Source organism: Platichthys flesus, chromosome 3 (genome assembly GCF_949316205.1).
Source record: "Platichthys flesus chromosome 3, fPlaFle2.1, whole genome shotgun sequence".
Lineage (NCBI taxonomy): Eukaryota > Metazoa > Chordata > Actinopteri > Pleuronectiformes > Pleuronectidae > Platichthys > Platichthys flesus.
The window spans coordinates 5,825,362-5,886,309 of NC_084947.1; the positions used below are offsets into that span (position 1 = coordinate 5,825,362).

General features: G+C 42.5%; 3 protein-coding genes across 4 annotated transcripts; 2 read left to right on the forward strand and 1 right to left on the reverse strand.

Moving 5' to 3' along the window:
- The first annotated feature begins 21,368 nt into the window (after window positions 1-21,368).
- On the forward strand, window positions 21,369-37,894 carry jak2b (Janus kinase 2b). Its single transcript, XM_062381524.1, has 24 exons — window positions 21,369-21,921; window positions 23,856-24,096; window positions 24,612-24,735; window positions 24,825-24,942; window positions 27,339-27,484; window positions 27,969-28,260; window positions 28,450-28,569; window positions 28,701-28,858; window positions 29,550-29,661; window positions 31,368-31,554; window positions 31,760-31,884; window positions 31,995-32,129; window positions 32,559-32,646; window positions 33,076-33,203; window positions 33,380-33,518; window positions 33,767-33,918; window positions 34,053-34,203; window positions 34,573-34,709; window positions 35,038-35,227; window positions 35,423-35,547; window positions 35,632-35,804; window positions 36,053-36,170; window positions 36,436-36,549; window positions 36,864-37,894. Exons 2-24 carry the CDS (start codon window positions 23,874-23,876, stop codon window positions 36,969-36,971), a joined length of 3,363 nt encoding a protein of 1,120 aa, XP_062237508.1. The 5' UTR covers window positions 21,369-21,921; window positions 23,856-23,873; the 3' UTR covers window positions 36,972-37,894.
- Window positions 37,895-39,139: 1,245 nt separating this feature from the next.
- On the forward strand, window positions 39,140-43,283 carry zgc:114041 (uncharacterized protein LOC574425 homolog). 2 transcript variants are annotated; one of them, XM_062381526.1, is made up of 5 exons: window positions 39,140-39,347; window positions 40,202-40,439; window positions 40,527-40,670; window positions 41,236-42,003; window positions 42,493-43,283. In XM_062381526.1, exons 2-5 carry the CDS (start codon window positions 40,238-40,240, stop codon window positions 42,675-42,677), a joined length of 1,299 nt encoding a protein of 432 aa, XP_062237510.1. In that variant the 5' UTR covers window positions 39,140-39,347; window positions 40,202-40,237; the 3' UTR covers window positions 42,678-43,283. The 2 variants fall into 2 exon arrangements, with proteins under 2 accessions (XP_062237510.1, XP_062237511.1); XM_062381527.1 differs by lacking the exon at window positions 39,140-39,347 and having other exon boundaries at window positions 40,307-40,439; window positions 40,502-40,670.
- Window positions 43,284-44,162: 879 nt separating this feature from the next.
- gldc (glycine dehydrogenase (decarboxylating)) lies at window positions 44,163-59,824 on the reverse strand. Its single transcript, XM_062381525.1, has 25 exons — window positions 59,340-59,824; window positions 59,113-59,191; window positions 56,017-56,152; window positions 55,575-55,739; window positions 55,346-55,423; window positions 55,086-55,233; window positions 54,812-55,008; window positions 54,607-54,703; window positions 54,273-54,378; window positions 53,895-54,034; window positions 53,649-53,729; window positions 53,444-53,541; window positions 52,473-52,557; window positions 52,353-52,394; window positions 52,091-52,233; window positions 51,031-51,106; window positions 49,024-49,149; window positions 48,718-48,867; window positions 48,213-48,325; window positions 47,770-47,911; window positions 47,126-47,237; window positions 46,937-47,032; window positions 45,766-45,938; window positions 45,561-45,641; window positions 44,163-45,116 (listed from the first exon to the last, which is right to left on the reverse strand). Exons 1-25 carry the CDS (start codon window positions 59,640-59,642, stop codon window positions 44,976-44,978), a joined length of 3,108 nt encoding a protein of 1,035 aa, XP_062237509.1. The 5' UTR covers window positions 59,643-59,824; the 3' UTR covers window positions 44,163-44,975.
- Between the last annotated feature and the right edge of the window lie 1,124 nt (window positions 59,825-60,948).

Consider the following 60,948-nt stretch of genomic DNA (forward strand, 5'->3'; position numbering starts at 1 on the left):
ACTGTGTAGTACTATAGTACAAATTAAGATCTCTGAGTTTCCATGAAAGTTTCCCATGAGCTATTTTCAAAACTTGCAAATAGTCACTGTAAAAAGTGTAGCACTCACAGACTTCCTGACTTTACCTCTTTTCCTATTCTGATCTAATGACGACACTGTCATGATCTTGGAATTACTAGCATGTCAGATATTTGTATGCAACATGTATCCGATTGCATCAATTTCTTTAGGTTTCTGCACCAAATTCGGATCAAATAAAATGAAATAAACATACAGCACATGGAACACGTGAGAAAACATAACTCTGCTCAACAGAAATCTGATGTTTGTTGTTTTTATTTTTGATTTATTTTTTATTTAAAACCAGATCTGCAGTCTTCTGTTTTCACGACTCTATTAATGCAATTTGACTTTGTTTTATCTCGTCTCTGATTGAGCTCCTGGTGAAAAGCCGATTTAAAACGGCCTCTCATTGGGCTGGAAGCCGACTCACTCAGTCAGACGCACCCACACACTCGTAAATCTCACACAGACAAGCCTTTAAAAGGTTTAGGAGTGTAGCAGCACTTAGACAGATTGCCTCTATCTCTTCACTATAAAGGCATCACGCATACACACATGCTCTGGCTATAGCATTCAATTACCTGTGTCTGTTCACTATACAAGCCCATATACACACACACACACACATAATCATTCAATTACACTAAACTTATCGATTTTGCTTCACAGTGGTGTGCACATTGTGTTCAGCCACATTGTGCAGTGGTGTGTGGTCGGTAGAGGTGTTTTGAACATGAATGGGATGGCAGGTGCTATGAATATATCTTTTATTTCCACTTTGTTTGTCGGCAAATTTCAGTGTGAGGACAGCATTTTGAGAAAGTGAGTTCATGTTGTTTGGTCGAACCTTCTTCACAGGGCCTGTTGAGGGTGAAGCCATTATGATTAAGCATTAGGTTGCGATCCTTGAAGGCCAGAGTCATCTCCCTAACTCTCTCCTCACAGTTCCTGTCTATATCGGCTGGTAAATGAAAACAAATGACCAATCGATAAACATTTAAAAGAATAAGGTGGAGCATAGCTTGGTTTATGTGTCCCCACAAATATTGAGATTCCAAGCTAAGGACCTGCAGTTCTTCTGGTGTCTTCACTGGCATTTCTGTGGAGGTGTTGGAGGTTCTGCTCCAACCAACTAATAATTAAGTTTAGGGCAAACAATTTAACCAAATAAGTTTGTTTTTCCAGGCCCTGTTTATTTGCCATTGTACCAAGTTTACAGATATTACAGGAGCTGCAAGGGAGAGATTATTCTTTTAATTAGCACATTTAAGCAACAAAGCAGTTTGAAGTGATTCACAGAAGACATGGAATGGCATTAAAAGGGTGATATTGAAGAAACTTCGGGCAATGAAAAAAAGACACGTAAACTGGGCACACACTCACAAACTGCACATCGGTTGTAATTATGTAAGAGTTCAGTTCTTACACAAAGTCCTTCTGCTATTCTTATTCTCTGTTTGCTTAAGTTTCCTCATTTTCATCTTGTGTGTTTACGTCTGTGTCTCAGATCACAATGCAAAATAGAAAAATTACTTATCTACACGTTCACTCTCGTCTTTATTAGCTTTCACAGCATCTTTAAAAAATTCACTTCACATTCAACCCGACACATGTTTTCTTCACAGTCAGTGGTTTGAGACTAGATTAATTTCATGAAGATCCTCAGTAATTGAAAAGGTATGTAGCGTAAACAAGAGAATGCTTGTTTATATCTTAATGGTCTCATATGGTCTCTCTCACACACACACACACACACACACACACACACACACACACAAACACACAAACACAAACACAAACACAGAGAGAGAGAGAGTTCACTATTTGTGTGTGTGTGGTGAGGGTCACTGCTTTCATATCCAGTCCTGCTCAGCAGCATTTTGATTTCCCTACTGAAATCACCAAAATGACTGCACACAAAGACACACACACACAAACACACACACACACGCAACACACACACATGCATATTGTGTTTGAAAGTAATCAGGCTCTTTGAGAGTCACATAACACATGCTGTCTGTTTCCCCATCATAGCTGAAAGGGACAATCACTGATGTTAAGGGAAGGGTAACAATAATAGATGTGTCTCTGCTTCCTCTATTTTCTTGATGCTATTTATTTTCTTCTCTTTTCACAGAACTTTTTCTTTATCCTTTCTTTTCATCGTGTCTCTCACGCCACCGGAATAAAAATGCATCAGAGAAACCAAAATCCAAAACCAATGCTAGTTACATCTGTTGTTGTTGTTAACACGGTTACTAAGATTGTTCAGTGTGCAGCAATGAACATCTACAAAAAGTAATTGATTATAATATTGTGGTCCAAAAGTCTGAGACCATTTGCATTTGAATGGGAAAGTGGTCTCGGACACACAAATACACAAATTTAATGTTCAGTTTGTATTTCATCGGTTGAATAAATTGCAGCCTCATCAATGGGTAAGTAGTTTTATTAAAATGTATGAATATCACTTTGAAAATAAATCTACTTTTTCCATTCATGCATTAATCACAAGACGGGTTATTCAACCCGGGCTCCTCCTGTCCACATGTTGACATTTCCTTAAACAAGAGACCGAACTCTTCAAAGCTCCCGATGGCTATGATGTTGAGTTTTTAAAAAAATATTAACAATATATTAATTATGTCATCGGAGCAAAATGGTAAAGTTCAAATCGGGATATTTTGGCTTCATTTCTGGATACTGACAGAAAGAGGAAAGGCATTGTTATATACAGTCTTATCTCTCCGGTATATTTGTATGTAACATGACTGTTTTTCAGAGTCACATCCCCAGCTCGAAATGTTGTGTTAGTTCACCTGTGCATCCATATAGTTGTTGTACAGGACGTAACAATCGTGCAATGCATCGTGTCATTTGCCTAAATCCCAATAAAAGCAATGGCAAAGAGCACATGAATCCTGTGTGAACAATAATGACCATGTTTGATGGTTGAAATAGTTGTGTCAGTGCTACACTGGGACCACATTAAACCTCCGGGTGCAGCCCCTTTAACAGCAGCATATGACTCTCGCTGCTAAATGGGTCAAAAATTGCAATTCTTCTGAGAGTGAAGTGGAAGTAAAATCGATTATTAAGCGACGGTGAAAACGAGGCCACTGACTCCGGATATCCTGCTTTATTACCAGACAAGGGAGGAGCTGTGACCTGATTAGAACGAATGCACCGTACAGCTAACAATGAACGTGCGCTGACTTCCAAAACAACTCAAGGTTGAAAAGAAACTTCTTTGAAAAACTTCCACGTGTCTCATCAAGGAGAAGTAGGGCAGAAAATCACTAAACAACAGCCACAAAGCAGGAATACTACCTCGCAGCTGGCTGCATGGGTTTGCTCACGTAACGTCAAGTTATAATAGTTCTCAGTGGCACTCGCAGATGTTGATAAGAGGAAAAAATGCACCCCCCCCCCCCCCCTTAGTTTATTTGTTGGTTTGCTATGTTGAATAAAACCTGAAGACAAGGAAGTCAGGCATTACACCTGGATCCAGTTTAAACCCTGCAGTGTGTTTCCGCCTGATTCCTCGTGTTATTTAGCTTTGCATTTATGACTTTTCTTCCGTACGAATGCAGCAGATGAGCCAAGAGAGAGAGAGAGAGCGGGAAGAAAGGGGGTAGAGAGAGGAAGAGAGGCACTGGACAGGAGGATTAATGAAAGAAAAAGGGGGTGAGGAAAGTGCGCCCAGAGGAAACAGAGGCAGGAAGGCGAGAAAAGGGCTCAGCTTTGTTTATCACACCCTCTAACTATTGCTAGTGTGTTGGGGGGGGGGGGGGGGGGGCTTTACCTGCTTAAGGTATGATTTAGCATGCACTAGTGAACTGCTGTACCTGTGGGGGTGTGTGTGTGTGTGTGCTGATGTGCAAATATCTCCACCTGAGGTCTGTTCTCAGCACGTGGTAATGGATGTTAGTATCTGATTTAGATTGGTGGACAAACTTAGATGTGTTTTCTTCATGCAAAGAGAAAAGTATTTCAACAATAGACTGTTTTTAAAGATGCACCATGCGTCTCCACCTCCTCCCACTATCCAGAAACAAAACCAGATCCAGAACATAACCATCTTTTAAGCTACTGTCTGTGCTGCAGCGATCCGGGGCTGTAGCGAGGCTCCACTGATACATACACTTGACAAGTAGCGAGCCAGTCATAGCTGTTCATCCCCATCAAATTAGTTATTAAACTGGAACTACCTAAATTGACAGAAACTTTATGTTGAAATGCTTAATGTGTACTTTGACTTTTAACTTTGATCCATGTCTCATCCAGTAACATGGAGGAGATGGAGTTTATGACCTACACTGCTACCAGGGGGCAACCCTGAAGCTTTTGGCTTCACTTTTGGAGAGCTGTCATATTGTCCACACAGTCTAAGGTGTTTGATTTGTGTTTATTTGGATGCAGACTTTCTCACCAGCAGGTTGTTTTATCACATTCACCCACAGAAGTAGGAAAGTTTCTCTAAATCTTGGTTTCAAGACGTGGACGTATGAGCACGATTTCATGACCTCACAACTAGTCTGGGAAAGCAGTTGTTATGCTGTGTGCAACTTACACAAGTCTGATGTTGAAAATTAAAGCCTCCAGCTCAGATACACTTAGAATTTACTTCACAGTGTAGTGTGAGATATTCTATGTCCAGCAGTTAAACTTTTTGAAATTAGCAATATTTGCTCATAGCTTCTGGATTTTTCACTTAGGAGGAATTTTAACCAGTTAAAAAAACAAACACATGACATGCATACAAATTGCTACAGGAAGGTAATTTTAATAGAAGGAGAGAAAACTGGTTGTAGCGTGGGGAAATTGTCATTTAGCAGGTTTAAGTTGCTTTTTGACATTCACTGAACTCCAGATATTCTGCTGAAGGCTGTGAGTGAGACTGAGGCCACTGCTTCAGACAGTCTCCAGAGTTTTTCCTGCTCTTCTTGATATATGAAAGACAAGCTCCGGATAATGTCCAGACCCCATTGTCTCATTCATGTCGAAAAACAGCTTCTGACAGCAGAATAACCCTGATCGCCATTTGAGCCAAAAAAAGTGCTTTTTAGCTGTTCTAGCTGTGATGTGGCCAGTTCCTCCCCGTGGACCTGAACAAGCTAAAGCTGGTGTCAGCAAATGGGGACGAGTAAACCTGATATCAGGCTCCGCTGGGCTTTTACTTTTGAGGATGAATCCATATTGAGCCGAAGACAAGTAAACAGAAATGTAGGATCAAGTTTAGCTGACGGTTCCACCTCTGGTAAAGTAAAAGTGCAGCAGCAACTGATGTCGCTTCTGAGACGCAAGAAATATGTATTGTCACGAAGTGCCTTCATGGACAATCAGAGCTAGAAAAGGGAGCTTAAGACTTTGTGTGTGTGTGTGTGTGTGTGTGTGTGTGTGTGTGTGTGTGTGTGTGTGTGTGTTTGTGTGTCTCGCTCCACTGCCTCTACTTTGCGCTGTATCATGGGATTGAAAGAGGATTTAGCAAATAAGAAAATAAAAACCAGGTAAAAATTCAAGCGAATTCTGAGGTGGTGTTTTCTTAGTGCGATACTACAAACGATGATTCTTTACAACCAAAAAGTCTGACCTGAACTCTTTTAATCAGTCCTCTGTGGCTGACAGAGAATGATGCATTTCAGATCAGGCTTTATATCAGAATGAATGCAAACGCATTTGGTGTTTTTCTCCATTATACTTGCTGTTATTCTCCTTTTTTTTGGGTTACACGGTGGCTGAGCACGGGCGCCTAAGATCACTGACAGTATCAGTTAGAGATCTGTGTCTCGAAGATGAAAGAAGATAGAGGGAGGTCAGAGAATCTCACTTTAAAATCAGCTTCGCTTGGCGTGTGAGCTGCCTGGTTCACAGCTCGTGTCACTTTGTGTTGCTTCCCCCCAAAAAAGCCGCTTGGGTAATTAGGAGTTCATTTCAGTTCTGCTTCTCTCCAACACACGAGTGACTGAAACTGAAACTAATGAACATCATCACTGAATAACATTATCTCTGTTTTCCTTTTTTTTTTACCTCACTTCTCTCACACCTATATTCTCCTTTTTTTCATTGTTGTTGTGTTGTTTTTGCCCCCATTTCCTGTTTGTTCAGATGCAGCTTTGATCACCAGAAAAAATCAGGAGACACAGGGTTTTACTCTCTGTGACACAATATTTAAGAAAATGCATTAGGCTACCTGTCTGCCTGCTTCTTCAGTTCCTGTTACCTGTCTGTAAATCGGTTTGCCAGGCTTCCCTCTGTCTTAGTCCATTGTCCTGACTGCTTCCCTATACCTGCTTCACCTGTCTGTCCCTGTCACCTGTCTAGAGCGGCGGCAGACATCACAGCAGCTGACAGTGGTGAAACCATAGGTCACCTCACATGACAATTAAAGACTCGCCTTTGTCACAATTGTCTTCTGAACTGTCAAACAGCACAGAGTGAGGTTGACGAGGGCGATGGAGAAACAGGTATATAATGTATTCCTCATCTGTTGCCTTGGGTTAATTTAGTCCAAATCAGATTCTAAGCCGAGGCAGGTGCTCGACTCAGTGTCTTTCCAATTCTACACAACTCGAAACAAGCATCACAAGTTTTTTGATTTTAAAACTAAAAGGTATCAGTGAGGATGGGGTCGAACTCTTCCCTCTCATCCCGCTGCTCTCTTCTCTTCACCTCTCCGCACTCTGTTGTTTGAGCTGCATGCTGAACGACAGGGAGCAAAAGAGAAACCATTAGGATTCACTGCAGCGAAAGAATAGGATTCGATTCCAAACTATAAATGTGCAGGACGACAAGCAAGGGAAGGGTCGAGAGAGAAAAAACTAAAATGTCCGCAACAGCAACCATGAGACAACACAAGTGGCAGCACAGGAGAACACACAAAAATGTACCTACTGAATGAATGTGAACGTGCAAACACAACCATGCAATCACACACACACCAGTATATGATGGTGTGAGCGTTGACTGATCAGAATGGCATTGTCTAATCAATCACACACATGCACACGTTCATAATTAGCTTCATCACCGGCAGATCATGAATCCTGAGATATAAATCGGCCAAAGAAGCATCTTCCCATTTGATCCGGAATGGAAGGGACGATTTGTAATGGGACAGACAACTCGTGCCACTGTGACGCAGTTTGTCTTCAAGCAAGTCTCCTCGGGAGGCGTCCCCCGCGTGAGACAGACACAGGTTATATATATAATGACAACGTGTTTTGTCTTTGTAAGAGGAAAATAAATATCTCCAGTATCAGGAGCTCTTTCTTTATTTTGAGAAAACACAAGTTGTTGGTATTTTTCACTTTAGGTGACTGTTCCCAAGGTTTCTCTGTGTTTCACGACCTCAAGATCTCCACAGACCGCCGGCAGTTCACTGCAGAAATAAAACATGTCAAGTTTTTGAAAAGCTGTGTTTCTTGGGAAGCACGTATTGGCCTTTAGAACAAAGATAATATCAAGCTAATTGTACAATCATGTCATGACGTTATCAGGACTTGTTCAGAGTCAAACGGAACCAGAGAAAGAAGCTAAGGAGGGAATTACTCCTCCATTAAGATGCAAACTGCTCCAGCTCCATTGGGAGTGCAAACAAGTGGGAGAGGAGCAGAGAGGAGGAGACCAATAAATGAGAAGAGGAGAAAACGCAATGAGAGTTGAGGGGAAGATGGTCGCGTTGATCAAAGTGAGAATATTCACAGCGCTTCCCCACTCCGAGATGAAATACTAATTACTCTCAACAGCTGCTCAATGAGCTCAGTAGGACTCATTATCACAATGTAGTACATGTGTACCACTTTAGAAACACAGAGCGTCGCTGCTAAGCAAGTCGTCCACCAAGAGGAAATAAAAGAAGCTCCTTCCAGAGCACGAGTGTTCCTGCAGGAAACTTAAAAACATTTCTATGGATCATTTGACGGGACAAAGATGAAGCTGCGTTATTAACTATACAATAAATAATTATGTGTCACATCTCCAGTGATCATCTTAATTATTGAATGTGGTACCGATGTGAGTCTCAAGTGTATTCAGGATCAAATTGTGTGACTCATAACTTAGCTCATAACTGGAATTGCACCCGGCAGAATAGACACCTCCACCAAGTCCAAACAGGCCCCTTAAATTCAAATAAGCCTTATAGTGACGGCTGTAATATGGGTCTCAGCTACACATCGGTGCTAGTTAGAGGTTTGAAGCTGTATTTGTTATCATAAGACACCTGAAAGAGGCCGATACCACTATGAAAACACATGTGAATCTGGATTTGTATTTAGATCCTGCACAAAACTGCACACAACCATCGCTAACAACCCCCTAAATATCAAAAATCAGATTAAAAACATCAGATGTTTTTAATCAACATTCACAGATAATTCTGAGAAATCAACAAAATGTGTTTTCACAAGAAAGAGTTAAAAAAGTTCCTGCGTGTGTGTGTTTGTTTGTTTTGGGAAGGGAGCCCTCTTCAAATACTAGTTGGCAGAGAGTTTTGTTCCGAGAAGGAGCTGAGAGTTTGTTATGAATTCCCAAAACTTCAGCGAGCGCTTGGTGTTGCCTCATCATTGCTGACCAACAGAAATCCCACAGTGCATTTCAGTGTGCTCACTTTGTGTTGTGTGGCAGGACAATTCTTACTCATTGCCTTTTTGGAGACAGAAACCATTTCACCAACTACAGCAGCACCGCTCTCCCTTTTTTTTTCAAACTCTCTCCTTCCCCATAACTCGGCTCAGTTTTCCGATGTTGCAGAATCACCACACTTACAAATAAATATGATTTTTTTTTTTAAGTGTGACAGATGGTGGGCAATTCTATCACACAACTGGGTCAGCACGTTGGAAAGATTGCACAGTTTTTTACACGAGCAGAATTAGACACAGTGCGGCTGAAACCGATGATTGCCGCTGACCTTACACAACACAGGCTGCAAAATGTCGGATATAAAAATCAGGAGGACACGGCAAGATGGAAAAAGCTAAGAAAGTTATAGAGGAGTTTTTAAAATATAACATCTGTATCCAGCCGATCGAGGATGAGCAGCTCAAACAGGCTCCTTACTCCTGCAGTTATTTTATTCAGCCAAATTAGCTGGAGTTTACCTTGCTGCTGGGACCATGGCTGAGACACGTATCCTGAGTGTATGACGGGGAAATAAAGACACAATTATGTGCGTGTGTGTTGGGAAATCTGGGGCTGTTGCTTTTTGTTTGTTGTCGGCATGACTGGCAGTCGTGCGGCATGAGAGCTGACGGCTAATCAATGCGTCATTTCCTAATGGGCTAAAGTGTACACATGCACACACAAATGCACACGGGCACAGCGAGGATTATAATTGTCTGTGATTGCATTTGGATTCCCATCCACACTCAAGCTGATTAGTGACAAGGCGTTAACGGGAAAAAGGCGGGGAGGGGAGCGGGGGGGCTTATTTGCTTACACAGTTGTTGCATATTTCTATTAATGAGAAATTTCAACCAATTAACATGATTCTGAATCCGCTGAACAACCGCAGCAGATAGAATAAGTGCTAGCAGCCGAGCTAACGAGCATGCTAACTCAGATAATTATCTGAACGAACTCTTTGTGGAATTGATTTATATGCAACCAGTTTAACACTCAGTGGAGAGCATATCTCCACCAGGGCCCAGACTATCTCCTTAAATTATATCAAGCCGCAACAAATTACACAAACAAATATCTGTTCCTACATGTGCCTTTTGTCCTCTAGATCCAGGCAATAATAGAAATACAATATTAAAGAAAGAGGAAAAGAAATGCCTGGAACCAAATCCATCCTTCCTGCGAGGTTGAGTAAATCGTTCAGTTCTTTTTGTGAAATCTTGCTTCCAAACAAGCATTCGAGCCAACCAGTAAACAAATGAATGGGGGGGTAATCAAGATAATGCACAGTACAAAGAAAACACAATGAACTTTTGGGAGCTAGTGAGAGTAACTAGCTGTAGAATGTCCTTGACTTGATGGCCGTGGGCAGCGCCCAACAGCGAGTTGGACTGAGGTGAAGCACTTTGCCTTTTTACTTAGTGGGAACATGTCTGGAGTGATGAATCACACTTAACTATCTCAGGGACCACTGATGCCTGTCTGTAGTGCAAACACTAAAGAACCATGGACTCCAATGAGGAGAGGGTTAATGCTCCACAGTGATTCTCAACATCAGTGTTCTTCTAACTGTGTGTTAATAGATTGGGGAACTTCCCTCTTTCAACCATAGACTGAATATATAGACAACATGGCTGCTGCCCAAACGCAAAGTCAAAGAGTTGTTACAGCCATCTTCACTGAATGCTTTGTAAAGAGATTTCGAGAGCCTGTAGAAGAGAAGTTGAGACCTTCATTGCGCCACATTGATACCAACAGATGTGGACTGAGATGTTCATGCACTAGTAAGGATGAGATGTTTGTGTCTGCACACGCTTACGGTATTGATAGATATGTATACTGCATGTTTTACCAAATAATCTATTTTGTACCACTATACACCTGCTGATAATAATCCATATGCATAAGTATTCCAATATGCCAATGTTGGTGGATCTACGATTGGGTTTTAATCCTGTTGGCAGTGACATCAACAATAGCATTTGGAAGCAACCAAGCGTACAGACTTTCACATTCAGCCAAAGCAAAGCCCCAAGTCTGGGGTTGACACTTAAATGTGAGAGGCATATGTGTTATTAGAACGTATCATCATGGCTGAATCGCAGCAAATTATTATTAATGAGCAGATCCTGCACATAGCACGTCTGTGAAAAGATAAACAGTTTCCACCGCAGCCCGTCTCGGTCGATCACATGAAAAGACTGAGAATGTCTCGCTCTTTCTATGTACACAGATGGCAACAGAGGAGGAGACTGAATGGGTGAGAGGGAAGGAGGGCAGAGAGGAAGTAGGAGAAAATGGAGGATGGAGACAGAAAGATGAGAGCGGGGAGGAGAGGAGGAAGGAGAGAGGAGGAGAGGAGGAGAGGAGGGAGGGAATGACTTATGCCTTAATGTGTCTGTGTGAGTGACAGCCATGTATGAATATTGCATGTGTGATTAGGGAGCAGAGAAGATGGGGCTTAAATGGCTTGTTAACCGGGCCCCTATATACTGGCAGAACGATGGAAAGGAACAGGGAGAAAGGAAGCGCAGAAGGAGAGGGAGGCGCCAGAGTACTGACGGAAAGAGAGCCCATGAGCAAGGGAGGGAGAAAGTCAGAGGATGGAATAAAGAGATAAATGACTTTATCTTTTATTAGCTGGTGTAGCAACACCTGGAGAGAGAAGTAACTGGGAATGGTGGAAATAAGGAAAAGCGCTGAACAGGACAGAGAGTTTAGTGACGTTCAGAAACACACCAAAGGAGCTCAGGCCTGATCCAAACTGTATCAGCCTGAGTAGTGTCGCATTTAATGCCACAGGTCAGTAAACTAAATAACTATGGATGTCATTGGTCCACAAGTTAGTTTACGCAAATGCAATGATTTGCTTTTTAACAGATAGCGGCTGCATTCAGATCAGAGGATCTTTATTATTTTGGTTTCAATAAAAAACATGTAGTTAAGGTTATGGAGCGTTCAAGAATATTGACTGTTGGTTTTTCCTGTTGGTTTAAAACAGGAAACAAAAACAACCACTTTCTCCAATAAGAGTCCAGTGTTTTCTTAATCCTTGCACTGTTACAACTCACCTCAATGTCAAAAGAGAGTCACATGCTGAAAAGTGGGATACATATATCTGAACAATAAGATTTTTTCAAATTGTGTTAAAGCTGTTCTGCTTTCTGCCCCTGAATTGAACTTTTTCAAAATGCTGTTATTGCTGTGAAACAACAGTAGAAAAGGAAAGAAACTTTACATCCTCATCAAGTGGAGGAAAATGACTCTCATGGCGAAAAATACGCGTTAGATGAACAACAAATAAAAAGATTTACAAATGTATGGACATTTACAACAATATTGAACAATATGGTGTTCACGACATCTGAACAGAACGTATCTCCTGCGCCCACAAATATAAAACATTTGATGATATTTGCTTTTACAGATTGTTGGGTTGCAGGGATTCCCTGATGAATGTGGACCGGATTACATGTGTTTGTGGAGTTTTGAGACTATTTATTATCTGGTCCACAAATATATGTTGCGTTTAAGTGCCGGTTTACAAGAGAAAAGCTTTTTTATTTGAGATGACTTAGAGAGAGTGCTATTATTCTCAGGACATTTTATGATTCTTTTTGAAAATTCATTTATTTATTGGAAATGTGGCATTTGATGTTTGAAATTCCACAGTCATAAACCTCTCGGAGCAGGAAACTTCACATTCTCCTTCTCGTGACATTCAGGTTTTCTCTTTCCTCCAGCTTCAGGATCTGAGTTGTTGACAACACGGTTGGTCGGTGCTTTTACAAAATTTGAATTTAAATTCCTAAATGAAATTACAATCACCAATAAATTCTGAAAGAGGTCAAATAATGACAACGATCACAAGAGCGTCAACTGGTCTAAAATGGTTTGCATGAAGGTAGAACAACATAATGGACTAAAAATCAATATGTTTCTGTTTCTAGGGATTTGTCGAGGCTTGAAATTGTCCACTTTAGCCAATACACCATGTAATTAATCCGATAATATTTAATTTCACTAATTATTGGGCGAGAGTGAACAAAAACACTGGTAGCATTTTGCAAGACTGGCAAGCCCGGCGGCTGATCCCAGCACGGAATCATGATTGTTGTTTTCATTGTTCGCTGCCTTTTTGGACAAGTTTTTGGCAGTTTAGCAATTTTTTGTTTGCAGCATCTCAAACTTATTTCAGGCGATGCAGAGTTTTTCCCAGCACCCACGAGCAGTTTCTGGCAGTGCCGCAGCTGTGATTGGGCAGTGCTGGGCCATGCTAATCGGAAGTGGCTGCATGCTGCCGATTCTGGCACCATGTCAGATATCGACGGAGCAGCAGGCACTTTATCAACTCCAAATTCTTGCTGTGGGACATTTTCTGGCTGAGTGAAAACGCTGCCCGAGCCAGATCATACACGCACATGGGCACACAAATGGCACACAGACCCACACACACACACACACAGTCACACCAACACTCACAAATGCAAAAATATGTAAGCATAGAGGACAAATGAAACACAGACTTAGAGGGGGTGGATGGTTGAGGTGTGAACATGTAGATGACAGGCATATGGACAAGAATAACCAGCCGACACGTTCCTCTTGCTCTCCTCGTCCCATTTCTATGAATAAAAGATGGTCAAGAATACTCAACACACATGAATACACATTTACACATGGGTAATTTACACATTAGAGAAGATGATGTACCTCATTTAGACCTTTTACTGACTTTGATCCAGACCTTCTCACTCACACCTCTGGCTCCTTCTATTCCTTTCTTCGTGGTTGTTAATTCGCTAAATGACTTCAATGTTTATGGATCATGTGACTCTGTGGACGCGTTCACTTTGAATAATCTATCGTCTGTGTTCAACACTGCTCTGAATGTCCAAACATTTTTTGTTCCTTAACTAAAGCAATCTGCAGTGGCCGGTATGGTTATTGTATGATTTAACACAAAAAGCTGTATGTTTTGCAGGCTGGGCCTCACCTTGTATCTTTCCAGCTTTGCAGGTATAAGCTACTATCATCATTCATCCATTATCTGTGCGGCTTCCTGTCTGAGGATCCCAGCTGACATCGGGAGAGAGGCGGGGTTCACGCTGGACGGGATGCCAGTTTATCACAAGCTCGACAAAACGAGAGACAAACAGTCACTCACAATCACACCTACAGTCAATTGAGAGTATTCACTTAACCTAACCTCCATCTGCACGTCTCTGGACTGTGGGAGGAGGCTGGAGTAAAACAAAGTGTTATTTTTACAACTTATTTTTCATTTGACAAATTCCCATGTTACCAATAGTCATGTTAAGTAAAAAATATTCGGGACAATAAATACGTAAGAAACTGATGTGCTGTGATTCTTTCTCCAGTCGACTCTGTGAACATGTAGAGACACATGCTTCTGTCACATGTAACCCCCCCCCCCCCCCCCCCCCGCTAACACAAACACACACTCATCAGAAAGTACTCTCACCAGATAAAAATAGATATTGTCTATTTGTCAGTGTCTTTTAACTTAATTTACAACATTAATTGATTATTGACATTGACGATCATTTCATTGATTATTGCTTCATTACCTCATAATTAAAGTACAGTTGGTGTTAGAGCAACTAAAACCCATTGAGTTATTTCCTGGAAGGGCAATAAAGGGCTTCATTAAAAATTCACGTTTGGTGCTTGTGTCATTTAAAGGATACACATTCACACAAAATGGCACACAAAGATGGAAGGTAATGGACTATACAAACTTTTCTTCACTCTCTCTCTAACATTGCATTGACTTACATTCATTGACTGAAAGTTCACCCTGACCTTAACCGTGATTGAAGGAACTCTAACCTCAATCCCTCGTGAAAAATGTCTTTAAATCAACCCTGAAATGTGGTCGTTTTATTTTCCAAAAAATGAGTCAACAAATTACTTATTCTGTGGAGTGACTGTGGATAAAGACTTCCGTCCCCCACAGTGAGACACACAACACACACACACACGCACACACACACACACACACACACACACACACACACACACACACACACACACACACTTCGTCCTCCTGCCAGAAAGCACATCTTTTTCCACAGACTCCTCTGCTGTGCACTGACCCTCCTGAAACAGTTTAGCATTTTGCTTCATTGAAAGCTAATGATGTGGCGTAAACATCATCACTCACGCTGAGGTGCCCCTTCTCAGATGCACAGGCCAGACAAAATATGAAGATCATTCCAGATGACAAATACCTTTTACCTCATTTGTGATGCCGTCAGGAGACATGTGTCGTTTCTTTTGTGGGACTCTAGTCAGTCCCCTGTTGAGTGGCATGAGAAAATGTGACATGTGGTGATCACAGATTTTCTATATGATATATATTGTGAATTATTATCCATTCACCAAGAACAGCTTAAAATATAACTATTAAAATTATCATTTTTCAGCCTCTGAAACATATACAACATATTTTTAATCAAATAGAATATTCTATTGATATCTGTATTAGAAAATGAAAGGGGCTGGACTCTACTGGCCAAAACGTATACTTGAGCTTGTGTCAATTATTTTTAATAACAGATATTCAGATATTATACATTATACAACTGGTTTGCATTTTTTCTGTAAATTACATCAACTAGAATTGCAAATTTCCCGCATTATTCCTGCTATAGGCTCCTTCATTTCATAATTAAATGTTATTGATTTATTGCAAAACGTGATTTTCTACACTCAGAATCTCATAACTTTGATAAACAATATTTAATACGCAACCCTTGCTGGACTGTAAAGGTTAAACTCAACTGTGACATAGCAATGCTAAGTCAAATCTAAGTTGCAGCAAAGGATTTGGAGCTATTTGAGGGAAAGACCAAATGAGAGAGGATGAGAGATGAAAAAGAGATGGGAGGAGATTCTAGAAATGCACAGAGGAAGATACTGGAGCAGGGGAATTAAAAAGAAAGGCAAACAGATTCGCTGGTGAAAAAGAGAAAGTTAAATAAAATAACTTTAAGGAGCTTATCGCTCATTTGATAATCATCATTCAATTTGATTGGTTGGCAGATAGAGGGTCAAGACGGCACCTACTCATAATTGTGCCTCCCAGCTCGGCCTGACCGAGTCGCTTCACATATCCTGTTCTTTTGGGTGTTTCTACCTTTGTGACGGCCAATTTGAAACATAGACCTGGTGAGTGTGGACATCTTTGGCCCGCGAGGACATTTTGGATGTTTGTGTGGGTTAATCCTTGAGGAACAGGTTAAGTAAGGATTGGAGTTAAGGAAAGGTCGTCACAAATACAGAAATACAAACCTCTGTACTGACGTGTGAGAGACAGATAAGGAGAGACAGGTAGAGATACAGAGAGGAGATTATGTCCAGGTCCATAATGAACTGTCGTTGACATTATCATGGATCAAAAAAAGCATAGGTCTGGGTCTGAGGATTTTCTTTTGGAACAGCGTCTTCTCTCCTTAGTTGTCCATTCTTGAAATGAAACTACTATTTCCACTTGTATGTCTGCAGACCTAAAAGGCAAGTGTTGGCAACACAAAAACAAACAGAATTTCAACGCACATACAGGGGAAAATTATGATTTTTTTATATAGGGAATAGGCTTCTTTTTTTTTTATCAAACAAAAACCTAATGCAAAATCCACATCTTCAATAAAATAGGAACACTTTTATAAGGGCTAAGTCGAGACCAACAGTGAAGGTCTGGTGAAGTGTATCGAGCAGATATCAATCCTTTCTGCAGTGAAATCATGTCATTTTGTGGGTCATTGTTAACGCTCACGTCATTAAACAGGAATAAAGTTGTCGTCTTCTTAAGTGTTACTGAGGAAAAATAAGGTCAAACTACAAATTGATGGTTTTTCTGAACTTGTTTCTATAATTTCCTGAAGAGGATAAGAGTTTGATTTATGATGAACTGTTTCATATCGTCTCCATTATACACACTTGAAACATGATGAGAATTTGGAGTGAAGTCCATTTGTCATCACTTTGCAAACCCCTCTCCAACAAGTCACTGTTACTTTCTCTTATTGGTGAGTGTTGTTTAAAAATGTGAAAGAAATTAGTCCATCCTGAGAGAGCAGCTGTTTTCCTTATTTACTAAATTGAATGATAAAGTGCAGTTAATTACTTTTCTTAAGTAGATAAAATATTCTGGAATTGCAACATCTCAAGCATCAGCTTTGGTTCTTTGTCCTTAGTTTGACAAATGCACATCTGTTTCCACAAGGGACCATGATGCACCCTAACAAGTTTTCAACAAAAGGAAAACTAAGAACGGACAAAAAGGACCAATATATAAACTTTCTACAAGAAATTACAGAGTCTGGCATCAGGACATGAGTGAGTGAGTGAGAGAGGGAGAGAGAGAGAGAGAGAGAGAGAGAGAGAGAGAGACGCAGGTGGTGACTTCCAGGCCTGGAAAACCTTTGGAGACTATTCAAACCTCCGGGGACCAAGAGAAGAACATTTTCATCTCTGTTCTTTTCTCTTTTTTTTATCTCGTCATCACTCGCACTTTTTCCTCTTCTCCTCCTCGATCCATTTTTTTTCTCAGATGTTCTTCATGTCGCCCTTCATGCACAGCTGTCCTCTCTATGTGAGGCGTGTGCCTGTAGCGCCATCTAGTGGTTAATCATATGGATGGCAACCCTTTGCACCCTTATTCACAGGGTTAATCAGAAACTAAAAGGAAACTTGACGGAGAAACAAGAAGAAACCATTCGGTCAGAGTTAAGAACAGGGTTTATTGGCTGTGTTAATTATAAACACTGTTATTACACTTTGGTTTGTCAACAGATTTAAAAGACACATAACATCTGCATTATTGAGCTGCAGAGGTGCTGGTAGCTCTTTTTTTTTACTTTTTCACCTTTTGAAGTTTCTGCTGTTTCCGGTCAAAATATCTATTTTTAATTTTTTGTCATTGTATCAATGGTGCAATGTTGACATTGGTGTGGAAAGATTCTGCTGGCCTGGCTCTCTGCAAAGTTCAATAATCCACCAAACCAGCACATCCCAGTCTCACAGACGTATGTGTTGCAACTTGTTTGTTAATCCAAACACAGATGGAAATGTGAAAAACGATTCATGCTGTTATGGGGTGGAGCATGTTAGCTGTCTTTTTCCACTCTCTGCACTGAGTGTATTAACAATGATAATTTGTTGAGCAAGTCCTTTAATGAAAAAGCAGCAACACAAATGTCCAACAACACATAGAGAAAACAACACAGTAGCAGAGCTTAGGAACGGATGGTGGCTCACAAAAGTCACCATACAGTGGATATTTCATACGTTTTTGATGCAAGGTCGAAGGAGATGAATGTATAAACAGAGAGTAAATAACTTTTATAATATTTCTACATAAGGTAATTGAAATTGGCAAGTCTCCCCGTCTGAGAACATGGTCATCCAATACCTTGCTCTTAACTGCTTATCACTCAAGCCGGCAGCCGGAGGAGAGGCCGCTGCGTATTACACCGTGGTGAGGAAGTGGGATGCTGGATTCAAACCTGGCTAAAAAAGCTTGTCAAATGACCCATCACCACATCAGAGACCATCAACACCACCGACCTGTGGATTAAGTGTGTAACGTGGTGTTTTATAAAATCTTCTTCCTCGTCCCCATGCTATGAATTGATCAATCACCCAGTGGATGTGAACTCTCCAGCTGGAAGTTGGCAAAGACGATGAGTCATGTATTCTTTCTTTCTTTCAGATATTAACTCGGAATTCAAGGATATCGATTATGACACAGCTTGTTGTTGCTGACACTGTTTGAAGAAGAGAAGTAATGACACCATCAAAAACACTTTAAAAAGAAGTTGCTGCTCAAGAGCACTATGCTGCTCTTCTTCAAATCCTTCTCTCCCTTCTAACTTCCCTTTTTGTCCACAACCCCTCCCTTGTTGTTGTCCTCTGCTCTTTCTTTCAGTTCCTCCACTCGTCCTCCTTCTTCTTCTTTCTTTTCAACACCCTCCCCTGCCTCCCGCTCTCGTATTGTCTCATTTTTCTTCCTCCATCCTCCGTCTCCTCTCTCTGCCGAGGGCAACCCGGCTGTGATTCTGCTTTAGATCCACTCTGGGGATAGGTGTTAGAGCAGAACCGAGCAGAACACACTCCCCCACGTTCCTGTGTGTGAGGCAGCAAGGACGAGTGACACCTGAATGCCTCAGGACTCTCCTTATTCATGTGTGTGTGTGTGTGTGTGTGTGTGTGTGTGTGTCGTCTGCTAAGCTGTGGGCTTCACCAAAGGGATATAAATGTTTTCCTTGCAGCAGGTGATCAGTATGTCACCCATGAGGGAGAATCCTTGCTCCTGCATTTAGAGATATTTTGAATTTATCCTGTCGTTTTGTTCAGGCCACGGCTCAAGGCATTTCGGTCCGTTCGTCAATCCAGACAGAAAAATCTTTTGGATGGACTCACATTAAACTTTTTTGTATTTGTAGCAGCAGGGGATATAACCTTGGTGTTCTTCTGACTTTTCATTTGATACAACCAGGATGTCAAAGTATTCATCCCAGGATGCGCTTGATGGATTGGCACAACATTCAAGGTTCTGAAGATGATATGATGTCCTAATGTCCTGGCGTCAGATGCCTCCTCGGCTTTGTGGTTTTGAGTGAAATGTCTTAACAGCAGTCAGACAGATTGTCACAACAGGTACAGATTGCCCCATCTGGATTCATTCATTTGTCGATTGTCTTCCACTTATCCAGGCTTGGCTCGCAGAGGTCGCCTGCCAAACAGGGTACTCCACACATCCCTCTCCTCAGCCACGATTCCCACCTCTTCCTGGCGGATCCCGATGCGTTTCCAGGCCAGATCAGATATGTAAACCTCCAGCGGAAGGTGCCCAGGAGGCATCCTGATTATATGCTCGAACCACCTCAACCATCTGGATTCAATTCAGGCTTATTTGTGCAGCACCACATCACAACATACATTTCCTCAAGGCACTTTACATCTTCAGGTTAAGACCTCACACTTGCCGACAGTGAAGGGTAAAGAAAACTCCCTTTTGTATAACACTTTCTTTAAGTTAAGGGAAGTGGGGCTTAAGTAAAGCGAAGCTTCAGAAATAAGGGTTTTAAATATTCTGCTTTGCTTCTGCACAGTCCAAAGATTCGACACGTCCCACTGAGAATTGTATGTGTGAATGTATTCATCATAATAAATGAATGAGCCAAATTTCCTCCCTATATAAATACAGGCCATTTGATAGAGTCAACATTATAACGATACCTGCTAAAGGTTAACATGCATATAGATAGCACAGTAAAGCCTCACGTAGCTGATACAAGAGACAAGTCTGGAAGAAAGAAAACATCCCATGACCACCACACAACAACTTTTCAAACCCCAGGTTGTGAACTGTTGTTTTGGAAGGTAGTTTACATCCACCTTTGTCCTAACACTTTGGGTTGGACCATTTCCTGTGTCAACAAAACAATGCCCTTGTGCCGAGGTAGGTGAGCAAATGCTTTTCCCAGCTGTGCTTGGAAAACTTGACCAGCCTGCACAGACTCATGACCTCAGCTCAACGGCTTTTAGATGAACTGGTGAGAAAATCTACACTTACAAGGCAGTCGAAATAAAGAGTCAGTAAAAGCCTCCAAGGTCTTTTTGTTTACAGACCAACTCAACACCCGTATTCTGAGGCTTTGGGTTCAGGGGGATGCAGGGTGTCCCCCAGGATTCTGCCTATATGATTATTCCCTTTGGGGAGATGAGTGAGAGCACCACGTCCACAATCAGACCAAAGAGGTCAAAGCAGATTCCCATACTTGGTCCTACAAGAATTGAAGATTGTTTACCCATCATACTGGAGAAGTGTGTCTCTAACCACTACACCACCCACTTACCCAGTTGTTCCTTTTTTTCAAAGTAATGTTTTTTAAAAGTCTGTGTAATGTGACCATTGCCTAGTAGAGCCCTGTCTGACTTAACATCAGTTTCACATGTGCATTTGTTGAGGTCAGTAAAAGATCCACACCAGTTCAAAAAATGATTAATATACCAAAAGAAAATGTATTTGTCTATCTATTTCAGCAAAGGAAGTTATAATGTACAGTTTCTATACTTAATGTTATTTTGAAATTGTGTGTATATTGTCCTTCTAAATATCTCAATGTATAATGTAGTGTAGTATAGTATAGTATAGTATAGCATAGTGTAGTATAGTGTAGAATAGTGTAGTATGGTTTAGTGTAGTGAAGTATAGTATAGTGTAGTATAGTATAGTGTAGTGCAGTATAGTATTGTGTAGTTAAGTGTAGAGTAGTATGGGTAAGTTGGTTCAGGTGAGTGTTATCCAAAACATGTCCTAACAAAACACTACTATTATACAAATGCTATAAATGAAAAAAGTAATAAATAACAGATTCTCCTTCCTTTTTTTTATTTCCTTTCTCTTCACAAATCATATAACAAATCATTTTATCTTTATAGATGTTCTTACGTTGAATAATAAAAAAATGTAGAGAATTCCACAGTTTCCCTCAACAAACAGAAGTACACATCTTCCTTAATGTGGATATTTGCAGTTGCAACACAATTCAACAGTAACACAAACTTTTTCTGCACAACTGACTCCTTTCCTTTTTCTTTTTTTTTTTCTGTCTCTGTGTGTAATTGTGACATTTCCGGCAGGACGTGAAGGCGGCATTAGGGGCTGGTTTGTTGACTCGGGCTCGAACCCGCGGCTCCTCTGCCTCAGTTGGTCTCGTTAATAATGTAACACGACAATAATGCAACTGTCCCCGCGGCTGTAGCCACACGTCCCGGCTCCAGGACACCACCTCCCCGCTGATGAAGTGAAGCCTGCGCGGAGGAGTCGGGTGCTAGCGGAGCGCTGCTTAGCTCATAGCTAGCGTTAGCCGAAGTTACGAGATTGACAAGATAGACTGCTGAAGTTCCTCCGGAGAGAGATGGGCGACGCGGGGCTGACCGGGGACCGCTTGTGCAGCAGGCCGGTGGGCTGAGTGCGACATGGGCACGCGGACGATGCTCCCTCGGGTGGATTTTAACCTTAAACACGCTGTTTTGTGGCCAGCCAGGCGCGCTGAACACTGATCAGCGAGGGGGCGAGCGAGCGGCGGTGTCCCGGCCCCAGCTGTCAAACTCTCCCGTCCTGGCCGCTGCGCTAGCTTAGGAGGCTAGCAGCGAGCTAGCTAGCCGCACGTCTGGGCTCACACAAGCACCGAAGTAAGTGTTTTAAAAACTCGGTAACGATTCGCTCGCAGCTTCCGCGGCTCCGTGGTGTCAACGTGCACGAGCTCGGACCCCGACCGCGAGTGGAGCAAGTTGTAAGAATGCATGTGGTTACACCGGTAATTCAAGCGAGCCGACCCGGGTGGGTGGGTGTGTAAAGCCGCTAGCGTGAAGTTAATCTATGGAAGCTATAGCTAGCGGTAGCTCCCCCGGATCCCGGCCTGGATGAGTTTCATGTCCGCGGCCAAGTCTCTGACATTTGTCCGGAGCTAAATGCACAATGTGGGGGTTATAGGAACATCCGGTTTAACTACAAATCAACAGACACCTTAAACAATATGTGTACATTTGATTTGACAGTCAGGAAGTCGTCTTCCCAGACTCATCAGGTGTTGTGTTATCTTTTTTTCAGAAAGTAGGTCATGCAACATGTGTTTTCTAATCGATGCTACTGCAAACCAGAAGTATTTATGTTCATTATATCTAGGTCACTGTAAAGAGATGGGGTTGTGTTTTTGCAGAAGTTCACTCATGTCATAGGTTTCATATCCTCTTTCTCTTAATTTTTTTTCAGGGAGAAATGTCATTACATCAAATATAATATTCCATGTTTCAGTGTAGTGTTTGGATTTAACACATAATAATCGATTGGTCCATTAAACAGTGGTTGATTGACATACGGTTAATGGCCCACAGCTTCTTTTTAGTTGTTTGATTTTGTTGTGTATTGAATCACTGTTGACAATTCACACATTGTCTGACATTTTCTCGCCCGCAACGCTACCGGATATGATCTGTTAAATAATTATTGACCAAAAATGATCTCATTCAGCCCCTGAAGTCCTTTTTATGTTCTTCGGATGATTCGTCACTGTGAATCCGGGTGAACACGGATCACAAGAAAAGATTTATTCATGTCACAATAAAAGGAGCAATCTGTCCACTCCTTTAAACTGAGTATGAATATAAAACACAGTACAGCTGCTGAGGAGAGTCTTCATCGGCCCCTCGAGTCAAGAACATGACACATGAACATCTGAATGCTCCACTTTTCCTTTTTGTCCTTCAGCCAAGACACTGGGACGTGTGCTGAAGTCCCTGGACAACAAGTTTTGTCTCGGCAGTGTCCATAGAAACCTGGACTTCTTCTTTTTCCCACTAGTGTCTTTACAAATATTTACAGTTGTGCAATATTCTCTACGGTATTATTTAACCATAGCGTAGTTGTAATCATTTGGGATATTTTTATATCCTGATTTACTGCGTCACAGAAAGATATGTAGTTTTCTTTCCACTGTGATTTAAAACTTAAGTAAACAGGTTGTTGACTATTTATGAATTTTTATTTTAATCCTTCTTACGTTAACTCCAGGGGGAATTTCCATAATTTAAGCATTTTAATTTGCAAGTTCAACGTTGAAAAAAGCAATGAGATTGCCTATGTAAGCTTGGATCCTTAAATATGTTAGAACCTTGATATAACACTGTCTTTAAGTTATGGGAAGTGGGGCTTAAGTAAAGAGAAGCTGCAGAAATAAGGGTTCTAAATATTCTTCTTTGCTTCTGCACAGTCCAAAGATTCTACACCTCCAACTGAGAATCGCATGTATGAATGTATTCATCGTAGTAAATGAAGAAGACAATTATACACTTAATACTTGATTAACACTAATTTAGCTAAAGGTTAAACATGTAATTATTTTCTTTACAGTGAAACATTTGAATTTGTTGTTGCAAGTAACCAATTTTTAAATAGATTTACAGATGTTATAACTGTTCGCAAACAATGGTTCCTCAGTGCTGCAGCTTTACGTAATACTTTAATTTTGATAACAGAACATGTTTCTTGGTCATGATATTAAAAATCACCCGTCTTCAGTAAGAAAAATCATTATTACCGCTGACATTTTCCATTTAACTGATTGTAGGTTCAATGCGTGTTGTTGATGGCCTCGCAGCTCGCCATGGACACTGTGACCGAGACATTCCCTGTGGTGCACCAAAACGGGAACGCCCACCGGGATTCTCCAGACACAAGACCGGCCGCCGCTGTTCTGAGGCTTCACTTCTACCACAGCGGCCAGGGAGGGGTTGACTGCAGCCTGCTCAGCTACCCACCTGGGGACTATGTGGCTGAAGAGCTGTGTATAGACGCAGCCAAGGCATGCAGTGAGTACTCAGCCTGCGTGAAGCATCCACATTCATGTGTTTTATGTAACTCGGGGCATAAGTCCCAAGATAAGGTTATCAAGAGGCCACAGTGAGAACCTATCAGTGAAAAAATCGTTGGGTTGTTCAGTCATCTCCAGGCTTTGTTGACAGTCTGTCCAACTTTCTTTACTTGAAGTATTAGTGTAAATATGGAAGCTTTGATTTGCTCTGCTCTGTGTTTTTTATTTTGTGCACAATTTAAGAGTCAATATAAGTGTGATGCAACTAATACACAGAGCAGAGCCAGGCCCAGCCTGCATGTCTGTGGTGTTGTATGTTATGTGTTTGGGGATAAACCAAACAGAGATGACATTTTACATATTCTTCATTGACCCTCTGTTCACCTGTGTTAGTACTTGAAACAATTTGTTTTCTAATGTGTGCTGTGAAGAATAATTTCCCCCCTGAATTAATACAATGTGTGCAGAGGCCCCTGAAGCTGGAATATAATCCTCATTCTTTATCTGCTTCAGGTATTTCACCTCTGTACTGCAGCCTGTTCGGCCTCTACCGAGAGAGCGACTGCTTGTGGTTTTCACCAAACCACATCTTTCAGCTCAACGAATCGGCCTCGGAAGATGTGTTTTTCAGAATAAGGTTATTGTCTCATTAGTATCTATTAAAACATTTAAAATTATGATATCCTTTGGGATTTAATGGATTTTCTTCATGACCATATTCCACAGGTACTACTTCCCTGGCTGGTACAGTGGTGGAGCATCCCGAGCATATCGGCACGGTGTTGCCAAGGGGTCAGAAAGCCCTGTGCTTGATGACTTTGTTATGTCCTACCTCTTCTCTCAGGTAAGAACCTCACTATACAGCTACTCTTTTATTATACGTGTACTGGTTGGAAATGAGTGCAGATCAGATTATCAGTTTATGTGTGTATGTTGCCTTGCAGATCAGTTAGAGAACATGTAGCTCACATCATTGATAGTCGTGCAGAGTGAACTGTTTGTTACCTGCGGATTAGGTCCAATCTCCTCTTTGGAAATGAATATTTAAAACATTGCACACGGAGAAAGAAAGATTTCAACATTAAAACTGGTACTTTTCATTTGTTCAACCTCATGTGTGATGGATAGGAGATGTTAGAAGGTTTTCCATCATTAGTTGTAAACAAAAGAGCGTCTTTGCCAGTAGTTGGCACCAACATGTGTCCTTGTGTTTATCTCCAGGCTTTTTTCTGTAACAAAAGTTTAACGGATCATAGTTTGTTTAGAACAAAATCCTTGGTCCCTCCTGTTAGGAAGAGATGGGATTTGCAGTGGTGGGAAGCAGCTTCGGCAACGGGGAAACTTTTTTCACTCTTTCTAGCATCACAGCCTGGCGTTTATTGTACCTCACCTAAAGGACATTACCCCACTCCAAACCAAATGGCCATAACACAGTACTATGGACAGGGTCAGTAACTGTTTCTACTCCGGGTTCAGTTTGAGTGTCCCAGGTGAAAACCTTAGTACTCAGTGGTTATCTCCTTGGGGGACTCCATGAAGTAATCTTTGGCCAAGTGGATACCCAGATTGAATGTGTAGGGCACAGCTCCATGTTGGCCAGATGTTGCAGCAGCTGGGAACGGACTCACTATTGTTGTCCGTTCTACAAGTTTAGTCACTAACTAGGAATGTGTGTCTTGAATCAATGTTGGCATCAGTTGATTTATGAAGGAACTTCCCTCTCTTTGTCCAAAGCATAATTGGAATGAGATGAGCCTCCAGTCTCCAGTAGGGCAGGGGTTTGAAGTATGGGTCTTCCTTGCAGCTGGAACTGTAGTAAACTTTCACATAGTGAGTGAGGATGGTGCTTGATCTTCAACATGGTTGGTTAGCAGCCATGATATATGTTATTAGGGATTACATGGGTCCACATGGAGTGATAGTTTGCCCATGGGCTCCCCAGCAGGTCAGTCTGACCTTGGATGACCAGTTATTTGGCTCTATAAAAGCCTTAAAGGCCAAAAGATGCTAAAGAGGAATTTTATGTAGTTTGAACATTTTCCTTTATGCTGTCTTTCTGTTGACAGTTTGTTGTAATGACTTTTTTTTTGTTACCCCTCATGGCACCAACAATAGATATATCTGTGTAGGACAGAAGGAACAAAATGCTCCACGTGGCATCTGAGTGAACTAAAGGATTATGTGGAATTACGCCCGTGGAAATCTGCCTCGGTGTGTCGGAGGAAAAGCCTGAATGGGAGAAGGGAAGCGCAGCTGCGGGGGTCATTTTGGGGTGTAGCACAATGTGTGTGAGCAACCATTGAGACACTACGCATTCACTTCAGACAGCTGTTCAGATCTTGTGTTGTGGTGATGTTGAATTCCTCACTGTGTAATCTAGAGCAGAGTCTCTGGGTTCGTGATAAGGAACTGCTATTGTGACATGCAGGTAGAAGCAGTGTTTCCCACAGAATTGAATTAAATTTGTGGTGGTGGCTGGAAAAGGCGGTGGGATATATATCATATATATATGTACACACAATATAATGTGTATTCACTGCTCAGCCTCGGCTCTTGCTGTCAATCCCACCTGTTGCTTCTCCACTAGCTGGCTCTGTCACAGCAGCATGTTGGCTGCTGTCCTCCTCCTCTCCTACATTTCTCACATTATAAGCTGCAGTTATTCTTTCCTGACCCTCCCTCACTGCTTCAGCTGCTACAGCAGCACTGGTTGAAGTCTGGAAATATTCGAAGCAAATTAGGTGGATAGCTAATCGCACTGGTTGAAATGCATTGCTTCACCGTTAGTTTCTTTTAGTTGCAGGTACTAAGTTTATCTCCACAGGAAGAGCATTTTGAAATCTTAAAAAAAATTGTTTCTTTGGGATTGAGGGAGCAAAAATTCAGCGTCAGAGCTCAACAATTAACATTACGTTATCCACTTGCACAATCAGTCAATATTGATGAGCGGCTACGCCAACCATCTTCTCAGTTGGCAAAAGCCCAAACCAATTAAATATAACAAGGGTTTACCCATTTCCAATGGTAAAAAGTAGTTAAAAATCAATATGATATCCCAAACTTTGATATTGTGGCAGCGGTCGAAGAATATTCCTGGAATCTGACTGTGGTACTTTATACGAGCACAAGGTTGTGCACACATTCTACTTAAGTGCAACATCATACAAGTGACTCCTCCAACACATCTCCACACACCCTAAGTGCTGAGTCCAATGTGTTGCTCTCATCGTCTCTGTGCAGTGGAGGAATGACTTTGTGAACGGCTCGGTGAAGATCCCAAACTCCCATGAGACTCAGGAAGAGTGCCTCGGCTTGGCTGTACTCGATATGACGAGGACAGCCAAGGAAAGACAGATGTCGCCGCTGGACATTTATCACACTACAAGGTACACATGCTTTTTATCAGAGATGGAATCATCAGCTGCTAATGATGCAATGGTGCAAATTGATAATCACATTTTCTCTGTTGCAAACACAAAACTTTTTGGTACCTTAGTTTGAGGAATATTAGCGAATTTGTTTTAGTAACACTCAGTTTAGTTTTTTCATTAAAACAGTTCTCAAACCTCTGAAACATTTTATCTGATCATGTCTTAACATACAGAAATTTTGCTTAAATGAGCCCCGTTATGCTTTAAATCAGTTCAATATGAGTAAACATCAATTAATGAGAGCTCTCAAAATGTGACACCATCCAAGCTTTTGAAAATGAATCTCCATTCTTCCATTCCATTCCATTTAATGACATTCAAGCTAATAATTGTATTTAACACAGCATTCAAAATAAGAATTACATATATTTATATTTGGTAAGGAGTTACGTCGTCTCGTTCGATGCTCATAACAAAAACTCTGTTGAATCTCTTCCAGTTACAAGTCCTTTTTGCCAAAGGACATGAGAGCTCAGATCCAGGACTGCAACTTCCTCACACGTAAGAGAATCCGCTTTCGCTTCAAGCGCTTCATTCAGCAGTTCAGTCAGTGTCGGACCACAGCGCGGGATCTCAAGCTTAAGTACCTCATCAGCATGGAGGCCCTGGAGAAGGGCTTCTACACAGAGACCTTTGAGGTCAGGGAGCTAAAGAGGGGACAGGTCTTCATCCTGGTGGCAGCAGACACTGGCGTCCAGTGGTGTCGAGAGAAGTTGAAAGACTCTGATGAGGTTTGTGCAGTCATCCACGTTTTCTGCTGTATTTTAATGAACATGTTCGACTTTTCACTGACTTTATCTCAGAACAGTATAAAACGTCGACAGGAAACTGGCGACAGCGAAATACTTGTTTTAAGATGGAGTGTTGGGCTTGATTACACAAAAACATAGTGGTAAGTTTTTGTTTCCCTGTTTGTCCAGGAGCTGCAGACTTTTTCTGATTTCCCAGATGTCACTGACATCAGCATCAAACTGGCGAACAAGGAGGGCGCTACTGAGGGTCGGGTGGTCACCATCAACACACAGGATGGAAAGACTATGGTAATTTCACTCTTTAAACCTCTATCTGTCTAATGTTTGAAGAAAACTATGATATGATGTCAGTTTTTTGCACCATCATGTCTGACAGAATCCTCCTGTTGGGCTCTGTTGTGGTTTTTCATACATTTCAGGAGCTGGAGTTTCCCGGTATGTCTGAGGCGCTCTCCTTTGTGTCCCTGGTTGACGGCTACTATCGGCTGACTGCAGACGCACATCACTACCTATGTAAAGAAGTGGCACCTCCGAGGCTTGTGGAGGTCATCGCGTCTCACTGCCACGGCCCGATTTCGTGAGTAAAAAAAACATAAAATCTTTTATTTTTACACAAGCAATACGTATGAGTATTGCCTCAAAATAATTTGAATTAATAAAAACATAGATATAATTATTAGAATCAATGTGAACGCAACCCACATAGCCTAATCTTAACCTTTGGTTATTGAAATGTCCATATTGTGCTAAACTGTGGCGCCAGCACTGCCTCACTCAAGTGTGGAGCTAATAGATGACTCCTCTGATTTGTGTCCACACTGCTTTTCTGTTAGCTCCGCCCAGTCTGGCCATTCTGACTTATCTCATCCAAAAATTTGCAGAACTGCCACTGAATATTTTTTTTATTTTTTTTACAACATCCATCTGATATGCAGTAAAAAACCAACGACATCAGCAGTTTCAGTAGTATATCGAACCAGCCAGTCGGGCGCCAACAGTGATGTGACTCTCACTGACACCTTTTTCACTATAATCTTATGTTTGATGTGAACATCAGCTGAAGCTCCTGACCTGTATCTGCATGTTTTTATAAATTACACTGCTGCCTCATGATTACTGATAAGACATTAATCAGGTGTTCCTACTCCAGTGCTTTCAAATATAGTGTCAAAAGCTTTTCTAAGGTGATCTGTGTTTATATCCTGGGACATGCAGGCAATAACCTGTTGTGCCTTCACTGCATGTTGTTTGTTGTTGCTGTTTTGCAGAATGGAGTTTGCCATCAGCCGACTTCAGAAGTGTGGAAACAAGCAGGGCCTCTACATTTTGAGATGCAGCCCGAAAGACTTCAACAAGTATTTCCTGACTTTCCCCGTTGAGGTAAGTAGCACTCCTGTGTGGACGCCGGCAACACTAAATCCTTTCCAGCTCATTCAAGAAATGTAGCTCTGGGTTGTTTACAATACAGAAAATATATGTTTTGTGAGTGCTTCACCTGAAAGTAGCCCTTGTATGAATGAATAAACCATAAACCAGGTATACATGGCCATAGTTAATGTAACATAAGGGGGATAAGATTTTCTCTTTTAAACCAAAAGGAATTTATCCTTAATCTTTGTTAACATTAGTTTGGCATCGTAACACATGAACTTGAGCCTGCTATTATTGTAACTACAATACTGTGATAAGTGGCTTCATTTACATATCTGGTGAGTTGAAAGGCGTCCAGGCATCTCTCATATCTGCTGATGTTACATGAGATTGGCTCAGACTTCTTGTACAAACAGTGATGGTAATTCACCCAGGTCAATGTCATGATGTCACTTGTTGTGTAGAGAAAATAGCTGCAGTCCCTCCTCTTCTCCTGTTATGTCTGACTGATAAAAAGTTTGGAGGACAAGTCTTTGCCAGTGTTGGTGCACCAGTACCGCTCTTTAGTAAGGTGTCAACAAGAAACCTCACAATGGGCCTCCTATGTGTTTGACCAGGCCACCGACTTTTTTTCTCATGGGTTATACTTCTCCTACACATGTGCAAGATTTCACTAACCTAAGTGCAACAACAGGACTGGCTTCATATGTGTCTCGCCTGATATTTTTTTATTTAACCAGGAAAAGTGCTGGTAGTCATCCAATGCATATAACAATGTTTTTAGGATTTCTTTCCAAAAAAGATAAGCAGGCCTCTAGTATCTTGTGCTTTAGACATTCATATTACCTCTAACCGTGTAATAGTTCCGTATGATTGATGCAATCATGACTTAATAAAGAGGCTGTGCAGGCGAAATCGTGAATTGCAGCGACAGTAAACGACCATGGTCACACTCCTCCCCGCCAAACTACATCCCCAACCGCCATCCCGCCTTCACCTTGACCTGTGGTAAACATGGAACATCCTGAATTGGTGGGTGTTTGGTGGAAGGGGGGGTCATTGGTCAGGACAGAAACATCTTCTGACTGCTTTAGATGATGTGAAGCAAAGGATCATTTTAGCTGGGAGAGAAACATGCTGAAGATCTCTTTGTGTGTGCACTGTCCTTCACGCTTATCCACACGTTCTTGTTTTGGTATGGCATTTAATGAGGATGATGTGGGTTGGCACCAAGGAGTCTGGACGCAGTCATGTTTGGATGAAGCAGATCAGGTTCAAAGCCTTTACACGTCCAAAAGACACTAAATTTGTCAACAAACTTTATCCCATGGGTGTGGCATGCTTGTGTCAGCCATGTTTTCAGGCCACAGAGTCTGAAGGCGGTCGCTCAGGTTCTGCAGTAGCTGGAACACTTTTCTCAAAGCCAGTTTTCCTTCACAGATTATCAACATAGCTAGTATGGATAAAAATCCTTGTAGTACTTGAATGTGTAAAGAGGATAACAGCAAACCTATTAGCTCCCTGACAGAGAGCCACACACCAGGCAGAATAGCCTGTAGCATTTTTTTATCTTGATCTTTTTTTTAATCATTTTAGAAGTGAAACCGGATCCGAAGTTCCTGTTTCTCCAGAGTTTCTCTGATATTGTGACTAACTTATGATTCAGTGAATCTGAAAACTCAAATAACCCTCCATTCTCACTTCCTTGCGTTCAGGTGTTCAACACTGTGGAATACAAGCACTGCCTGATAACCAAGTCTGCCAGTCGGGAGTTCAACCTCAGCGGAGCCAAAAGAAACTTCAGTAGCCTTCAGGAACTACTCAGCTGTTACCAAAAGGAAACTGTGCGCTCAGACAGTGTCATTTTCCAGTTCAGCAAGTGCTGTCCACCTAACGCCAAAGGTACACATAACATAACAACCTGGATTTGCACAGTGTATGTTTTGAGATTTCAGTCGACAATAACCTCTAATGTCTAAGCATTTTGCCCCCGGCTCCATCTCTGGCTCACACCAGGGTTTCTCAAGTTTCTCTGTCAGTTGAGTTTGGTCACTCAACTGATAACTGGTTTAATTTCATATTGTTTTTCTTTTTTTTCCATCATCAGAAAAGTCCTGCCTGCTTGTGTGCCGGAGCAACAAGGGCTCAGAAGTGCCTCTGTCTCCCTCACTGCATCGACACAACATCAATCAAATGGTGTTTCACAAGATCAGGAAAGAAGATCTGGACTTTGTAAGTTTTGGTTGCATTCTTTCAGGATCCTTAAAATAACTTATTTTTCCTCATCTATGTTCTTATTGAATGTTAATGATTTTCAATGCAACAATGACCCCCCCTGTCAGATGGAGAGTCTCGGTCAAGGGACATTGACAAAGATCTTCAAAGGAGTCCGCAAGGAGCTGACGGACTACGGACAAGTGCACCAAACAGAAGTTGTCATGAAAGTGCTGGACCAGACCCAGAGGAATTACTCTGAGGTGTGTGGCTTCGACACTGTGCAAAAAACGTCTTATTCACAGGGAGATGGTTTGATTTTTACAGCCACTCATTAGTGATTGATGAAGATACATAAAGTAACAAATAGTGAATGTTCAAACTGAAATGTATCCTTCATGCTACAGTCGGCTAATTTGACTAAGACAACATTGGCAGGGAAAGCAACCATCTGTGTTTTATTTTGCATCAATATTACATTTGTAAGTTTTAGAATTAGAAAATAATCTAACTTTGTCATTTTCCACTGAATTAGAAGCCAAGCGCAGCAGTTTTGAATTGTGGGTCTATGTTTTAGACAAAAAACCTGTTTGAGATGTTCCCTCTTCTGTGTTTGTCTTCGGTAAATCGCAGGAGCGAATCCGACCTCTGACATTAATAATGTGGGTTTCTATCTTTGTCTTGTCCTGCAGTCTTTCTTTGAAGCTGCCAGCATGATGAGTCAGTTGTCCCACAAGCACCTGATCTTTAACTACGGCGTGTGTGTCTGTGGAGAAGAGAGTAAGTTTGCTTCAGAGAGATGGACGACCCGTCTCTCTCCAGGTGTCCTGCCACAAGGATAATGTTGTGTCCTAGAATTCACAAAGTTTGCCATTAAATTGACGACCATTGCGAGCGTGTGTCATTATGATATATTAATAAGTCTACGATGCTCGACTGCTGTGAGCTTGAGGTATGGGGGATATTGTCACACATCTCTCCTGCACGTGTGCGTTGCTCAGAAGTTGTACTGAAACCACAGTAGTGTTATCTGGACCAAACCTATAGAGATACGTGGGATTTAATGCAGGAAAACATTTTACAGAGTGAAACTTCATTCTGGCTCCTTGCTTGTGTCTTGTTTAACACCCTCTGCAAAGAATAATAACATTATGTTGGAAAATAACTATTGAAATGATTCTAAAATTCACATAAAATACTTTGTTCCAGACATCATGGTGCAGGAGTATGGGAAGTTTGGCTCCATGGACACTTACTTGAAGAAGAACAAGAGTTCTATAAACATCCTGTGGAAGCTTGAAGTGGCAAAGCAGCTGGCCTGGGCCATGAACTTCCTGGTACGAATCCCTGTGGTGTCTCATTTGATGCATTTACACGTCATTCAATTTTCAAGTTTCAATTCTTCAAATGTTAACACCTTAAATTAGGTACAGAAATGGAAATACAGACTGACTAATAAAAAAGATATGTAAATGAAAGAGACTGACGTTCATCTCCTTTTATTTAACTGCAGGAAGAAAAGCTACTTGTCCATGGGAACGTGTGCGCTAAAAATGTTCTTCTGATCCGAGAGGAGGACCGGAGGGCTGGAAGCACGCCTTTCATCAAACTGACTGATCCTGGCATCAGCATCACTGTCCTGCCCAAAGAAGGTGAGTCTTCTCTCTGCTTCGATGTGATACACTTCTTTAACCAGCAGATGGTAGTAACAACCCATTTAACAAAGAGTGTCACTCCGGTAAGATGGTGTCATCTTAAATTGCTTGTATGTTTTTATTGTTTGATATTATAAAATATAGGAATAAGTTCAATTAGTGCATAAAATCAAACTGAATCAATCGAACCTCTGTCAGTGCTTTGAATGAACATGTAGAGTTTAAATGTTTTTCTGTGTGATCAGTCCTGATCGAGAGGATCCCCTGGGTTCCCCCTGAGTGTATCGAGGAGCCTGCCAGCCTGAGCCTGGCTGCAGACAAGTGGAGCTTTGGCACCACTCTATGGGAGATCTGCAGCGGGGGGGAGAGACCTTTAGCAACGCTTGACAACTCCAAGGTAAGTGAACAAAACCTGCTTCTCTGTTTGGCGTAATTTACTTGCACAGGGACATTTAAGCAATCATTTTCAGCTTGTATTTGCATGTATTTAGAATCTGCATGTAAAGAGTTTGTGTTTGAAATGTCTCGTAGAAAACCCTGTTCTACGAGGACCACCACCACCTCCCTGCCCCAAAGTGGACTGAGCTGGCCAATCTGATCACAAGCTGCATGGACTACGAGCCCACGTTCAGGCCATCGTTCCGCGCCGTCATCCGTGACCTCCACAGCCTCTTCACGCCAGGTAGGTGCCAGCCGGACAGAGCTCCACTGGTGGTGTCACAACAGGGAATTTAGGTCACAGCAGTGTTGAATCTCAAATATCCTCGTAGACGCATCTAGTGTTACACAATGCACCAATACCAGAGATGTGTCACAATACCCTGCTGGTAGAGAGGGAACAAAACCCTGTTTTAGTTGAGTCTGTGCTTTAGGAATGATATTTTTTAATATGTGCCGTATTTTCTATGGAATTATTTCTCCTACAAAGAAGGAGAAAACCCATCTGTAAGAGAGGGACTCAAATTCACTCAGGGGATGTTGATTTATTTCATATTTGAGCTATCCCATCATTTAGTTTTTGTTTTTGTTTACATGCTTGTTTTGTTTTCAGACTATGAGATGATCGTGGACGTTGACATCCTCCCGAACAGGACACCGGCCTCTGCCTGGTCGACGGGGGGCTTGGAGAATCAGGAGCCAGCTCAGTTTGAGGAGAGACACCTGATCTTCTTACAGCAGTTGGGCAAGGTATGAAGACGTGTGGGAAGGAACTTTGTGCTTCATGAGATCACGGCTCCAACACTGTGGAAGAACAGAGAAGGAATCGCTCTTATTTGAGGATTTCAACAAAACCTATCTATCCATCTTAAATGTACATTACATACCCAAAAAGGTACGAGACTAAAACCAGCAATATTATGGATTTTTTTTAGGCAAATATGGATTAAATTAGGGTAGATTAATATTATTGTTATATTTGAATCGTCAAAGTGAAGAAAAATACATACTGCAAAATATAAGCAAGACTTTGAGGGTTAAAAAAAGGCGGCTTGTTGATGTATGTTGTGTGTTTCAGGGAAACTTTGGCAGTGTGGAGATGTGTCGATATGACCCACTTCAGGACAACACTGGAGAGGTGGTGGCCGTGAAGAAACTGCAGCACAGCACCACAGAGCACATACGAGACTTCGAGCGAGAGATCGAGATCCTGAAGTCACTGCAGCACGAGAACATCGTTAAATATAAAGGCGTCTGCTACAGTGCAGGTACAGTAGACGTAGTGTGGTTGGTATTGCTGTAAATCTGTCCCTGTGTCTTCCATGATTAAAACCCTCATTGTAAAGTCATGTACTCGACTAGATACTCAGAATCAGACAGAACTTGCACATCACACTAATCTGGCTATAAAATCTACAAACATTTGCAGCTGTTATCTTTAAATAATGAGTTTGCTTCTTCAGGACGACGAAATCTCCGTCTCATCATGGAATACCTGCCTTTCGGGAGCCTGCGGGATTACCTCATGAAAAACAGGGAGAGGATCGACCACAAGAAGCTCATACATTACACGTCTCAGATCTGCAAGGTGCGTCCCTCTGTCCAGTCCGGTAACACGCTCGGTGGAGCACCAGAACCACTGATGCATATTTGATGTGTTGTTCCCCCACAGGGCATGGAGTACCTGTCCAGTAAGCGCTACATCCACAGAGACCTGGCAACGAGAAACATCCTGGTGGAGAGTGAGCTGAGGGTGAAGATTGGAGATTTCGGCCTCACCAAAGTTCTGCCTCAGGACAAAGAGTACTACATGGTCAAAGAGCCGGGAGAGAGCCCCATATTCTGGTCAGACTGCTGAGCACATCATCTGTTGTCTTGTTACTGCTCTGAATGTGGTGTTGTGTTCTCCCTGAAAAGGAAATCTTCAGCATCCACATGATACTTCAGTAGCTGGAGCAATCCAATAATCTGTCACTAGAAATCCCTGTAAAGAAGTTGATGTTAACCATAGCCTGTCTCCATTTGATTGTGCTGTGGGATCCAAACTGAGAAACGTCCTGTGAAGTTGAAGTCGACCCCCTTGTGTTTTACAGGTATGCTCCTGAGTCGCTGACTGAGAGCAAGTTCTCCGTGGCGTCAGACGTGTGGAGCTTCGGAGTCGTGCTCTACGAGCTCTTCACCCACAGCGACAAGATGAGCAGCCCGCCTGCAGTAAGTTCATTCACTGTTCATTCAACTTAACTCACTGTCTACTTGGCCTGAGTGACACGGTCTGAAAATGAATACAATTTAATACAAAGCAGATTTAGAGACATTTCCCATTATCATCCACTGTGAGAAATAAAGAAAGGAGTTGGAAACGTATTGTAAACACGAGCCAATCCGGATGTTCTGAGCCTCTGCAAACACAGGTTATTTTTACCTGTTTAAAATTTGTTCTAATCTTTGTCCTGGCTGCGGTCATTCTCCTCCTCAGGTGTTCATGTCGATGATGGGCAATGATAAGCAGGGACAGCTGATCGTCTATCACCTTATTGAACTCCTTAAATCGGGCAGCAGGCTGCCTCAACCCCTGGGATGTCCCACAGAGGTACGAACGTGTGCTGCTGACTTTATTCTGAAGGGACACACACACATGTTACATATATTCCAGCACAGTGTTTACCTGTGTTGGGATACCTTATTTATGTTTTCACTCATAAATTGACATTCCCCTCCTTTGCTGAGGTTAAAGTACAAATTCTGCCAGGAAACTGTGAGTGTTCCTTTATGGGGTCCGAGTCTTTCAGTAAGTCGCAGGTTAGCTGACAAACAGGCAGCGTCTGAACATCCCTGACATTGACATTCCTTGTTTCCACTCTGAATTCTTGACTAATCATATCATCGGTCTTCCTGGTCTCACAGATCCATGAGGTCATGGAGGAGTGCTGGGACAACGACCCCTGCTTGCGTCCGTCTTTCAAAGAGCTCGCCCTGCGCGTCGACCTGTTCAGGGACAGTAAGGAGTTCTAGACTTCACCCCAAGTGCCCTGCTCCTCTTCAGCCGCGTGGGCAAAGGGACAAGAGGCCAAAGCCAGCTCCTTCTCGTGCTGAGTGCCAGAGCAGCTTGTGATTGGAAGAGTGATGGTTCAAAACCAGGACCACCTCAAAAACTTCTGCCAAGGTGCCTTTATGCAAGGCACTCAACTCAGTTTCATTTTTCTCTGCGTGGTGGACAGCAGAAAACAAACAGAGGCTTGGATGTGTGGAACTGTTGAAGGATATTCACTCAAACATCCTGGATTAACTTTTTTAAGAAGAGTAAAAGCGTTTTGGAGACTTTGAGTAGATTATTGCCAGCTCTGAAGCTAAAGATGCTTGTGTCAAACAAGTTCTGTCTGCGTGAGTGAGTGAGTGAGTGAGTGAGTGAGTGAGTGAGTGAGTGAGTGAGTGAGTGAGTGAGTGAGTGAGTGAGTGAGTGAGTGAGTGGGTGAGTGAGTGAACGTGTGAGTGAGTGAACGTGTGAGTGAGTGTTTTGTCCGCACAAACAGCTAGCAGGGCTAGCTCTCGTCTTGAAGAGGAATGGACTGATAGAGCTGTGTGTGTGTGTGTGTGTGTGTGTGTGTGTGTGTGTGTGTGTGTGTGTGTGTGTGTGTGTGTGTGTGTGTGTGTGTGTGTGTGTGTGTGTGTGTGTGTGTGTGTGTGTGTGTGTGTGTGTGTGTGTGTGTGTGTGTGTGTGTGTGTGTACAGTATATTTGTGTACATATGTCCAGAAATTTTTTATAATTTTTATAAAATTAAAATATCGTAAATACTACATTTGAGAACTGCCATCAAGGTGTCAGTGTAAATGAAGCGCATACAAAGTGATTTAAAGATCCCTCAGTGTTTTCTGTTTTATCGTGAGAGGTGGTGTGAAAAAATAAAGACGTTGAATTCAACCTTGTTCTGTTGAACTGTTTCTTGTGTTTTTAATATGAAAATACTTTTTTTAACTATGTACCAACACAATATTTTAAGGAAATCTTCTGTCTTGTCTCGACCATTAAGTTACTGGTTTGATGTAAACTTTATATTACTCCACTCAACACAGCTCATGTTGAGCTTTTTACAAAAGACAAAGAACCGAAAACAAAAGGAAGGAGCTGCCTTCAGATAGTAAACTTACATCTATATCTGCGTTTATCAGATGGTCAAGTTTGACGCTTTCACAGAGCATTTGATCTTTTAAGGCAGATGTCTTCAACAGGGGGTCCGCGGAGGTACTGCAGCGGAGGAAATGTTTGGTTGATTGGACAATTTGTTATAAATTTTGATTTATTTTCTAACCAATTTTTTTCCCACAAATTTTAATGTCTTTAAATACACATTAACATGCATCCAACATATTCAGAGGCTGATTTGACTCCCTGCCTGACAACCGCCATCAAGTTGTTTGAAACCCATCAGGGTCCGACATTTCACTAATGTGGGAGCATGTGTGCCATCCACAAATGGCTTGAGGATTCACTGTCTCTTCTACATGTATGTTTAAAATAAAAACATGAATATACGAACCCGTGTTGTATTTGAATATTAGTATTGAATGCACAATAACAGGGTAGCTATGTTTATATGGCACTAGGCCACGTTTAATATAAAACACAATTTTATACAATATATATATAGTAGGGGGTCCCTGCTCCATCTCTCCACCAGTTTGGGGGTCCTTGGCCTGAAAAATGTTGAAGACCCCTGTTTTAAGCTATAAACTACAAGGAGGAATTTGTTAACTAATAAATTTCATTGCAATATGCACAATGATGCAAGTTAATAAATCTGAAAGCAAAGCTGATTATTTTATCATTTTGAGAAAAAATCATGTTTCCAAATATACATTTTCCACTTGAACAGTAATCACACATTTTGAGGATGGACCAGACTATACTAATTAATAAAAAAACAACTTAGACGTAATAATGAATATTCTAAATATGGATTCGAAAATTAAGAAGAAATGGCAAAGAAATAAAAACAATAAAAAAAATGTCTGAAACCACAAATATCTATTAACAAACACACCTTCAATGGCTCATTTAGAATCTCTCCATGTGCTCTGCTTTGTACCGCAGACTGACACTTTATTATGAAATCCGGATGCGGCTTCTCTGAAGGCCGGACTGGGGCTTGACCAATGAGCGCGTGCTTCATTACAGCTTTAATGGTTCCCAGCTGCTCGGAGAAGTCCCGCTTGTTCAGGAGCGTTTGTAGAAAATGAAGAAAACGTGCAGCGGCGTCAGAAACGTGCAGGAAACCGATGAATCCGAATGAGAGAGAAGTTCCAGCTTCTGACGGTTTCTCTGCAGCACGTGAGGAATCATGTTTGTCTCAGGACCTCCGGAGCAGGACGAGTAACAACACACACAGCACGTGAGTCTGACAGGTTGTGGGATTGAGTTAATCTCTCAAGCGACGTTTTTAATTGGAGGAGAACCCGTTTAACGAGAATTTCCACATCCTGTTCTTCAATCAAAAACATTAATTCTAATTAACACGATGCTAAAAACACGATGTTACAGGTGAAAGCACCGCGTTTAGATTCCAATTGATTAAAAGCACCTGTTATTATACATTAAGCAAATATTGTACCCAGGGAGCTGCGCCCTCTAGTGGAGAGCTGCTCTAACTTCAAGGCAAACGAAAACGTTAATAACTCAAAATTGTTAGATAATTTAAACTTAACGTGGGTAAGTTACGGACACTCGTTTCTACCCAAGAAGTTTCTTTCAAAATTGTCTTAATTTTTCTGTTAAAGTTCAAAGCTGATCATTTTCTATAACTCATCATTCAGCCTAAATCGTGACTTAAACCTAAAATATATCTTCATCGTAATATATATTTTTTTTTTTTCAGTTTTTTTGCTTATTTAATCTGTTTTTTCTGGTGAAAGTTTGAGCTTTCAACAGTTCAGCTGCAGGTTTTAAAAAGGTTTTTATTGAAGAATGGTTTCGCTTGTTCTCCCTTTTTGAGAAGCCTAGTTCAGACTTTTAAATAGTACTTATTTTATTTTGAAACACGAATGCTCATCCAGGTCACTTTCTCTAATATTGCACATTTAGACATTTCTCAGGTAATAATCTTTCTGGTGTGTTCATGGGACTCGAGGTTTGGTGTTCTGTGACTTTATGACTCCTGTCAGTGAGTCAGTTACTTGTCTGTGCCTGAGGCTGCCACTCGCCCTGTGCAGTTTGCATTCTCATTTTCATGAAGCTTTATCTGTTCAGGGCGTAGCAGGTGAGCAGCCTGCAGAGTAACTGAAGATGACGTCCAGGAGAGCCGCCCCCCCCGACGGTGGCTACGGCTGGGTGGTGGTCACCTCCGCCTTCTTCATCATGGGCCTCACTGCCGCTGTCCTCAAGAACTTCGGCGTCTTCTTCTTGGAGATCCAGAGGCACTTCGGCGTCCTGAGCAGCACGGCCTCCTGGGTCACCTCCACCACCATCGCCATGTTCCACCTCGGAGGTAAAGATGTGGTTTCAGCTTGATGACCTCCGTTGTTTTTTTGTAACTCTGGATGTTTGTAGTTTTGTGTTTTCATGTGTTCCTCAGCCCCAATAGCCAGTGTGCTGACCTTGAGGTTTTCTCAGAGGGTGGTCATCATAGTCGGGGGTGTGCTGACGGCCTCTGGGATGATGCTGGCATCTCTGGACCTTGGTCTTCCCTGGCTCTATCTCACCATGGGCGTCCTACAAGGTGACGCACAATCAGTTTCACTTGTTGCAGCTTTAATGCACATGTTGCTCGTCTTTGCTCAATTCTTCTGTAGTTATCAGGCTCTTCTTGATCTTGTTAAACCTGTCATCCGGCCCTTTTGGACTTGTTATGGATCAGGGTTCGTACGGTCATGGAAAACCTGGAAAAGTCATGGAATTTTCAAATGTGTTTTTCCTAGCCTGGAAAAGTCATGGAAATTAGTTATATTCATATTTTAATGTCGTTCATTACGCTGAGTTTTAAATAATTCATATGCTTTTAAGGAAATGCTCTCAAAATATAAGCAGGCATACTTGGGTTGTGTCATTTAAGGTATACTGTATGCATGGAATTCTCATTGTTAGTTTGAATACTACATTTTGTCACTTTTTCGCGTATAGACAGAGATTTAACAAAATGTTCGGTCATGGAAATTTGGTTAAAAGGTAATTGAATGTCATGGAAATCCATTGGTCAAAATGTGTATGAACCCTGATTGTTGCTGCCCTAAGTTTACCACCAAAAATGCTGTTGCTGGTTGAAGATCTCCATCGTCTGTTTCCAGGAACGGGCATTTCCTTCTCGTGGATTCCTGCCAACAGCATCGTGAACCACTACTTCGTCCGATGGCGTCCTATCGCCTACGCCGTGGCCAGCTCGGGGGAGTGCGTCTTCGCCGTCATCTTCAGCCCCTTCTTCCACTGGCTCATCGAGATGTACAGCTGGCAGGGCGCCCTGCTCATCGTCGGAGGACTTCAGCTCAACCTGTGTGTCTGCGGCGCCCTCATGAGGCCTCTGGAGACGACTCAGGACTCGGGCCTAGACACCAAAGACGCTCCAGAAGGAAATGCTAAGAAGACGTCCATCTTCCAGTGCTCGCTGCTGAGAAACCCTGAACTGATCCTCTACATCCTGTTCTCCATCTTTGCAGCGGCAGGTTTTTTCATCCCTCCTCTCTTTCTAGTCCCCTTCGCCAACAGCGTGGGGATGGATGAGTACTGGCCCGCCTCGCTCCTCTCGGTCCTGGCGCTGGCCGACCTGGCTGGAAGGCTGATCTGTGGGTGGGTCTCCAACATGAGGCTGATGAGGAACCTGCAGCTGCTCACCATGGTGGTCACGCTCGTCGGGGTCATGCTCCTCCTGCTGCCGATCAGCCACAACTACTGGGCCATCCTGTGCTTCACCTCGCTCTACGGCTTCCTGTTCGGCTGCGTGGTCGCCATCCACGTCACCGCCATCGTGGACATCGTGACCCTGGAGGGATTCGACAGCGGCCTGGGGATGTTGATGCTGTTCAGGAGCATCGGCGGCTTCATGGGTCCACCGGCTGCAGGTGAGCCGTCTGTCAGTGTGGTACAAACAGATTTGATTTTGGTGGCCGATGGTTAAAAAGTCACTGTGACCTTAAAGATTTGCCCTTGTGAACGCAACATCTCAGGAAACCTTTGAAAGAATTTCTTCAAATTTGGTACAAATAGTCACCTAGACCAAACAATCAGCTGATTAGATTTTGGTGAGTCAAAGGTCATGGTCCCGATGACGGGGACCTGCTGTAGTTGTTGATGTGATGGAACAGGCAGGAAGGGAATTTCATAACATCTGGCACTAACATTCACCTGGACTCAACCTGATTATCTTAATAAGGCCCAAATAGAATCCTTTCAGACGTATTGATTAGATCTGCGAGGTCAAGGGTCAAAGGTCACAGGGGTCTCACTCAAATGTCTCTGCAGGTCTACATTTTCCAGAAGGAACGGGTAAACCTGATCATAAATTCTTCAGCTCTGGCCTTGTGTGTGAACGACTTGTTTTTCCCTTCCAGGCTGGCTGGTGGATGAGACCAATGACTACAGCGCTGCCTTCTACCTCTCGGGCCTGTGCCTCATTTCATCAGCAGTGTTTGTCGTCCTCGTCGACCTCCTGGTTCAGAGGAGGAAAGCCGCGGAGGCTGAAGCGCTTCAGGCGGACGGTCAGCTGGAGAGCTGGGACGCAGAAAAGGTCAAGTGAGAGTTTGAAAGAATTTCTAACGCAAGACATTTTGAATGAGCTTGAAGCGTCATGAGGAACAGACGCTGGAAAGAGAATCCTGTTCTCACAGCTCCAGTTTCTTTTTAGAACACTTTCTGCTTTTAACTCATTTCAATTGTAGCCGTGAGAAGTTGATGCTCCATCGTTCTTTTTCACTGGGACGTCTTCAGCTCACAGGAGCAGATGCAATGAGTTTCATTTTGTTCTGTCTTTGCAGTTTGCATGTGGCACATGAAGTGACCGGTTTAAAATGAGGCTGATATTCTGTATTTAATTAATTCTACCTCAACAAACCGTCGGCGGTGCTCAGCCTCGAGCTCCTTTGTTTTTTTTTTAATGAAAGTCAAATATCCAGGAACAGGGTCGTAAATGTTTAAAGTCTAATTGCTTTAAATTCACAAAGCACTGTTGCTTTTAGCAAATGCTGCTCAAACAGGATCATGGATGGCAAATATATTTCCGTGGCTGTTTTTTAAATAATGACTCTGTTACAGCGTGTGGTTTATTTATGTTTTTAATTGTTTTACAAAAGTTGAGCTGTGACTCAAATCATGTTTATCATTGTTATTAAAAAAATGACAAGGACTTGTGATATTCTTCATTATTCCTATTTATCCTTAAATTAATGCTGAATTAATTGTTCAGGCATATTTAGCTTTTTCCATTTTTATTGTTAATTACGTTCATTAATTTAATTCATCAGCAGAACAGGTGTCAGTTCTCTAAGCTAAATATCTGTATATGATATTAGGAAAAAGCTGAAGTATTGTAGTTCTGTTTCTTTTCAGCTGTTTGAAGGCTGTAAACCACACGTGTGTCCTCGCAGCAGGAAGCCATGACCTTTTAATGAAACTTTTTATAAACGTGGAGCTGAAAAAAAGTTTCAGGTTTCTCTGTTGGTTGATCTTTGAAAAATCAAACCAGTTGCTGACGTCGTACACACGTTTTCTCAACTGAATTGTGTCAGTTAACATTTAAATGTTTCTACATCAGTTTCTGATATCAGGTTAAAACAAGACTTTTAGAATTAAATCTCTGCACTAATGGTTTAACAAGTCTCTTCTCTGTGACTCTTCCTGCTCCATCTGAAACTGATACCAGTAAGAGGATGTGTGTATTTTAAGAATCTGTGGCATGTATATTAGTTCCCTTATGTAACAATTCTTAAATTAGATTGAGCTGGTTTCAAGTGGTTAAACATACTTTGTGCTAAAGCTGAGGTACTTAACCTCTTTTTTAAATTAACGTCTTATTACTTATATTACACTGGTTCCAGCTTCTTGGTGTAAATTTCAAAGTTTCAGACAAAAGCTTTTTAAATGTGAACTTTTAAAGAAACGTAGTTTATTTTTATTGCATTTCAGTATAAAGGTTAAGATGTGACTAAATTGAAAAATCTCTCCAGTCACCACTGGATGGCAGTGTTGCATGAAATGAAAGATTGTCTTCTCTCGACACACAAACTTAAAGACAAATGTTTAATACAGATTTTTTTCATCTACAGACAAAACATTTAGATTAGAAAATGATTGCTTTTAAAATTAACACTTCTATCTTCTATGCGGCGAGCAAATGTCACAACATAGATTAAAACACGTTCATACTACAGATACTTATTAACAAGGAAACTGATATCATCAGGGTTTTGAAAAACAAATGGGGAAACGTGAAGGCAGCTATTTTACACGACAGATCCCAGGCACCAAGGGCGTTTGTTTTCCTTTTTTTAAAGTTAACTTTACTCGGTGTTTCAGAGGTGTGTTACACAGCCGCCTCAGAAGATGCACCTTTGGTCCATTAAAGTTCAAGAAGGGGTAAACTCCATTACCCCAATAAAAGAGGGCGTAATCATACAAAGTCCAGTCCCAATATCCAGCTCACACATAGAAACCCATGTATAAAAAGTAGAATAAGAATCAGGGCTGTTATGGTTTGTTGTGGGAAAGTGCTTCGAGGGCTCGTTTAGACATTTTGCTGCTGCTGGCTCGATTTGATTTAACAATTCACACAGCGATAAAAATGAAAAACTAAGAAAATAGACTTGTTGTCCCATGAAGAGCCCGACAGTATTGATCTATTTTCACCTAATTTGACCAAACATCTATATCGAGAATATTTGTATTAAACGCCATCTGAGATATGAGCCTCAGCTAGCAGGACTTCACACTGTATCGTTTTCAGCCCCGAACCCTCTCACATTGTCACAGATAATTCTAAGTCTGAGTTCTGAGTTCTTGGAGCTCTGGCCGGACATTTGGACCTGATCACAGGGAGCCTCTACGAGGACGCTCTGTTCTCCTCGTACGGAGACTCGTACGACTCCATGGGGGGGCAGGTGCACACAAGGTTCTGGTCGCCGTAGATGTCGTCGATCCTGGAGATGCTCGGCCAGAATTTGGTCTCGGGCCTAATGAAAGGCTGAAAGTAAGAAAAGAGGGATAACGGTGAGAATAAAAGTAGAACAGGATTATGGACAAGTATTTTGTCCATTCCAAGACTGTGCTGCATCCATCCCATATCTCTACTCTACACTTTCCTGTCCCAAAGGCAAAATGCCTAATCCAGTATTTGTTTTAAACTAAGTACAATGAAGTCTTAAAGAGTTGGTGGGAACTCCCTGACCCATAACACACCCTTCCACTAAGTGTCATGACATTTTGTCTGGTAGTTTTTGTGTACTCTTGCTTACAAACAAACATCGGTGAAAACATAACCTCATTGGTGGAGCTGTAGAAGCTAGTGGTCCATCATGATTGCATCTCTTACTTCTCACCACTAGAGGGCGATGGAGACCATGGAGTTCTAATCTAAAGCACCTGTCGTTACACAGGAAGGCTGCAGCAGAGCCACGAGGTCACTCACCATGGGGAAAGCTGCGAGCTCCCTGGAGTAAGGTCTGTCCCAGTTTGACGACGCGATGCAGGCCAGAGAGTGAGGGGCCATCTACACACACACACACACACAAAACACACAAAGAGAGCTCAAGTAGGATCTGTCACAGCTTCACATCAGCCAGTGTAATTCATCTTCTCTCCTCAAACAAAGAGAAACCCTCCCAGTAACGTACCTTGAGCGGATTGACGCGCGAGTCCATCCGTCCCTCCTCGATCTCTGCGATCTCCTGTCGGATACCGAGCAGGGCGTCGCAGTACCGGTCGATCTCGGCCTTGTCCTCGGACTCCGTGGGCTCGATCATGAGTGTACCAACCACCGGCCATGACATGGTGGGTGCATGGAAACCTGAAAAACAGGAAATCGTTTAAAAAGAGGGTATAAAAAGTGAGACAATACGGTGCATCTGGAATCTCGAAAGAAGCACCGACAGTTGCAGAAGACCACAAACGACAATCTCAGAAAAACAGAGGTTGATCTGTGAAACCTAAAAGGCCTCCCACTTGGATGAGGCCAAAACAAAGTCGCCACTGGTGTTGCTCGGGAATCGGACGTATAGAAAGATGTAACGATGTGGAAAAGCAACCTGGTTCTTAAAAGTGAACCAGCACCAGGTTTATCTTGGCTGAGAAGGGTAAAGGCTAAAAGGAACAAATAAAGGGCAAAAGGAGAAGTGTTGTTTGTGTGATGACGAAATGATATGTAGGAGTGAGGAGGACCAGAAACACGGAGCGGACTCAGAGGGCTGATAAAGGAGAAGTGGGTTTTGCTTATTAAGGGATTTCATAAACCGACCGAGCCCTAAAACTTTCCAGATTCAGCAAAGTTTCTTCCCGTCGACTAATCGTCACGTCGTGCTTCGTCTGCCTGACTCTTCAGATGACAGGAAAGTGGTGAATCAACCGATAATGATTTCATGTACGATTCCCATTTAGGGAAAGCAACAGCAGTAATGGTAGCAGTATAGAACCCAGCGCTTTTGGACCATTGAGACCATTTCTCCTTCAGTGAATCCAACATGGATGTGGGTAAAACGATCAGAATAGATATAATAGAGACATATTATTATGATTTAACTATTTCTGCCCTTAACAACTACAACATTTAGTCAAGGGGTTTTATTCGTTGTATTATAAACAGGCCAGAGAGGATGCAGGTGAAAACGTAGCAGTAGGAAACTTGAGGAAGAAGATGGTTTGCAGTTTGACGAATCTCCCTCCGCTTAGCCTCATTTTTTTTTAGGGCTAAATAAAGACAGGATAATCTTCATCACGTCAATGTGCCGGCTGAGCAGCACTGCAGCACCAACACAAAACTACAGGAAGAATGCGTTTGACTCAGCTTACCGTAGTCCTGCAGCCTCTTGGCCACATCCACGGCCTCGATATTTGCCGTCTTCTTGAACGGCCTCACATCCAGGATGAACTCGTGAGCTACGAAACCTGACGGACAAAGGGACAAGGAGGGGAGAGTATTTAAAATGATTAAAGTCTTTTTTTGAATTGATTTTCAGTTTAGAGGCCACAGCAGTTTACCTTTCCTGCCTCTGTAGAGGATCTTGTAGTGACCTTCCAGCCTCTTGGCCATGTAGTTGGCGTTGAGGATGGCCACTTCTGTAGCGTGACGCAGTCCCTTAGATCCCATCATCTGAAAACACAGCGGGGGGGGGTGAAAATCCCTTCTGACACTGACATGAGCATCAGACTAAACTTAATATATCACGATTATAATTGATGTAAGGATTCAGATTCACGGTGACAAAACGTCTCTTGAAGCCGACACTAACATCTGATTATTTATTACAGATGAAATATTCCATCATGAACCTTTGCTAACATTAGTCACTTGAAACAGACAAATGAATCCTGATTTGGATAAAGACACAATAAGAACCGTTCTGTTCAAGAACCAACTGCCATCATTTCATCTAGGTCAAGAACATAAATGCAAAATAAATCTTATTACAGGAAACAGTTTTTTTTGCCAATTTAGTCAATAAGACACAGATCCTTTCTTTCACTTCCCTAAACTCATCTGCCATTTTTCTGCATTCACTTCCTTCCAGCTGATGAGGAAACCCTGACAACACGCACTAGCTCCTCTACCTCACAATAACACACAAACCACACACAGGAGGCAGGATTCCAACACAACTGGGGGTTCTACCCTCTGAGCTGACCTTGATGTAGGCCCAGGAGATGGGCAGGATGGCACTGGAGCCCCAGGGGGCGGCGCTGATGGTGCCCAGCGAGCTGCTGGCGTTGCCTGACTGCATGTCCACCACCGGGTGGCTCGGCAGGAATGGGGCGAGGTGAGACTTCCTGATGTGGGGGGGATAATTGTAGTGAGGACATGTTGAGGTTCAAAGTAGATAAATAGAAAATAGATATGTTTTATCAAGATTAAACCAGATCCAAACACTCAAATCTGGTCATAAACAATAGGAATATTTCTACATCTGAAGCTCTAACATTCATTGTTGCTTCTTTGGTTCGAGAACATTAATGTAAAGCCAAGTGGGATGCTGGATGTTTCTACCTGCTTATACAGTGAAAACATGCAGGAGACACCGGAGCTTAAATCTCACACACACAAACCAAACAGTTGAACATTCGGACTCACACTCCAATCGGCCCCATGCCGGGTCCTCCTCCGCCGTGAGGGATGCAGAAGGTTTTGTGCAGGTTGAGATGAGACACGTCTGAGCCGTAATCTCCGGGACGACACAATCCAACCTGGAAGAGAAGGAAGACATTAAAATACTGAATATGTATTTTTGGGCTCTATAGCATTCATCGATAGGACAGAATCTAAGTCTGACAGAGGAGAGACATCTAGTGAAGGGACGGTCTACATGTCCTTTTTATGCATTATTGTTCGGCTTCATTACTTTGTTTGTGCTTTTGTTATTCAATGTATTATTTCCATATCCTAAAGTTTTTAAGCCTTTAGCCATTATCGTTATTAGCTTTGTAATTAAGTAATTTTCCACCAAGTTATCCATTAATCTATTTATTGGATCAGCTCTATAAACCTTTACCCCGTTAGCCTCCCGTTATCACAAGTCATATTTAACTTTCCATGAGCCGTGTTCAGAAGATCAGAGATGTTACTCTGCTGCTCTCACCTGGGCGTTCATGTTGGCGCCATCCAGGTACACCTGGCCACCGTTCTCATGAATAAGATCACACACGTCCCGGATCTGCTCCTCAAAGACACCAAAGGTGGAGGGGTAGGTGATCATCATGGCCGCCAGACTCGCCTTGTGTTTATCCACCTGGGAGGAGAAATAAATATATTAGGGACAAGAACCCTCAGAACTTTAGGGGTGAAAGTTGCAGATTATAATCCACTATCACTTCAGTGGGTTCACATCCAGATAAAAGTCAAAAAGGTTGAAAGGTCAAGTGATGATCTTGTGTAGAACTCTCACCAGAGCCTTGAGATGTGCCATGTCAGTGTTGCCGTCCTTGTCCACCTCCACCACCTGAACCTTCATTCCAGCCATCTGAGCACTCGCCGGGTTGGTGCCGTGAGCCGACTTGGGAATCAAACAGACCTGGAGGGAGAGAGACAACAGAGGGTGAACAAAACCCCAATATCTGGATAAACCAAAAGAAAAAACACAAAATAAACTAATGTATTTAAAAACATGGTGTTATAGTGTACAACAGGATATGGCTGCAGAATAAACGATGATTTAAAATAAAGCCAAAGGATTTTGTGGGGACTCGGTGCAGATCACAGACTACTAACAAAAAATGTTTGCATTTAAATATAATTCATTTCTTTATGTGTTTAAATCTTAATGCATTTTATTCTAAATTTAAAAAACAAGTGGTTTGGCCTCTAATACTAGATATACCGTTATACAGTGAAATTCATTAATCAATTAATAATAAAAAACACTGGGTTTTCAGAACCTAGTGTGCGTGTGTACCTTTGGGAATTTTGATGCAGCCACTGGCTCTAATGTGTAACCAGACCCCAGGATACTAATTGATTTTAACCCTTATTAGGATGGCATATCTGACATTTTGGGTCCAAGCGTCCCAGTTGTGCGACTGTGGGTAGGGTAACCTTGACCAATAACTGACTGGGAAAACATTGCCTCTCACACCATGACTTGCAGCTGTCAAAGTCTTAAAACCTCCTAATATGGAATCTTGGAATCAGGCGGCCTATGGTGGCACCTGAGCCTTTTCAGCCCCTTTGTTTGCACAAACGGTTGTGAGTTTGGACCTTGACTTGATTTCAAGGGAGCAGTGCACTATCTAAGACGGCCCTTACGAGGGCAGCTATTAAAAACAAGGGCCGATTAACAGCACAAACCAAAAACCTGAGTCAGCCCGTCTTTAATCTGAGTGAGTGTCTTATCTCGTCCTGCAGCTAAACAGCGTATCTGAGACCCAATCATCTGTGATGTCAAATTGACCTGTTGTAACCTGGGAACAATAAACCCAACTGTGAGGAGCACAGGCTGATAAGAGCACGAATCAGCAGGTCACAATCCACACAGTATTGTACTCTTTTGATTAATCAGCATCTGTCAGTAGACATTATGTCAGCACATTCAAAGCTGATAATCTATTTACTATAACCTCTCTGTAGATCAAACTTATCTTCTTCTTTAATAAAATATATTAAAATGATGGCTTTGACATAATTTAATTGAATTAAATGATTTGCATCTTGCAGAGAGCTGGATGAGAATTACCACTTGTGTGTATAAAACATGAAGCTGAAGCCGGAGGACAGTTAGCTTAGCATATCTCAGCATTAGTAAGGCTACCATGGCTCTCTCCAGTGAGTCGGCACATTTTCTGCTTGTAGCTTCCCATTTAATTGTTGGACAGAGATGTTGGCTTATTCATCCATTCAAGGCCGTTTCCCCAAAATGATTCCTGTAAATCAATTCCCCTTCCACTTCCTGAGGTTAAGTAAACATGATTTTAATCGTGACATTCCTTTGGGTTATTTGCACAGAGAGCAGATCATTTGGAGACTGAAATCTTTTCGATCAAACACATGTTGGACGACAGAATCAGATCAAAGAAGTGTCATTAAAATTAAAAAGTTTCCAAAAGTCGGAGTCGGAAAATGTCTGAGCCTTGGTGAGAACACGGCAGGAAATGATGTTTCTAACATGCAATGTTAAACTGGAAGAATAAAGATATCTCTGGATAAAAAAAAAAAAAGAAGTGCCATACATGTCGAAGACAAAAATGTGATCTTTGAAAAACTCCTAAGGCTTCAATGGGCTGTTAACAAAAACATGTGGCTTCCAAAGCAGAATATATGTTCTATGATCTATGCAGAGTGACGGCTGCGTTCTTTCACATTTTCTAAATGTCATGTCTGAAAACAGCTTAATTCACAACATTCGTCGATCGTGACTTTCGTCCAATTACGACTCTTATCTCAGCCGCAGCACACTTACACTTCTCGAGCTCTCCCCCTTTGAGTTCAGGTAGGCTTTAATGGCCGCCAGGCCAGCGTATTCTCCCTGAGCACCACTGGAAGGCAAGGTAAACACACCATGGTCACACACACACACACTTCCTTACCTCAGCACAGTACAAAGATCAGTCTGCAGACATTACCAAAAGAGGAGAGGGAGATGTGATGAGAAGCAAGCTGCATGATAACTCTGTGAGCCAGTGTAGCGTGGTGTACTATTCATAAACCCACTGCCTCTGATAAGTGGTGATAAGCAGCAGATGCAGGTGAGTGCCCTGTCAGCTGAAACCTGAAATAAGCTTTTATGCATATTTTAAACTGACCTGAAGTGCAACACAACCTGTTCAGTTAAATTCAGCCTTTAAAATCGTGTTTTATCATATAAATGCGATGATCACATATTCAGCCAATGGTGACAAGGTCTTGCATCAGTGAAATCACATATACGACAGGTTAGAAAGGCCACCAAAGTTAATTATCTACAGACGTAACTATTTAACAGACAATCTAATGAACTTCTCTCTGAAAACTTTCAGTAAAAAGAAAATGTAAAAAAATCTATTTGTTTCTTGGAACTTGAAGCTGAGGCTAAAAGGTAGTTCCATTAGTTTTGCAGGTATTTTAATCGTAAATTGGACACATCTAGCTTTTGACCTGCTGGTGGCGCTATGTGCGAAACCAAAGCAGTCAGCAGAGGTTATTACAGTTCATTTCAAATTTCACTGCAATTCATGGTCTCAATGAGTAGAGCAGCATTTAGGTGGCGGTCTGATTTAAACGCAAGTGTGTGGTGGATCAAATTTAAATTGGTTTGTGCTTATTATTGAGATTTAGCAGTAATATTTTATGTCCTCATTACTTATATGATATGCTAGACTGGTCATCTCTCAGGAAGCCTCTTTCTTAGAGGCTGAAAACTTCCCACGTGTCCCATATCCACATAAGGAATGAAAGAGTCTATAGTGATACTAGATTTCTTCTTGTTGGGTCTGGGTGGAACCGTCTTCTCTGTAAAGACCTCTGAAGGTCCGAGCTCTTACCTGTTTGGCTGGAAGGAGATCTTATCGTAGCCCGTCACCTCACAGAGGTCCTTCTCCAGCTGCTTGAAAAGTTTCTGGTAGCCCTCGGCCTGATCCAGAGGCACAAACGGGTGGATGTTGGCAAATTCCCTCCAGGTGATGGGCTGAAGAAGAGGAGGAGGAGGAGGAGGAGGAGGAGGAGGAGGAGAGCAGTGTAGGTGAGGAGGAAAATCCCATTTGTTCTACAGCTGTAACAATTCATCACGTGTACGGAATGACTCACCATGAGTTCTGATGAACTATTTAACTTCATGGTGCAGGAGCCCTGGAGAAACAAAAAACAACATTTTAGCACCGGTGTTTGCACATCTGGATGTGTGGTTTAGCCTCAGGTAACACTGACCAGTGGTATCATGCTGTGCACCAAGGAGATGTCCTTGTTCTCCAGACGCTTCATGTATCGCACAATGTTGGTCTCAGAGTGATAACTGCAAACAAAGATTAACCAGGAAGATTTAACGACAGGCATTTTATTCTCCGATGCCAAATATGTGGACTGTACATATTCAATTTGAATAGAAAACAGTAGTGTGAAAAAGTTTAAGGCATTTTATATATTTAGATTATTATCCATGATGCAATATTAAATCAGGGAAGTGTCTGTTGAGTCAAAACATTTATTTCCAGTGTCACGGTGACCTCAGACATGCAGCCAGAGGAACACGCGTCTAGCCTCCACAAACCCTGAGCTCAACAGCATGTGGTTGATGATAAAATGTTTTTTAAATCTCGCTTTGCCTGCAACTTTAGCACAGTATCGTCTGTAACAATGATTATGTAAGAGAGTAACCGGAGGACTTAGACATTAGAAGTCCTGATAGTAGACAGATTTTATGGCAGTAATAAGATAACGAGACGCCCCATTTTCTGCTGTCAGAGGTTTTCAGAAGTTGCCAAGAAGGCAGCTGCTGAAAACCTGTCGCTAATCCAGAAATCATTTATTTGAATGTATGGAAAACAACAACAATTCTACCAGGAACAGCAAATCTTTGTATAGAATAATTAAATCAGATCTTAAAGGATCACTTCAAGATTAACTAAGGTTTTTGGACTGATATTTAACTTATTTCTTAAATGATGGTACTTAAATGGCTTTAGGCTTAAATCCACCTGTTGTTTTTGCAACATACAAACAAGATTTAACACCAGTAGCAAACAGAGAAGGGCCTCAAATCCCACTACTAGCACTGTATGTAACATTATGCAATAAAGCTCTGATATTTATGACTCAACGGGTCATAAAGACAACATGTCTGTGCAGCGTTATCATCAGTGTAGTGGAACACTTTGTGCCTTAGTGTGGAAATCACAAACCTGTTAAAAACCTGGTGTGAGAGGTACTTGCTCGTCCTCTTGAAAGGACTTCCTGTGATCCCCTTCACCCGCTCTCCCATCTTCTCGGCTATCAGCTCCTGGAAAATTAGCATTTTCGAATTATAGCCAGCGGCAACCCCAATAAATATTACTGATATCACTTCACTGTCGGTTGAGAGTGATCATTAAATGTGGATGAACGTACAGCTGACGATTCACAGCCGAAGACCCAGAGCAAGTCGTCCAAGTCCCTCTCGGTCACCGTCTCGTCCAGAGAGACGCCCAACTGCCGAGAGCACAGTAGAGACAAATCATTTAAATCTTACACTGACAGACCTTTACCAGAGTAAAAAAATATACAATAAAAAAAAATGTTTTAGTCGTTTTGTTATAAGGTAGTGGGTTTGTGCAGGGGTTTCTGTTGCTCTGCGGCTTGAACACAAGGACTCACCACTCCCTCAGTGTAGACTCGCAGGTTTATCTGCCTCTGCGCCGCTCGCTCCAAGATGTCTTTGGCCGCCACGCTGCAGTTGATCTTCAGGGTGTCGAAGAACGTGTCGCTGTGTAGCCGGTGTCCTGCTCTCTTCAGACCTGAAACAGTGAGTGCGAGTGTGTTATTCTTTCGATAAATAAATAATAATAACGGAGGGTGCAATTGGATAAGAAAGTCTTTATTCGTGTGTCATATTCAGACATTGAAATAATGGCATCCCTCACCAGAGTAATGGCCCAATAATTTAAATATTCAACCAATCAACTTCCAGAAAACAACACCTGCTACTGATTTGATTTAAGTTTCATTTAAAGCCAAGAAAACTAACGAACTAACCTTCGGCGAGGATCAGTGCAGCATTGTGTGTCCGCTCAGCGATGTGTTTGAGGCCCTGAGGACCGTGGTACAGACCAAACATCGCCGCCATGTTGGCCAGCAGAGCCTGGGAGGAGGAACAGGGATTTCATCACATGCTTTTCAACCAAATAATACAAGCAAAACAATTATTCATCAAAATTCCCCAAAAATTATGAGATTTTGTACCGTAATTCATTCTTAAATGATTAAAACGCACGTTCTCCTATAATGGTTCAAAAAGATTTCCCTTCCTACTTTGTTTTTCTATAAATAAGAAATGATTAACCTGTATAAAATGAGAGCCTGGTCATACCTGTGCAGTGCAGATGTTGCTGGTTGCTTTGTCTCTGCGGATGTGCTGCTCTCTGGTCTGCAGAGCAAGCCGATACACTTCCTTACCAGCTGCATCCCTGAAACATAATAATGATATATATGAAATAAAACCGTTCAATATGCAGACTTTTGATTTGCATTGTTTGAGGCCCTGTTTTTTTTTTGACAGGATTGTTATGTCTCACCTGGTGACGCCAACCATTCTGCCGGGCATCATCCGGACCAGGTTGTCTTTAACTGCGAAGAAGGCAGCGTGCGGGCCGCCATAGCAGAGAGGAACTCCAAACCTCTGGGAGCTGCCCAGGGCGATATCCACACCAAACTCTCCAGGAGGACGCAGTACGCAGAGAGCAAGAAGATCTGTGGCACAGCAGGCTAGGGCCTGGTCGAGGAAGGATTTATGAAATCAAGCACGTGCTATATTAAGTCATAAGAATATCTGCAGGAACTCTCTCCTACCCCTCCTTTGTGTGCACGGTCCACAAGGGCAGTGAAGTCTTCCACCCTGCCGTCGGTGTCTGGATACTGGAAGAGCACGCCGCTCACATCCTTTCCACTGAAGTCCATCTCATGAGGCAGCTTCAGAACCGTTGTTACCCCAATGTAGCTGCAAAAGATCAGTCAAAGCTTGAGGGTTCTTAGCTTAAAAAAAAAATTGGCAGGAATTTGTAGTAGTGTTTTTTTGTTTTTCACTTCATGTGTGTGTGTGAAGTACATACTTGGCTCTGGTCTGCACCACAGCGATAGACTGAGGATGGCAACGTGGATCAATGTAGAAAGTCCTTCTTTTGTTCTGTCTGTGAGGAGAAACCACAAATAGTCAGAGGGACTGAAGCTTCTCTTTCTGCTGCAAGTGTTGAACAATCTTTAAACAATCAGATTGGAATCTACAGCCCGATCTGAGCTGGTTCTCCACATCACTACTTGTGTTGGTCATCTTGTGAATACCTGTGGCAGAGCTGCATGGCCTCAGCAGCCGCCGTTCCCTCGTCCAGCAGGGAGGCGTTGGCGACGGGCATGCCTGTGATGTCACAGATCATGGTCTGGTAGTTGAGGAGGGACTCCAGGCGACCCTGAGCGACCTCGGGCTGGTAAGGTGTGTACTGAGTTACCCTGGGAACAAGACACACACTATGAGACTAAACAGAGCCAGTGTGGAAACTAGGACATGGAGCGGATAGTGTGCAGGGATTGCTGATTGGCATTTTGGTGAAAGAAAATCTTGTTTGGCAGTAAGCATGAGAGCTTTGGGTCATCAGACCTCACATGACTAGTGACTTCAAGTCACCCAGCTTCCTATTAAGGGCAAGTTACTGTGCACCATCTAAAGTTTTGCTTTCAATTTGAAACCAAAAAGATAAATAAGCTTAAATCGCCATATATTTCTCACCAGCCTGCATTCTCCAGGAGATTTCTCTGGATGGGCGGAGGCACGGAGCAGTTGTAGTAGCCCATGCCGATGTAGGACCTGTACACTTTGTTCATGGATGCAATCTTCTGCAAATGGTCCAGCATCTCATTCTCACCTGTAAAACATTTGAAGCACAACGGTGTAAATTTTGCAGAACATACACTCATAAAATCAAGACATTACCAATCTCATCTACAGGATTGTAATCTGGGATTAAATTCACATTTCTGTGCAACACTGAACAAGGACACTGTATTAATTATGTCAAACGAGATATGTTGAAAGACCTGAGCGACAAAGACTTGTAAAGCATCCAGTATCTCAGTTGAAACATTGGCTGTATGACAGCACTAAGAAGATCAGTGTGGCAGGCAACCAGTTAGAGGCGACACGTGGTCCCAGTAGAGATCAGGCTGCTGTAATTAATCATTTAGCATCTATTTGGATCATTGACGAATTGTTTCAGTCGGAGTGAATTTCAAAGGAAGTTTCTCAAATATGAAAAAATCACTGCATTTCTTGACCAAACAATATATTAAGTTGAATATTTATACACAACAAAACATTTCGATGACAGAGTCCTGAGGTAAAACTGATACTGCCCATGTCAATAAATGGAGAACATTAAGGACATTTGACATTGACATAGTTTGTGTCCTAAATATAACACAGAGCCCCCCCCACATACACACACACACGACGGAGAATACACTGTAAACATTAATCAGTAAGGAAAATAAACGCATCATAGTTAAAGAAGATGAGACGTGTGACACATTTCTGTCCATGTCACAAACCCCTCTTCCCATATGGTTTCTTCCCCAGTGGCTAGTGGTTTAGCCTCATTCCACACTGCTGGGAGGGAGCTCTGCCAGTGCACAACCAGCCACTGAGATTCCACCGACCTTCCTGGCTGCCTAGCAACCCCAAGGAATGGACAATACCGCCAGTCTGAACCGAGAGCCCCGACTGGTCCCGTTTTTTTGGGGAGAAGAAAGACACCGTCAGTCCTCGGTGGTGTGAGAGACCGCAGCCAGCCTCTTCAAAAAGGGCTAAACGCTGCACACTCAACTGAACCAGACCAATTAAGTGCAGGAATAAAAATGATATTGATGGAGGGTTACCAGCAGGTTTTAGTGGGACCCATTAGTGTGTATTTATTGTGTGTCTGTGTTGCGAGTTGGTGTCAGTGGGGAGGACTGCTTTCCCATGGTCCCACAGTTCTACAGGGCAACACAAAAAAAAAAAAGCCTGATTCAGAGCCATCCAGGGGGCCTATTGTTGGAGAGAGAATCCCTCGCCCGCTTTGCAAACTGAAGCCCTCCAAAGCTGAACAAGCAGAAAAGTAGCACGGCGTCCAGTTTGTTCCTTCAGCATGGCTTGATGCATTATGAGAGCTGCCAGAGTCAGAGGAGGGGCCGACACAGGGCGGATCACAGCGACTGGAGGTGACGTATGAAAACAGCCACAGGCACCTGAGGATGAATTGATTTCTAGATGTACAAGAGAGTCTCTGCTCGGATGAATCATCAGCTTTCGACAGTGTCGTAAGATAAAAGCATATAGTGCTGAAACATCCTTTAAAGTGAAGTTAATGAGCAACTATTTGATGACTGACTTATCACTTAGGTTCATTTCCCCCCTGGTTTCAGCTCCTCGCTGGCAGTTCGGTTCAGTTTTGTCCTTTTGGTCAAACATCACAAGACATTTGTAATCACCGCTTGAGAATTAAGGAAATAAAATATTTTGCAATGCTTTTGTGCACAAATAATAAAATATAAAAGGAAAATATTCTGCAGGTTAAATGACGATGAAAACAAAGATTAGTGCCATTTCGTATTCTTCTCTGTTGTGCTGTCGTCACTGAGATTACAAATGAATCATTATAAAGGATTTATATTCGATATTTTGAGACTGTTACGTCATGTACTTCATACCAAGAGGCACTTCAACTACATAATAAACAGCTGGATTGCTGTGATTGTGATAATACTGCACATGTGAAGATATCCGCTGATACCAGAGGAGATGCTCTTATCATTCAGATGTTGATCTCAAACCGAATCCTGGTGCACACTTTGAATTTTGCACATACACACGATCAAAACAACATGTTCCCCTGCTCTAAAAAATTACCATAATCCTCACTCGGAGGAAAAAGAAGAATATTTGCATTTCAAATAAACACTCATTATTTATGTAGTCAGGTTCCGGAAGGATTAGAGCTGACAGGGAGGCAGCGGATTTAAAAATGAGGATTATATCAACTATTAAAGCCATTTAGTGCATCTACTGCCTTCCTCTCTCCCAGGGTGTGCTGGAATAAACCTGTTCTGGTGAATCTGACCCACTGCTCTGTCTCCAGCATGTAAAGGTTGCTTTGAATTTCAATGTTTTTGTAGGAAATGAGACAGAATAAAGTGGCAGAAAGGCTGCATCTGCTGAACGGTACATGCAGTGTGATGCATATGAAGCAACACACACACACACAGACACACACAGACACACACATGCAGGCAGGCAGATCCGATGCAAAACGCACCAGTCACCTTATTAGGAAGCCCCTCGGCTGTGATGTAATGTGAACGCTGTAACCAGATTGAACTGGACTTGGGACCGGAGCTAAGGGCTGAACTTTACACTCCAGTTGCCATCCTATGAGCATCGGCTTCCCAGCAGGAGATTGGTGCCGCTCGCCGAGTTTCGCAAAAACAACTCCAAATATGTTCAGAGGAAGACTGAACCCGGGGAGCGCGCACCACGGCGCACAATAGAGGTGCAGCCTACATTCCAGCCTCTCTCCCGGCTGCGTTTAACGCCTGTTTTTAACGTGGGGGGGGGGGGCTTAGGGGTGGGGGGATAACTGCACAACACTGGGAGAAATTATTTCCTTACGTGCGTTTTCATGAAATTTGCCGTTTTTAACACAAAAAAAAAAAAATCGAGGTTTGGCACAATAGCGCGTCGAGGCGGGTCATGCTCTGTTGTGCCAGGCGGAGGCAAGATATGTAACACGGACGCGTTATTGTATCAAGAACCGGTGAATATATACAACAATTTTCAAAAAAAACTTACAAAGTGGATCATCCATTTTCATACTCCGCTGCATGCGGATGGAGGTCGGGACCGTGTCCTCGATCAACTGGTCGATCGACTGCAAAACAAAACAAAAGCAGGATGAATAAAAAGCGCACAAACAAAGGCTGTGGATGTGATGGGAGAGAAAGTGGCTCCCAGCGGAGATGTGTTTGCTCGTTATGGGAGAAAAATCTAATAAATAAATCGAATAAACGAAATCTTACCTCGAGTCCCAGAGCATCCAGCATTTCTCTCTTCTCCCTCTCACCTGGGCCGATGTGTTTCTCGGCGAAGTCGTCATGTCTGGGCAGGATCCTCTCGATCTGTCTGGAGGAGGCGGCTGCGGAGGTTCTCACACCCCGGACTCCAGCTCCTGCTCCTCTCGCTCCTGCTGCTGAGGACGCGCCACAGTTTCGGATGCTGCTCTGAAGTTTCCCCGCCACGCGGCTCCTGACGCTCAGATGCCTGCACGGTGCGCAGGGATTCTTGGCCAAGAAGATCCCCCAGGACCTGGCGCAGCTCTGCATCTCTAAATCACTCTGAGAGACAAGGGTGCAGGGAACGGGTTCAGCCTTTTGCTCTCTGCTCCTCTTCCTCTTCTTCTTCTAAATCTTCTGATTCTTCTTCGTGTTCTTCTTCCTCCCCTCGCTCGGCAGAGTTTCCCCCCACTGAGGCTGATGCGATCCCCTCTGCCAACTCCTTTAAACTGCAGAGTTTATACAACTGCACAGTTGCACAGGGGCGGACCAATCGGGGCGCGGGACGCGGCGTGACGCGGTGACGAGCCCCGGTCAAACAGCTGCTAAACTTTCTCACGTGCACGCCGTCCAGTGGCCAGGAGCAGATCCAAACACAGGAGGTTACTCAAGCGTCCCCCCCCCCCCCCTCCCACACACACACACACACACACACACACACACACACACACACACACACACACACACACACACACACACACACACACACACACACACACACACACACACACATACACACACACATATACACACACACACACACACACGCAGACCATCGACTCACTGATCGTGTGTGAAGCTCAAACTGACACATGAGAAGGTGCATTGTGACATTAACTCAGCATTGACAATAAATCCGGCCTGGACTCTGACTCCGGTCCATTTGGGTCACATCTTCACGCAATCCACGAGACAGCTAATTGTGTCTGTTACTCTCATTTGTAACCTGGTTATATGTGTATGTACGTTCCTCTGAGTCCACGTGTACCCAGATGACAAAGTGAACTAGAGTGTAACCGGTCAACTGATACGACAAAAAACAGATTTATTCTTCACTTCAAAAGGTTGGTTTTTGTGTTTATCTTCTATTTCAGTGTGTGATAATGTGTGCGTTTTATTTTTAGAGCTGTAGAACTAAAATGCATCCTCATTATTATCATTATTACATCTATTTGATGTTCTTGTAGCAGAGGCTTGACGCTACCACAACACAATACAACATGTGGTAAAGGGAAGTCAAGTTTCCTGTGGTTTCTCTTTCGCTGATGGAGGGTTCGAGTAAATCACATGACCACTTTCGGGAAACAACAGCTCAGTATTCCCACTGCTCATCAAACAAGGGGGGTTATTATTAGTGAGGGGGCGTGGCTGGAACACAAGCCCATTTTCTCCTACGTATCATGCTTGTTTATATCTTTGCTGGTCTGGTTAACGTTTTCCTGTCTGACCAAAACAACCCTCAGGCCAGCGGGAAAACTCCCAGTGCTCGTGAATGAAGGACCACCACTGACCTTTAGGGATTTATCACGTGGATCAAACAGTGACTTACAGAGAGTAGAGAAATTAAAGGGTAAAA

Coding starts and splice junctions, on each gene's coding strand:
- jak2b (XM_062381524.1), top strand. CDS start 23,874: ATGGCCTCGCAGCTCGCCATGGACACTGTGACCGAGACATTCCCTGTG. Junction 27,485..27,968: donor GACATTTATCACACTACAAG/GTACACATGCTT, acceptor AATCTCTTCCAG/TTACAAGTCCTTTTTGCCAA. Junction 35,228..35,422: donor AGGCGTCTGCTACAGTGCAG/GTACAGTAGACG, acceptor TTGCTTCTTCAG/GACGACGAAATCTCCGTCTC.
- zgc:114041 (XM_062381526.1), top strand. CDS start 40,238: ATGACGTCCAGGAGAGCCGCCCCCCCCGACGGTGGCTACGGCTGGGTG. Junction 40,671..41,235: donor CACCATGGGCGTCCTACAAG/GTGACGCACAAT, acceptor GTCTGTTTCCAG/GAACGGGCATTTCCTTCTCG. Junction 42,004..42,492: donor CATGGGTCCACCGGCTGCAG/GTGAGCCGTCTG, acceptor TTTCCCTTCCAG/GCTGGCTGGTGGATGAGACC.
- gldc (XM_062381525.1), bottom strand. CDS start 59,642: ATGCAGAGCTGCGCCAGGTCCTGGGGGATCTTCTTGGCCAAGAATCCC. Junction 54,704..54,811: donor AGAATGGTTGGCGTCACCAG/GTGAGACATAAC, acceptor ATTATGTTTCAG/GGATGCAGCTGGTAAGGAAG. Junction 45,642..45,765: donor CGCGCGTCAATCCGCTCAAG/GTACGTTACTGG, acceptor GTGTGTGTGTAG/ATGGCCCCTCACTCTCTGGC.